A 72,089-nucleotide genomic window follows, 5' to 3' on the forward strand; every position below is an offset into this window, starting at 1 on the left:
CTTTTAAAATAGCTTTATACTTTCCTCTTCTTTGGGCACCTTAGAGACTATTATCTGTGGGGTGTTTTTTTAAAAACAACAACCACATTGCATTCTGCCTTCAGATAAGACAGACAGAATGAAGAGAGTGACTAGAATAAAAGCCTTGGAAAATGAGGTCTATGAGGTGAAACCTAAAAGAACTGTGTGTGTGTGCATCTGGAGAAAAACTGAGATGGCAATTATCTGGGAATGGTTAAAGATGTTATAAAGGAGACAGGAATCAATTATTCCCTCTCGTTGTTAGGGACAGAATAAGAAGTGGGTTTCCAAGACAGCAGGGAGAAATTACGTTAAATGTTAAGGAAAAACTTCATAAGAAAAATTAGGCAATGGAGCTAGCCGCCAAGGGAGGATGTGAATCAGCATCAGAGCAGATATTCAAGGCTAGACAGCCATCTGTTAAAGAATAATGAGATCAGGCCTGCCACAATGCCAAGAAACAGGTTAAATGACCTAGTTTATGTATCTTAGTATTTTGGCTAGAGTGAGGCCTGAGGAAATAGTAGCCAGAATGATTGGTAACTTAACTTGATAATTATTGGGTTATGCCCTGTGTCTCTGGGGGACCATCTAATAAACCAGTAGTTGCTGATGAGCTACCCAGATTCAGCAGTTATCAACCTGCTTCTTCACCACTGGAAGGATGTGGTAGGGATCTGAAGTGCTGGCTAACGTTAGGTTGTGGATGGCAAATGTAGCTCATTATGGGTTCATTACCTCTTCTAGATCATAGATTGGTGATGCTGCTAGTAACACTGAGTAACAAGGTTAAATGGTAGGCAGCGGTCACCATTATAGCATTTGCCAGCAGTTACCTCTCAGTTGGTGTTTGAATCATGCCATGTGGCCATATACTTAGAATAGGAAAGACCTGTGAAATGGGAAAGCCCCCGGGCCCAAAAGCTGATGTGTGAATTGTATGACTCCTTCAACGAAAAGCTTTCACACATACTACTTTAGATGTGCCACCATTTCTTGCCAAGGAGATTCTCCTACCTGCCATTTTTTGTCCGCATTACACTATGGTGGCATGTATGGGTTGCAAACAGCCAGCAGGCACTGAGAGATAATACCTTCTTACCCAGCGCTGGCACTGGCTATAATGGCCCTGGCATAGGGGTGTGCTCGGACAAGAGTGGCCCAGTCCTGTACTGGTTTAGGATCACTCTTCCCACTGCTTTCCCAGGGATTCCATTTGTGAGTCACAGTAAGTAGTTGTAAGTCTGCAGGACGGGCCTTTGAGGCCCAGGCTATGTCTACACTTAAACCGTTACAATGACACAGTTACCACTGCACTGCTTACTGCTTCAGTGTAGACACTACCTATGCCAATGGGAAGGGTTCGCCCATCACTGTAGTTAATCCACCTCCCCGAGAGGTGGTAGCTAGGTCAATGAGAGAATTCTTCTGTCGACCTAGCACTGTCTACGCCAGGGGTTAGGTCGGCTTAACTATGTCAGTCATGGGTGTGGATTACTCACACCCCTGAGCAACTTAGTCAGGTTGACCTAACTTGTTAGTGTAGACCTGGCCTTTGTCTCTACTTAAATCTCTATACCAGCTCAGCTGTACAGCTTCTGTGTAGACATGGACTACAGTGATGGGAGGGGTTAATCCATTGCTTAGAGTTAATCCACCTCTTTGCAGACCCTGTATCATGGCTTCCCCCCAACAGAACCTACTCTGCTCCCTGTGATGTTTTCAGCCTGAGTTCTCCACTTTTGCACCTCTATTCTGGGTCTCTTCCCTACTCTGTGTTCAGCGCTGTTTAAATAATCATCTCTCTGATTCCCCACAGCTGGGGTCAGTCTCCATCATAGTCAGTTCAGGGGTAGCTGTCTGGTCACAGGTAAGGCTGAGCCCAGCTTACCTTAAAGGGCCAGCCAGCCTGTGACATATGTCTAACAGACTTTTCATCTCCAAAATGATAGGAAAACCTTTATTATTCCCATTGTGTATGAGGAGGTTAAGGCCAGAGACGGTATATAATTTTGCTCAATGCCAAATCTTAGACTCAATGTTAGAGTCAATGTCAGAGTTGTGTTAAGAAATTGGGAGCTCCTGGTTTCCAATCATGTGCCCGGACCACACCTTTTATAATAAGCAAACACAGGAACATGAAAGGTGGCATTATCATGGCCAAAAACCAGGGCTCTCCTCCTTTCTTAAAATATTACCAGGCAGAGTCCCCAGGAGTAGAATTTTCCCTTGAGTAACATTCATTACAAGATCCTTGAGGAATGAAAGCAGAACAAGAGAGAAGGAACAAATAAGAACATGAAACTGGTGTGTAAAGACTATTCTGCGATGAGCACACAAAGATCTGATTCTTATTCATTCTGCCACCATTATTCATGCTGATTAGTAGCTTACTCTGTAAATAGCCCCATTAATTTCATAGGGTGGTGCAATGTTACACTCGTATCTCCCTTCATTGTTTATTATTATTTACTATTTGTATTACCATAACATCTAGGAGCTCTAGTTAAGGCCGGGACCTCATGGCACTAGGTGCTGTACAAACACAGAACGGAATGACAGTCTTTACCCTAAAGAGGTTACAATCTAAGTATAAGACAAGATGGGTACATACAGTCAGATGGGAGAGTACAAGGAATCAATGAGACAGTATTGGTCAGCATGGTAGGCAATGGTCTTGGTACACCAGAGGTCTAACCAGTGTCAATTTTTCACCAAATGAGTCACAATCTCTACGTCTTCCACAAAGTTTGGACACTAGGCCCCAGATTCTCTCAAATGGCTTCTAGGCTCATCATTCTCTTTCCTTGCTAGTTTTGCAGAGCACATCCTAATATCAGCCCCCAAAGCTGGGTAACCCCTGGCAGTCTGGGGCTGCAGAGACACAGCTCTGACAGGGAGCAGGGTAGCAGAGGGATTGACACTGCCTGCTTGTTGGCTTACACTGGAGGGCACACCCAGAAGCTTGATTGACCCTCCAGAGTGGCCCCAGGTGAGGCTCAGGAAACGCACTGTGGGATCAGAGAGAGATGTAGGGGAAGGAGTGCTTGTTCTTCTCAGCCACATGGAGAGGAAACCATTTTCTGACTCTCCCGGTTAGAGAGCCTGAAGCTGACCTGGAGCCCCCACTCTGCTTCAGAAAGCCTGAGAGTTCCTTGAGAGGCTCCTGCTGTACTGAAAGCCTGAGATCAGCCATGGCTTGATTTGCCTGGGATGCCAACCCATTGACTAGCCCACAGAACAGACAGCAACACCAGCCTATCCATCAAACCCCAACCATGCTGCCCAACTGTGGGGACTTTGGGAAGGGCTGGGGGACTGAGTGTTTCCTTGTTATATTGCTGTTGTGGGGTTTTAGTGTGGTGTTGTGGTGCAGGATGGGGATCCCTTTAGTCACCATCCCTAAGTCTGTTTCATAGAATCATAGAATCATAGAATATCAGGGTTGGAAGGGACCCCAGAAGGTCATCTAGTCCAACCCCCTGCTCGAAGCAGGACCAATTCCCAGTTAAATCATCCCAGTCAGGGCTTTGTCAAGCCTGACCTTAAAAACCTCTAAGGAAGCAGATTCTACCACCTCCCTAGGTAACGCATTCCAGTGTTTCACCACCCTCATAGTGAAAAAGTTTTTCCTAATATCCAATCTAAACCTCCCCCACTGCAACTTGAGACCATTACTCCTCGTTCTGTCATCTGCTACCATTGAGAACAGTCTAGAGCCATCCTCTTTGGAACCCCCTTTCAGGTAGTTGAAAGCAGCTATCAAATCCCCCCTCATTCTTCTCTTCTGCAGACTAAACAATCCCAGCTCCCTCAGCCTCTCCTCATAAGTCATGTGTTCTAGACCCCTAATCATTTTTGTTGCCCTTCGCTGGACTCTCTCCAATTTATCCACATCCTTCTTGAAGTGTGGGGCCCAAAACTGGACACAGTACTCCAGATGAGGCCTCACCAATGTCGAATAGAGGGGAACGATCACGTCCCTCGATCTGCTCGCTATGCCCCTACTTATACATCCCAAAATGCCATTGGCCTTCTTGGCAACAAGGGCACACTGCTGACTCATATCCAGCTTCTCATCCACTGTCACCCCTAGGTCCTTTTCCGCAGAACTGCTGCCTAGCCATTCGGCCCCTAGTCTGTAGCGGTGCATTGGATTCTTCCGTCCTAAGTGCAGGACCCTGCACTTATCCTTATTGAACCTCATCAGATTTCTTTTGGCCCAATCCTCCAATTTGTCTAGGTCCTTCTGTATCCTATCCCTGCCCTCCAGCGTATCTACCACTCCTCCCAGTTTAGTATCATCCGCAAATTTGCTGAGAGTGCAATCTACACCATTTATGAAGATATTGAACAAAACCGGCCCCAGGACCGATCCCTGGGGCACTCCACTTGACACCGGCTGCCAACTAGACATGGAGCCATTGATCACTACCCGTTGAGCCCGACAATCTAGCCAGCTTTCTACCCACCTTATAGTGCATTCATCCAGCCCATACTTCCTTAACTTGCTGACAAGAATACTGTGGGAGACCGTGTCAAAAGCTTTGCTAAAGTCAAGAAACAATACATCCACTGCTTTCCCTTCATCCACAGAACCAGTAATCTCATCATAAAAGGCGATTAGATTAGTCAGGCATGACCTTCCCTTGGTGAATCCATGCTGGCTGTTCCTGATCACTTTCCTCTCATGCAAGTGCTTCAGGATTGATTCTTTGAGGACCTGCTCCATGTTTCCTGTTCCCCTCCCCTTTCATTGTTATACATGTGTCCTGTTCCAGGAAGTAAATGGTTGCTATCTTATGTGGTTTTGGTTTAGTATATTAGTTAATTTATCCTAGAGGTCACTTCACCTGGCCAATGGATGGAGGCACCAGTCATTGTGAACCCAAGGCCCATTGGTCCCAAGGGTGGGAGGGAGTCAAAGACTTCTGAGGAAGGAAGAAACAGGGACTCCACCATCTTTAGGGTACTGCGGCACCCCACAGGCCTGGAGTTTTTCTTTCTCCCTCTCTGCCACAGGACCCAGACAGAGTACAGCCAGCAGTATGTGGCCTGATCACATACTTAGTTCTATCAAAGGGATGTATCTGGCAATTGCAAGGTGATTACAAGCAGTTGATTAAATCAGGATTGAAAGAAGTAGACTTTCTGGGCCCTGCAATATTAAAGCCCCTGTGATTTTCTGGTATGTTGTGCAGCAGGGAACTGTAATCTCAATTCTTTTATCAGAAACTATTTTTCTCGTTGTTTGGCCAATTAAAAAAAAAAAAAGGGACAGAAGATTTCCCCGGTTAAAAACTCTCTCCGTTGTTTTTTTTACTGGTTCCAGGCCATGTGGTATATGGAAAACTGTGTTAAAATTGTAAGCTATCACTTTCAATTGTCAGGGGGGTCTCCTGGTCCTACCTGCAGGCCGAGGGGCTCCGTAGGGCAACATGCCATGGCTGTGCCTAGCAGCAGTCAGTCTGCAGAAAGCCAGCCCAGAGTGTGGTGGGTTGAGTTGTGGCTCTGTGCTTTAGGGGGCAGCCTGCTTTGTCACTCTGGTTTGGGGTCCTTGTATGTTATCATTCTGAGTTCTAAGAAACAAAGGAGGGTTATACTGCAACCTTCCAGCAAGAGTATTTTACGTTTTTATCTAACTCAGGGGAAGAGTATTTTACGTTTTTATCTAACTCAGGGGTGGCCAATCTGAGCCTGAGGAGGAGTCAGAATTGACCAATGGACATTGCCACAGAGCCCCAGTAACACGTCAGCTCCCCTGCCCCCGCTCCCAGCGCCTCCCACCCACCGGCAGCCTGGCCAATCAGCGCTTCCCTCCCCACACCTGCCGATCAGCAGTTTCGTGGCATGCAGGAGGCTCAGAGAGGGAGGGGGAGGAGCAAGGGCAAGGCAGGCTCAGGGGAGAGGGTGGGAAGGGGTGGAGTGGGGGGCAGGGCCTGTGGCAGAGCCAGGGGTTGAGCAGTGAGCCCCCCCGGCACATTGGAAAGTTGGCGCCTGTAGCTCCAGCCCTGGAGTCGGTGCCTAGGCAAGGAGCCGCGTGTTAGCTTCTGAAGAGCCGCGTGTGGCTCCGGAGCCCGAGGTTGGCCACCCCGGACCTAACTTTTCAGTGTGTGTGCCACGAATATCATCTATGACAACTAGCTTCTGGAACTGAGCAGTCATCCTATTGGCCTACTGGGTCCTCCATGAATAATCAAGAGAGGCCAACTGACGATTGAAAAGACTAGTTGAAGGATTCCAATAGAACACAATAGAATTTCCAATAGGATCCATATGAGAACTGGTGTTTTTGAGAGCATTTTTAGAGATTTTATTTTCTAGTTCACTTGAAAATTGTTGAGATGAAAATCTTTCTGGCTGATGCTAGTTCTCATAGCAAATTGGACCATTGTTCAAACCAGTGATCATAACAGATGCTTCAGAGGATGACAGTTGCTTTCTCCTTTCTCCGCCACTATAATGAACCTATTAGAGCTGATCAAGGAATTATTTTTTTCTGCATGACAAGGCTAATTCCCCACTCTAGCACTTCGAGTGCAGAAGGTGGGGGCCCACAAGGATTCTAAATATTAATACTGGCCACTCCAGGCTTGTATTAAACTCCCAAGGTTACAGCTCTTCTCTGACCTTGGATGGGTAGATGCTGCCACCACCCAAGTGCAAAACCCCTTTGAGAGCCCAGGAAGGCGCACTTGGGAATTCCTTCCTGTGGGGTACCCTCAAGCCCTTTCACCCCCACTCAGGGGAAGAGCTGAGAAAGAAAAACAAAGGAAATCAGTGTTGCCACCAGCTAATTAAACAACATGTGCACAAACTTCTTAGGACACAAAAATCCAATTCTGTTATTAAAAAAGGTAAATTTTATTAATAAAAAAAGAAAAAGAAAATACATCTGGGAACTCGGGCTATTGCTAGTTTTTAAAAGAGCAACTACAAGGATTGAGCACCAAGAATAACTTTCTTGAGGTCCATCTTAAAGGTTACAAGCAAAACAAAAGCACCTGGGGGTTAGCACAGAAGAATCCACAAGCCATAAAGAAATAAAAGGGATAAACCTAATCACATCTTCCTAGACATTTCCTGATCTACTTACATATCTGGGGTTTCCAATGAATAGTTTCTAGGTATGCTACTGATGGTTTTTCATACCTGGCCCAAGTTTTTTACAGCATAGCTGTTGCCCTGTCCGCCTCTTCCTGGGAGAACAACAATAGACAGACAAAAGGAGAGTTTTTTCTCCATTTTAAAAAGTTCTAGCCTTCCCATTGGCTCTTTTGGCCAGGTGTCCACTCACTTCCTTTTACCTATGCATAGCTGTGAGGCTTTTTAACCCTTTACAGGTAGAGCAATTAGAGAACAGCTACTAAGAGGGATTTTTTAGCTGCTGGCTGGCTGGGTGTCCATAAAAGGGAGCTCCCCTTCCCCCTTCATTTATCACACTGCACCATTTAATACTTCAACAGAAAGGGGAAAAAAACAGTTTCATCAATTTTTTTCTTCAGTGTTTTTTTAGCAGTTGTAAAAAAAAACCCTGAGAACTGATTTTTTGTTTTCTATTGTTTTCAGCATCTGGAAACCAAACCTGTTTTCAGGAGCTGAAACCCAAAATATTCAATTTAAAACAAAAAAAGTTTGGTTTTCTGTTCGGGAATCAGTTTTTTGCTTTTGACGAGAACCTGACATTTTTCAATGAAAAGAGTTTTTGGCCCCACAAAAATTGCCAATAGCTCGAAACGCCATTTTCCATTAAAAAAAGATATTTGATGGAAAATGTTTGACCTATACTTATGTAAATGTGTGATGTTCGACTTTGCGTGGGGAGTGTGCCTATGCTGATATGCTCACGAGAGACTCTGTTAGATACCCTTTACTAGGAAAAGCTTCTCATTACCCCATTAATATGAAAATTAACAACCCTGTCATTGAATTCCAGCTTGGGCTATTTATAATATGTACTAAAGGGGAACATTTTTACATATATATAAGCAAATCAAGTAAAATGAATATTGATTTAGCCTTTGGCCATGTTTAAACATAAATGAAATAAAAGCACACGATACACCCAGTTAAACGTACACAAGCTATCATTTAGAAAGCTAACCAGGCTATTAGAATTATTCATATATACAACACACACCAGTCCATGCAGTCCTGTTTCTGCATGCACATTGTTCCTTTAAGATTTCTTTTAAGGAAAGTACTGAGACACCAGTGTGCTTTCTGAGATCTTCACCTGGAAATCCCATCTGCCTTTGCAACATCAGGCCTTCTCTATCTTAGAAAACCTGCCCCAAAGAGGATTGTTCTTGGTACACTGCTACAAAGTCCCAATATAAATGCACTTAAACCGATTTAGCTTAATACATTTAAACATGACTGAATGCTTTTCACTCAATGTTTCCTTGAAGCAGTTCTCATGGCTGCTCATTTAAATCCATCTGCCCATTTCATATACAATGTAATTAAAATAAATTTCCAACAATTACACTGTCTGTATGTTGCTAGGCAAAAATATCTACCCAAATACAATTTGACTGTGCTGTGCTTTTGAGTCAGCAAGTGTTGGCCAAAATGTCAGTACAATTCTATAATTGCCATTTTGTGAACATAGCACCATAAATATCACCATGTCTAACTTTTCTGTACTGATGTAAATTCGTATTTCAAACACTCCCTCTTTTCTTATAAACTGGACATTTGACTAGCACTTGTAGCCCAACTCAATGGCATATCATTAACACTAAGGTTAAATAAGTTAGGCACGACCCTCAAACTTCCCCCCAGGCCGTCACTCCAAAATTAAATAGGCTTTGTGTATGTTTTAAATCAGTGGCTCTCAACCTTTCCAGACGACTGTATCCCTTTCAGGAGTCTGATTTGTCTTGAGTGCCCCAAGTTTCATCTCACTTAAAAACGCCTTGCTTAATAAAAAAGCAGAAGTGTCACAGCACGCTATTGTTGAAAAAATTGCTTACTGTCACTTTTACCATATAATTGCAAAATAAATCAATGGAATGTAAATACTGTTCTTACATTTCTGTGTATTGTATATAGAACAATACAAACGTGTCATGGTCTGTATGAAATTTTAGTTTATACTGAGTTTGCCAGTGCTTTTTATGTAGCCTGTTGTAAAACTAGGTGAATATCTAGATGAGTTGATGTACCCCCTGAAAGACCTCTGCATAACCCCAGGAGTATGTGTACCCCTGGTTGAGAACCACTGTTTCAAATAACAGTTGTGCTGGTGGAAGGTTCCAGATTAGCAGCCCTGAGGCTGAAATCTTCAACTGATCCCCCAATATGAATATCCTTGGTAATACAAGCTTGCCTGTGCTGTCCTACTCATGGTTCGCAACCCTGATCTAGATGGATCATTGAAGAAGTTGCTCCAGATTCCATTCCCACTCAACTCTTGGTCTCTCTGATCAGACTATCAAGTACCAAGAGATAGTGCTAGGGTAACCCTCTGGTCAGGGTGTGGTACAGGTCCCCTTCTGAACCAATCCACAGAGGATATGAGTCTGTTATAGCCTCAGGCAGACAGCTTTAGCTCACACTGTAGCCATTCATGCTTTTAGTTATGGAGGTCCCCAGTTCAATCCTGGGGCATCAGCCAAGATGGGGGCTGGGGATCACAGTTTTTCTGATGATGAAACGTCAAGGGTAGAAACGCCTGTTTTAGGCCATAGGAAAATTGAGATTCTCCCAGCTTTCCAGAGTTATGAGACAATTAAATATTATTATTATTTCTATAGAGATAGTACCCAGAGACTCCAAACAGGATGCTCAGTTTCATCAATGTTAAGGCTAGAAGGGACCATTAGATTACCTAGCCTGACCTCCTTTCTAACACAGGTAGAGAACTCTAGAAGTGCCACCAATGCCTGACACCCCTGCAAAGACAGGGAATTGATTAGCTGAGATATGCCCGAATGATGCTCCATAGCCCATGCTGCAGAGGAAGGCAAAACACAAAACAAAGCAAAAATGCAATCCCAAGGTCCCTGTTGATCTAATTTTGGGGGAAATCCCTTCCCATCCCCAAATCTGCTCATCAGTTTCACCCTGACCATGTGAGCAAAACACACCAGACAAACCTCTAAGAAAGAGGGTTCTCCTCACCAACTCAGAAGACCATGCCACCCCGATCAGTGTCTCACGTCCAGCTGTGACCAAACTCTGATGCTCAGAGCAAAGGGGGGAAAAAAAAAACACCCTAAAATGCAACCAATTGTGCATTGTGGGAAAAGTTCCTTCCTGACCCCTACAAATGATGGCTGAAGCCCTGAAGCATAAGATTCCATTCCAGTCATTGTTTTAATGCAGATTGGGGCACCATTGTGCTAGTCCATGCACAGCCTCATAGAACAACACAACTTCTGCCCCAAACAGCTTATACCCTAAGTGCCAGATGGTCTCCTGCCTTGCACATGGCTGCCCGACGCCCCCTTGTGCCAGTACACTGTACCACTGCGTCAGCACACGGGCAGTAGCAGGCTCCACAGAGCCGTTGTGTCCCCCCTCGGGCACGTGGGCAGGAAGGGATGGAAGGGTGCGGAGAGAACGTTGCGCAACGGTCTCCTCCATGCCCAGAGGCATGGCTGTTCAACCTACTGAGGAGTGCACGCTGCACAGGGATGGGCCCAGCACTGTTTACTCCCTTCCCTGGAGCAGCAGAGAAACCAGGAGACAGCCTGTGACTCACCAGGTCAGCGTCAGCTTCCTAGGCTTGCTCCCGGCGAGGGGCAGCTATGCACCAGTCCTCAGGGCGGATCACCGTCTGGCTAGCCATAAGGTGCAAGGGTGGTACAGTGAGGAATAGCACAGGCGTGGTGAGAGGAGAGGGAGCCGCGGTAGCACAGGGAGAGATGGTGGAGAGGTGATGATACAGCGGAAGGTGGTACCAGGGGAGGACCTGGCAGCACGTCCCCAAGTGGCTGACCACAGTCCTGCCTGAGTGCGCTCCTGGATGATGGAACTTTGCTAAGTAATGGCAATGGAGGGGGACATTTGCCCACTGGACGGTCACGCTAGTTGGTGGGGAGACTGAGGCAAAGGACTACAGCCAGATTTACTGTGGTATTCGTACTGTTGATTTCTTGTGGACATATTTTCCAAAATGAATGCCTTGTTTTCTTCCCTTCCCCATCCCCAGTAAAGTTTCCAGTTTTATCCAGACTCAGGGCTTGCGAGCAGGGAAGTATTTCTCTTAGGGCAGGGAGGGCATTTAGGTTTTTCTCAGGTTTCTGGGGGGTGAGGTCTTGAGCCAGTGCATTTTGTAAACTTAGAAAGGAACCCCTCAATATTAGAACCCGTCCCTTTTTGTTGGCAGAAGGGACCGCACAGATATGGCTCTAGGAGAAGCAGGAGATGCTGGTGGAGTGGAGGAGGCTGGGATTGGTGGTAACAGACAAGAGCAGACAGGTGGGAGAGGCAGAACTGTGAAGGGCACTGAGAGATGTTCATTTTCACCTCTGGCACATAATGAGATCTTTACCATCACAATCTTTACAGTCAACTTGCTTTGTCTGATGTCAGGCCTAACCTCACTTTAGCAGCCAATATCTCACAAACTGATAGCGTGAGTGGCTAGGGCTTGCTGAAGCAGCTCTCACAAAAAGTCGCAACTGAAATCTTTACAGAACTGAAGGGGCTGACTTCCACCTTCGGAGAAAGTCTGAGGAATATGCAGTTTTCTTCCGCTAGAAATATGATCTTTCCTTCATCTCTGCCATCTTCTACACAATCTGCCAGGTCTAGACACAACTTGGCAGACCGAATGCATGTGCAAAAGCAACAGTAAGCTGCTGATCACTGGTTCTGTAACAATGATTGGAAAGAAAATGTACTAGTTACTGATTTGGCACAGTGGGCAGCCTACTCAGGGGAGGGTCAGGAAAGGGAGAGCCGGGGTGGTGCATTCAAAACCAAGGTGCAGTGGTTGAGCTAGGAGGTGAAGTGGTAAGCTGTTCATGCCTGGGGTATTCTGATTCTTCTACTGTTCCTCTCAGGTAAAACCAATAAGCTCCAAGGCATGCACAGTGGGAGGAACAGTGTTGGGGGAGGGTTCTTTGAGAACTGCAAAATAATGTTTTGGACAAAAACTTATCAGGCTGGCTCTGATTTTATTTGAACCAGTCCACCTCTCCTTAATTACAAACAGCTGAAACGTCACATAAAACGTTGACAGTAGACTAGAATTCATATGAATAAAATGTCCATGCTGCAGAGAATCACAAAAAAGGCCAGTTAAGCTAAAGAGGGGAAGATGGACCAGGACTTTCAAAAGTGACTAATGACCACGGATGCTTCAATTTTGGGGTTTCCAACCTGAGACACCTTAAAGGGGGCTGATCTTCAGCAAGTGCTCAGCTCCCATCCTCTGGAAATTGGGGCCCTTTAAGGTATGTCAAGGCAGGCACTCAAATATTGGGGCAACCAAAATCAATAGCCACTTTTGAAAACCTTGACCAATGTTTTTTGTAAGGTATGCATTAAATACACAGACAGATGAATACTCACACCACATAGATGCATACATACTCACAGTGGGTATATGAATATATGATTACCTGCTTCCAGGGTGATCAATGAAATGGTGCAGCGGGCCTTGGATCGAATCGACGGGGCTATGACACCTGGACCAAATGAAGTACATTCTAAGGTACTATGTGAATTAACCCTGTAAGTACTGGCATATTGCAGACTTCCCAAATGGATACTTGGCAAAATGCACTCTGATGAAGTAGGTATTCACCCACGAAAGCTTATGGTCCAATACGTCTGTTAGTCTATAAGGTGCCACAAGACTCTTTGCCTTAATTAATATTGTATCTCTCTGTAGAGAGAGGGTGAAAGAGCATGTAAGATGGTGCACTGTGACATCAAGGATTTATTTGGCATGGGATTGGGGTGACTGCACTGCTCATGAGTGGTATTTACAGGAGTTTCAAGGACTATAAGGAAGCAACGTAAAATATCAGAAAGCTGGTAAATCTCCCTGTTCTAATTTACTATTGGAAATGCTCTAATTAGTGAAAATACTGCATTTATTTAGTTCCACATATTTATTTAGTTATTTGAGGTAATCAGCAAATGTTAATGGCTGCTTATAGGTAAGGTGTGTATCTTATAGCAGCAGTGTGGCCTAGTGGCTCGAAAGCTGGACTGGGCCTCAGAAGACCCGATTTCTCTTCCTGGTTCTGCCATTGGCCTGCTGGGTGACTTTGGCAAACCACATCACTGCCCTGTGCCTCAGGTTCCCCATCTGTAAAATGAAGATAATATTTACTGCCTTTGTAAAGTCCTGTGAGGTCTATGCCTGAAAAGCTCTCTCTCTATATAACAATGCCTGTGCTTTTCCTTCCCTGACACTTTCCATTATGAGACCTTGTTTTTAGTTTCTTGCAACTTTGCCAGACTGTAACCATTTGGGCTGAAATTTTCCATGCTCTGCATCTGCCTCAGGCTGAGTAGTTCTGGAAAATGCCAGTTCAGTAATGTTTGATAATAAGATTAGAAAAAAATATGTTGTTTTGCCGATGTTAAAAAATGTACAAATATTTGGTTGAGAAGCTCTGGGGCCTGCATGGTTTGGCACAGGAACTTAAAATTTGGCCAGAAGGTTGCTTTGCTTTCAGGGTTGTGCCTTTGTTGTCTCCACGAAAATTTGCACAAATTACACCAAGATATAAGCCTCCGAGAAAAAATTCTCAGTTCACACATGCTAGCCAAGGGAGTTGGAGTTTGGCAGCTAAATTCTCCAAAGATTCCATCTGGACTGAGCATGCTCCATCCCCTCACAGCTCCTACATACCAATTGGGATGTATATGTGCCACCCACACAGAGCAACTAAGCATGCTCCAGCCCAGGGCTGCATGGACTGAACCGGGCTTTCCCTGCTTCTGGGCTGCCGGTGGCTGTTGTAGCATCAGGCACCAGATCCGAGAACAGGGAGACTAGCTGTCCTGTGCTCTCAGTGCTCCTCATCTGGGAAGCTGGAGGGGAAGGAGGAGTGACAGATGGGAGCAGGGAAGGGGGAAGATATTTGGGGCAGGGGGAGAGGGACTGGGGAATGGGAAGGACAGTGGCAGGAGCTGGGGGAGCAGGAAAAGCACAGGATGAGTAGGGGAAGGGGCAGGAGTTGGATGAGGAGAAGGGGACAGGCAGAAGCTGTGGGGACAGTAACAGAGGCCAACTTGATTCATGCATTTCCTATCTTGTGAGTGCTTGATTTTGGAACCTTAATGTTCTTTTCATACAGATTTTGGGGATGTAATATATAGATACACTCACATGCAAGATTTCATGTATATACACACCGCGGGGTCAGAAGTTTGCCTTCAGATGCATGCACAATGTGCATTCAAACAGCAGGAGTTGTGCATATGTGCAGAATTTGGCCACACATTTAAAAAATGTAATATTATGTGTTTATGTACCCACCTACCCAGGCACACTGTTTGAAACAGGAATAAGATGCACATTTGTTAGAATGAATGAATATTAACCATCGCCATGTTTAGAGGGTTTGTCTCATACATATTTGGTTGCGTTAAATGCAGCATGGTCAATGGTAATAGATCTCTTAATACCTAGTAAAATCCTATTGTACTACAGAGGCAGAAAGAGGGGTCTCTCTCCAGAAGGGAGTGAAAGTTACCATAATCTCAGGGATGCTCACAGAGTCTATCCTTTGCTATCTCAGAACATACTGCAAGGTCAGAAAAGTGGAAAGCATGTCATTCACAGCCTCGTCAATCACAGCCGAGAGAGTTGTTAATATTTAGTTTCCTCCTCATTTTACTGTTACGTCACTCCTGGGCAAAAAGATAAATGCTTCAGATCAGCAACTGATAGGAGAGGGGGAAGAGGAAAGGAAGGTAAAAGGTGCTCATGGAGGCTGAGGAAGTGGAGTATGACACCACTTGCTTCGGAACATGAATCCCTGTGCTTTGTACCATTGTGCCTTTTACTCCCTGAGTCTTGCAGCTTTTGTAAGTAACTGTGTTAAACAGGTTTTCCATCATTGTTTTCCCTAAGCGGTCAGTTTAACATTGGAGCAGATGGTCAGATATGGGTCGTTTCATTGCATGAGCATCTTTTTCTTTATTTGACTTTGCTTCATATTAAACTGTGGAAGATGCTATGAAAGATGCAAACTGCAGCAGAAGGAACACATGCATAAGCTGTAGGAGCTGTGTGCCCTTGCATTTCACTGCTTTGTTACTGCGCTTTCATTATTACGGCACTTCCATGGAAGAGAAACAGCATCGTTAACAGCAGGTTACTTTATACGTAAGTGCTAAAAGAGAGGATGACAAATGCAAAGGGGAAGGGAATCAAGAAGATACTATAAAGGCTATGGATTTAGATATTGTTGGTTAGCCTTTGACATACACAGCATTAGTAGAAGTTGTCATTTCACCTGCTTCTTTGATAACATTTAAGATAAATTAGAATGTGAACTGTGTAGACAATAACGGGAACAAGAACAAAGTCATGGAATCAACGGTGCTGGAGCTGCATGTGCCAGGGTTCGATTTGGCTCCATAAGTTCATCGATGTAAAAAGAAACTACCTATCATGCTGACCTTTTGCTTCAGCCAGTTGCTCATGAGCCAGGTTACATGGTTGTACATGAGAAGAGTGGCGCTTTGTGCGATTGTTTACTTAAATTATGGTGTAGTTTAATTCATGTTACGGTTGAATCCTTTCATTTCTTTTGAGCAGCGTTTCTCAGTCTTTTAAGGTTGGTGACCCCTTATGTCAAGTCCAAAAAATGTGCGACTTCCTCACAAGTAAGAATGAAAAATGTATCAATTATAACAATAAACCTATATAATGTGTGTGTGTGTTATGAGAGGGTGAAAGAGAAAACTTGATCTTGAAGGGCAAATGCGTGCAGGGAATGAGGAGTGAGATTTTCTTTGCTTTAGATGGTAATAAAACTTTCAATGCCTTTCATGACCCTGGGGTGGGGGTTGTAACCCACGCTTTGAGAAACACAGTATTGTTTTGTGTGGGCGGCACGGGATCTTCTTTTTGCGTGTGGAAAGAGAAACAACACTATGACGTGGAATGATTGGGAACATAAACTTTATCTGTCTACACTTGTAGTTCTCTCTGCCTGCACCATATAACAAACTCTGCTTTGCAGCAGCACTCTATGTGGAGTGCAGAACCGTTCCTCATGAACAGGGAATCTGAATCTAGTCCTTAGTGGTTAACCATACTCAGCGTTGAAGGACATCAGAAAGTTCTGGGTGTTACAGTGCTTTCTTCTGAGCTAGATTCTGCCACTGTTACTCAAGTTGAGTAGCACCATACTTCACAAAGAGTCACAAAGGGCCAACTCACAGAATAAGATGCTACTCAGGGTGTGTAAGGGTGGCAGAGTCAGGCTCTTACTGAACGTTAGGATATCCTTATTATTATAACTGACACTAGCTAAGAAAAGGCTGTTTTAACTTAGCTGGAAAAACAACCACCCATTCTCAGCCATCAGAATATCTGAATGGTTTGGGGTAACTTTTCAGCGTGGTTTTAAATACAGTACTTACAATATTGAAAACGCCTCTAAATTTTGTAAACTTAAGTTTTTTTACATTTTGTATTAGTTGTTTGTATGCTATTTATTGTAGTACAGTGTAAAAAAGAATGCAGAGACTGTGCAATGCTGAAATCCATGAGAGAAAACAACGGCAGATCACAAGAAAAACAAAATTCAAATAAATGGAGCACAAGGTACAATAAAACCACACAAAATAATTGGAATAACACACATTCTAATCCCAGAGTGTCAAGTATTTGGTTGCTCTCCTGGGCCAGATCCTGCATTCATTACTCACCTGAGTATTGATTTCACATGACTAGAGGTTGCAAGAGTAGCTTGATTTTCAGAGGGGCTGTGGAACCCACACTTCCAGTTGACTTGGTTACTCAATAGCTCAGGAAACAAGCTCTAAATTTAGAATATAGCCTAATTTACTTTTTTATTTCAGACAGCTTAATTTTACAACATCAGCAAGATTAATGGTTTATTTACTTCTTCTTGCAGGAAAATAATCAGAAATATTAATCACGATCTCTATACAACATATCAAAACATGTCTGATTGTTTTGTTTTGTTCCCACTGTACTGTGCCCTAGGGGGGAAATATGATTGATCTCATAGAAAAGAATATTGGAAAATCTTTTCTCCTCTCCATTGTAAGTGGGGCTTCCAGCTTCCTTAAATATACCAATATCAAAAGAGAAACAATCTTAGACCTGATCACTACATACCTGCCACGGCTGTGTTTATTTTCTATCCCCACTCCTGCCATATTTGCTCTTTCTCTTTCTGACTAATCAAAAAATCCTGCTTTTTCTTCTCGGATAGATTCTGCTACCCTTCTTCAGGTTCAGTAGTGCTATTCCTCATGAGTAGACCTATTGATTTCAGTGGAACCAACCATGGAGTAATGTCCTGCCCACTGTGTGAAAATGGCATCAGAATTTGGTCCTTTGATGCTAAAAGCTCCCTGCTCCTGCGTGGATTCCTGAAATGTACCAGCAATATTGGCTCTCATCCCCTAACACCCCAAATCAGCTCTGCATAAACATCATGCTCAGAAGCTGAAGTCTTGACTTTGTATGAATGAACTTGTCCTTTCCAACATGGGAGGGAAGACTCAGTCTGGGACAGGTTCTGCTTAAATCAATATTCATTTGTAACAAGGAGAAATAGTTCTTATACTTTTTAATTGGAAAATGATTTGACATTACCAGGATATTTTTATTCTCTATGTATTCCAAACTGTCTTTATTCTTTGACGGTGATTAACCAGTGGCCTTTGTTGTATCTGATGTGAGTGAAAGACCATTAGAGTTCCAATGTCACAGTGAAGGCATTGTGTAGATATATTTAATAACCATTTTAATATGCTAAAGTCCTTGGCCAAAATTTTCATAAGTACCTAGTGATTTTGGATGGCCAATTTGAAATACTTTCATGGGTCATTTTACAGATAACAGCTGTGTAGCAGTTTCTGAAAATCAGGCCCCAGTATGATGCTCAAGTTGGGCCCACAAAAACGGAGTCCCCAGAATCACTAAAAGTCACTTTAAAAACACTAGGCCAGGAGGCTGTAATCAGACCTGGTTTGGATGCCGTATTTTCTGACACAACTCTAAAACCTCAGCAGCTGGGGCAACTTCAAGATTTCTAGCCCTGAGTGGGCACAAATTGTGTGCAAGATATAATGGGGACTAAGGATCTGCTGCATTGTGCTAATGCACCTTCTTAGCTCATATTATATACACTGTGCTAATGCAGCTGTGTGGGAAAAGACTGTGTGTGTTGACTCTGAGAGGTGCTGAGAGCCTCCTGTGAGACGTCAAGCGCTCCCCGCTTCCCGAAATAGTAAGTTCATGAAATGGTACCTACAAAGCTTCTGATCCTGAGTCCCTTAGTCATGCAGGCAATCTCAGCCCATGAGTTATTCCACAGAGTTTAGTGGGACTATTTGTTCTGTGCCACATGAGCAATCATTCCAGGATCAGACTCCATGATCACAAAATAGGATGCAAGGTGAGATGAGAGATCCTTGCTAGATATGGGCCCAAGACTTAAAGTTCAGATCAGGGTCCAAATGCTCTCAACATTTAGGAGTGTTCTGATTGTGGATTTTGATTGGAGCATTATAGTAATAGAAGGTGGCTATGAGTATGGCTCTATCTCCCAGTCCTGTGCCAAGTTGGTATAAATTCTCACCTATTCGTCCAACCATCCACTGCCTTGGCAGAAGACAACAAAAATTGAATATTCAGTCGCTTCCATAACCCGCATTCAGCTTGTGTTAGTGTAATGCCAACAGACCCCGATCGTCAGGATCAAACTGGGGACCTCTGGAGCTAAGTGCAGGAGCCTCTACCGCATAAGCTAAAATCCAACTGGCTGTTAGCGAAGGCTGTAGAGCAAACTCAATCTCTCTCTCGAAGTGGTCTTGGTGTCACTAGATGGGACAGAACACCACCCCCAGAAGGTGCGTGGGTTACATACTTCCCCAAGCTGAGGAATAATGTCCCGAGTTTCAGAGACTTCCCAGGTGAAATCCTGGATGAGCCCCCACTTGTAACAGAACAAGGAGTAATGGTCTCAATGGTGGCCTGAGATGGGACAGAACACCACACCTACAAGGTATGTGGGTTACATTAGCACAGCCAGCGGTGTAAAAACACCAGCAAATGAATCTACCATAATCACACGCGCTTACCGCCAGAGGAAGGAAGTGCTATGACATGCCATGAATACGGATAAGGGAAGGGCTAACAGTTCAGAGAGGGAACAGGTAGCTTTTCAGCTCAGGAGCGTGCATGTATAGAAATCAGGAATCTGGAAAATTAGCTTGGAAGGGGCAGCAGTGTTGAATGCCAACATTACTTTCTGGCTGGCTACATGGTATTGTATGTGTCTTTCAGTCAGGGTTCTCAGTCTTGGCTCGTCCAGACTGAGGGAACAGCCGAATCTTACACCCACACTTTGGACTGGTGCAAATGACTGCACAAGGCAGTGGAGAATCCGGTTCTCTAATCACTAGATTCTAGTAATTCACAGTAAATGGAAGTAAAGACGTACCTTGCACTCCTCTCCCACCATATACGTATCCAGGGTTGCTCAGATACTATGGGTGAAGTCTAAGAAAATAGCTACATAGGATGCAGTAGACCGATGGATACATGGACACATACTAAAACACAGAGTGAAATTGCTCCATTTGCTTGAGTTTTCTATCCATTGTAACAAATGTTAAGGCTGAGAACCTACAATTCTGATTAAAGTCAGAGGAAGTTGCAAGTGCTCATGAACAAGGCCATGATCAAGGAGAAGCCAGAACTTTTAAATCATCCCCAGTAAATGAAGCATACATGTTTAACTCAGGGGCATGTGGTAAAAGTTCTCACGACTTTGGAGACTAAACAAAAAAAAAAACCTAACGTTTTCTTGAGTCTGTGAAAAAGTCAAACATTTGTTTGTTCTCACCTTCAATATTTCAGTGGACTTCCAAGGCCATTTTCACATGCAGACACCAGTTACCTTTTTCCAGGAGAAGTTCTATTCACTGTGCAAGTGGGTAAATCTGAACCGTGCTGAGATCTTTCTGGACACAGTTCACTAAACCAATAGCGTTCTATAAACTATCCATTCATTAAAAGATATGCCTGGTTCTCATGCTGGGAACCTATTTCCTTCTAGGTTTCAATACACAAGGACCAAATCATGGCCCTTCAGCACAGATGACTTTCATTACTGATTAAGGAACACAGCAAAGGAAGGACACAATATAAGCCTGCATGAGAAATTAAAAAGAGACTGTGTGTAGTGTGGGACCGACTCTTTCCCAGACACCTTGAATTGACCCAAGGGAGCTTCTCTCTAGCAGACAACAAGGAAAACTCCATACATTTAAAGGTGCAGGACACAGAAAACAGTATCCGAATATCTCCACTACATTTGTATATTCACATACACCTCAGTTTCACTGGTCAGTTTCCAAGTCCTGAAGTCAAAACAGCCATGGCTGTGTATGGAATTCCATGGCATGGAATCCTGGATCTAATCTCTTTTTTCCCCTTACACATGGGACCTAATCCTGCTCCCATTAAAAGCAATGGCAACATATTCAGTGTCTTCATTAGGAACAGGAACAGAGCCTCAGATGGTAAACTAATAAGCAATCGGTTCAAAAGGTCGGTATATCAGCTCAATATAAGGATGTTAATATGAATGGAGAACACTGGCTTATTAAAACCACTACGTTCTGCCCTCTGAATGACCTGAAAGCAAGATATTTATTTCCAAAACTCGCTGAATATTTATCCTTCCTGTGTGAAAATGAGCTGAGTCGAATTTAATCAGCCACCTGCTCAGTGGGTAGATTTCATCCTGTTTTGATCCTTTTTTTTTTTTTTTTAAAAGAATGCATTGATAGGTAACACTTCTTCCCTGACTGGTAAGGACAGGGTGGAGGCAGCGTGGAGGAGTCAGCAACATGCGTTGAAATGCAAGAGTTGTCCGGCTGGTGCAGAGAAAGATGGTGCTAGGTGATCAAGGGGTACGCTGCTGCTCCTTCAAAGAGGAGTCATGTGCACTGCTGGCTATCATCCGCAGCACGCAGTAAAGCTGGGTGGGAAACGGTTTTCCCTTCCTGTGAACAAGACTGAGATTTCAGAATAGTTTCTGTTCAGCAGTGGGATGAAACCGAGACCTTTTGACATTTATTGTTTTGAGAAAAAACAGAGAGGAAAAAAAGGGGTGTTATATCCTAGAATATCCAGTAGCTCAGTGGTTATGGCGCTTGCCTGGTATATAAGAGGTAGGTTCACATCTGTGCTGTACTTTATTCGGAACAGGAACTTTACTTCTCATCACCCAGGTCAGTGTCCTAGGCTAATGGGTATTCTACAGAGGAGTTCTCTCTGACTACAGATTCTGTCCAGGACATCAGAAACCTCTCCTGGCCACAGGGATGCTGAAACAATTTCTATAGTGGGAGTGCTGAGAGCCACTGAACCTAATGGTAAATCCTCTATATAATGGAAACCACTTCAAGCCAGGGGGTGCTGCAGCACTCCCTGCCCCTCACACCCTTAGTTCCTGCACCTATGCCTGGCCAAAAGTTAGTTGAAACTGACTCTTTCCTACAAAAAGTTTTGGTTTTGACAATTTGGCATTTTCTCACCCCCCCCCAGATAAATAAATAAAATGGTTGAATAATCCCACTTGGCTCTCGCACAATGTACTTGCCAACTGGCTGGGTGCCTTGGAAAATCCAGTAGATTATGCCCGCTTGTAGCCATTGTGCTCTGGTCGTACCCAACTTACCGGACCTCTTCGCAGGTTGAGGTCAGAATCCTGATTTGGTGTAGCAAGGGGGAGAAGTGGGGAAGCCTCTGTGCACATTTCTCCCCCGCACCAGAGCACACAAGCAGCAAAGGGTAGGATCTGTCCATCCAAACGTATGTTTGTGAGAGCTTCAAAGCACAGAGGATTATATCCTGCCCATAACATCATTCGAGCAGGAGAAGGGCAAACAGAATGAGAAGGCAACAGAGCAGCTCCCTTTGGAGTCAGTGGCAGGAGATGCTTGTTAGACACAAATCTTGTAGAGGGCAAATCGTATGGTTGATGCTTCAGTGATGAAAAACCTTCCGAGTCAATCTTTATCTGGGCACAGAGTCTCAGCTATGAAGTTTCTGGAGCTATGCCAGTTGACACCAGCAAAGGATTTCTCCTTTGGTGTAATCAGCATAGCGCCACTGGCTTCAACAGAGCTCTACTTATTTACGCCAGCTGAGGATCTGGGCCTATATAGTTGGGGTTACATGATGGAGTGGTGCTGCCACGGGGCAGAACCCTGTGAAATTTTCATTCCTAAACCGCAAGTCAGGGCTAAGCACCCTCACGGCAGCTTTCTCGTTGCAGGTGGTTGGGCACATCCATCCAGAATGTGACTTTTTAGCTGAGCTGAAGAAAAATGAGAATGAATGTCTGAGGGGCGCTGAAAATCATGGAAATGAAACTGCAGGTACTGCGTGTGGAGCTCAAAAGGGCTGCGGGTTGGACAGTGAAGTTCAAAATTGCCAGGGCTGTTGAGAAGCGGTTCAGAGAAATGAGTGAGTGAATCCTCACCACTCGGTTCTAGACCTGAACTCAGATCCTTGGATTCCTTCCACGGGCTCCCCATCACCCAGTGCATCAAGTGCAAATGATTTGGTCTTTCATTCAGTGGCCCACCTCACTTTCCCCTGGTCTACCCTCACTGTTCAGTTCTTGCATCACATTCTGCCACCCACTGGTCCTTTCATTTCCTTCTCCCGCTCCTGATTCTGTGCCTTTGCCACACTGCCCTGTAGGCATGGAAGTGTTTCCCAGCCTGAGTGAACTGCGCCACCTCCCTCTCCTCGTTCCGTTCCCTCCCCAAAGCCTACGCTTTCTGTGCTGCCTGCAAGAAGTGAGCTAGAAAAAAATAAATGAATGGGACCAGCAAGTTGGACACATACCATAATGTGAGCTTGCTGCAGTAATGTGCCTCCTTCTTTACCCCCTCCTCATGCCGACACACTCTCGCGTATTGCATCATGTCTAAAATTTGACTTTTCATGTGGAAATATAAATATGCTTTAAAATGTGTTTTCCCTTCCCTGGCAGGTTGCAGGAAAACGTGGGACAGGCTACTGTGTTGGTCAAATGCAGAAGCTGGTGAGACTCTCACACTGCCCTGCCCGAAAGTCCTCTTTCACTTCCTCAAGGAGCCAGGTGAGGGACCCGCTTTATCTATTTATTTTAACTGTGCATGTGACCATTGTGCTCATGAAAGTGAGGGACCGAGAAAGTGGCTTACATGCGAGTGAGCCATGCTGCGCTAAGCAGAGTTGCCACTAGGTTGATTTCAACAGGAGCTGAAGGTGATCTGCAGCTGATATGAGGTCTTGCACATCTCCCATGATGGGGCCTGGTCCTGTAGTCCATACTTAGGGCCTGAGCTGAAGAACACTGACGTCAGTGGAAAGATCCCCATTGGCTTTAACAGGCTTTGGGATCAGCCCATTGTGTAAACACTCCTGTTGAGTTCATCCACAGTGCTGGCTGAGTCAGGATTTCAGCACAGGATCATGAGAGCGTCAAGCTATGATAAAGCGTGAGATGAGATGAAAGGATGAGGCACAAGTGATGTGGTTGTTCCTCAGGGCCAAGGGTTGAGATGAGAAGCAGAACTGTGTCATTAAAATGGCATATGCACTGGGCCAAACACAACACTGATGACAACAGGCACAACCCAGGGGAAGTCAAAGGCACTTACTCCAGAGATGACTTTGTCCCTGTAACTCACTACAAACAAACATGTGGGAGAGGAGGGGGAAAATGATCTTTCAGGAAAGATCTAGATTTGGCATTTTCAAAAAGGAAAAAGTAATCTGCAAAGCTCAAACTCCTGCCTCCCTGGCAGCGCCTGACACGTTAGTTATAAACGAAGGATAAGGCAAATCCCTTTCATCTGCAGTTTCATTTCCTGCTCTGGGAGTCTTAGGTTTATCCTTGATCCATCTCATAAAGCTTTCTGCTGAAAGCCCCTTAATAACCAGCAGGACAAGCCCGTTGCACCAGAGAAATCAGCTACTAATATCCAAAAGATGTTAACACCAAGGAGGGAATGGGTGCAAAGTGGTACAAGGGGGGGGGGTGTGGTGTTGGGGGGGAGATTGAATATAATTAGGAGGTCAGAAAGAGCAAATATATAACACAAAGGCTTCAGGAAGAAGGAGTATTCATGCTTGGACACAACTACAAGATTGGTCATTTCTGACTGAGAGGAAAAACCCAAATACAACTAGAAAAGGAGTACTTGTGGCACCTTAGAGACTAACCAATTTATTTGAGCATAAGCTTTCGTGAGCTACAGCTCACTTCATCGGATGCATACCGTGGGAATACAGACTAAGAAAGCTTATGCTCAAATAAATTGGTTAGTCTCTAAGGTGCCACAAGTCCTCCTTTTCTTTTTGCGAATACAGACTAACACGGCTGTTACTCTGAAACCAAATACAACTAAAATCCTTGTCTGTACAGCCTGAGTGATATTTTATAGAATTACCTCAAAAGCAACAAGAACTTTTGTTTGCTAGTACCTGAAGATGCACCTCGAACCCTAAAAGAAAAGCAGTGACTCAACATGAACCCCAAGAGAATAACGGGGCAAAGCCATTGACTAGACTGTGCAGCTACACTGGTGCAAAACGTCAAGCCCAAATGAAGTGATTTTGGTTGCCCTGATAAAAGAGCCCTGAAGTATAATCGAAATGCATCAATCTCATCACTTGTGTAGCAATATTTTATAGAGCCACCTGCAAAACAATTACTTTTTTTCCATTTGATTTATTATCACATTGAAATGGCCCCAAAGAATTAATTTTTCTAATTGTATTCAGTCCCCTCTCCCTCAAACACCTTGCACCAAAGAATTAATTTTTTTAATGATATTCAATCCCTTCCCTCCTCCTCCACTCTCTCTCTCTCTCTCTCTCTCTCTCTCTCTCTCTCTCACACACACACACACACACCATGCACCTCTTGCACCCACTCCCTCCTTGGTGTTAACATTTTTTTGGATATTAGTAGCTGGGTTTTTTGGTGTGACTGGTTTTTAAGGGGTTTTCAGCCAAAGGCTTTATGAGATGGATAAAAGTTAAAAATCTTATATACAAATCTACAGTGGATAGTGCCCTGAAAACCGTAACTTCTCGCACATGTTCCTGCCCCCACCGCACCACTCAAACATTTTGCTTTTGTCTAAACCAGAGGAAGCGGTTGCGTGGAATACAGATCATAGCACAATGTTTAAAAGATACACTAGCCCAACCTTTAAACAATAGTGATAGCTCCTTTTGAAAGCATTGCCTAAAGGGGTTGCCTCGCATACAAAAAAGCTCAACCAAACAAAAACTCTAAAGTCTTCTCATCAGTTTACAAAGATGGGCCATAGGCCTCTTCATAGGCTCAACACCTGTAAATTGCAAAGAAAGTTTTTGATCCCAGTGTACAGTGAAAAAAATAAAAATTTAAAAGACAAAAGCCATAGCTTTGTGACTGCATGAAAGACAGAGGTACAGACTGTAGCCTCTGACATCCTTATCTGAAGAAACAGCCCCATCCCACACCTCCTCCTCCTTCTTTCCTGACATTTTTTTTTTATCTACAGCTGCCATGTGCATCTACTAAACAGGCTGTTTTTAATCACATCAACTAAAGCTTTAAAAATAAACATCCATAAACTTTTAAAAGTTTAACATGAAGAACAGGGCATGGGGAGAAGAGAGCTGGCCTGCCTTTTAGGGGAGCATTGATACAGGACTGAAATATTGTTTTAGTAAAACAATTTTGTAGCCACACTTTGCTAGTTGGTTAGTCTCTAAGGTGCCACAAGTACTCCTTTTCTTTTTGCGAATACAGACTAACACGGCTGTTACTCTGAAACCTAGTTGTCATGCTTTACCATGAACAAGCATTTGTAATACAAAAGATTTCCCCAACTTCTTGAGGCATTATTTCTCCCATAATTGTGACAATTTTTCCAATCCCTTTTCACCGGGCTATCAGAAATAGCAAATAAATCAGATTCTCAAAATTGTTGGTGGATGACATACTTGGACATTGACAGGGTCCTAGAGAATTATTTTTTTCTGTTCTTAGTTAACACTTTACATTTTACTTTTACACAAGCTGTAACCCTGGATACTTTACAGCATTGAATAGTAGAATACAGATGAACAACCTGAGAAAGTGCTGAAAACAGAGGCCTTGTGGTGGACTCAAGCCCTAATGTAATGGGACTAGGGAAGAAGTTAAAAGGCATAGCTGAACAGGAAGAGGGTATTATTTAAAGAGTAGATTTGAGGAAGCGGGGGGAAGGGGGGGACTTTTAAAAGTTTCTGATAGTTTATTTTTAAAGCATTATTTAATGTGATTAAAACACTATGTTTAGCAGAAGCATACAGAGACGATGGCAGTTTTAGATTAAAAAGAAGCCAGGAAAGGAGGAGGAAGGAGTTTGGGGTGGGGGATGTTTCTTCAGATACCAGTGCCATAGGCTACAGCCTTTATCTCTGTCCTTCATACAGTCACGAAGCTATAGCTTTTGTCTTTTATTTATTTATTTTTTTACTGTACACTGGAATCAAAAACTTCCTTTGCAGTTTACAAGTGTTAAGCCTATTAAGAGGCCTATGTCCCATCTTTGTAAACTGGCTTTAGAGAAGTTTCAGAGTAGCAGCCATGTTAGTCTGTATCCGTAAAAAGAAAAGGAGTACTTGTGGCACCTTATAACAAATTTATTAGAGCATAATAAAATTTGCTTTGAGCAGGGGGTTGGACTAGATGACCTTCTGGGGTCCCTTCCAACCCTGATATTCTATGATTCTATAAGCTTTCGTGAGCTACAGCTCACTTCATCGGATGCATGCAGTGGAAAATACAGTGGGGAGATTTTATATACACAGAGAACATGAACCAATGGGTGTCACCATACAGACTGTAACAAGAGTGATCAGGAAAGGTGAGCTATTACCAGCAGGAGAGCGGGGGGACAGGGGACGGGACTTTCATAGTGATAATCAAGGTGGGCCATTTCCAGCACTTTACAAGAACAGTGGAAGGGAAATAAACAAGGGGAAATAGTTTTACTTTGTGTAATGTCACATCCACTCCCAGTCTTTATTCAAGCCTAAGTTAATTGTATCCAGTTTGCAAATTAATTCCAATTTAGCAGTCTCTCCTTGGAGTCTGTTTTTAAAGTTTTTTTATTTGTTAGTCTCTAAGGTGCCACAAGAACTCCTTTTCTTCTTGTGAATACAGACTAACATGGCTGCTACTCTGAAACCACTTTTAGGTAGGTAATCAAGTGACCAAAGAGATTGAGTGTTCGCCGACTGGTTTTTGAATGTTATAATTCTTGACGTCTGATTTGTGTCCATTTATTTTTTTATGTAGAGACTGTCCTGTTTGGCCAATGTACGTGGCAGAGGGGCATTGCTGGCACATGATGGCATATATCATATTGGTAGATGCGCAGGTGAACGAGCCTCTGATAGTGTGGCTGATGTGTCCCCTGAATCGATATGTGGACACAGTTGGCAACAGGCTTTGTTGCAAGGATAGGTTCCTGGGTTAGTGTTTTTGTTGTGTGGTGTGTGGTTGCTGGTGAGTATTTGCTTCAGGTTGGGTTCATGTCTGTAAGCGAGGACTGGCCTGTCTCCCAAGATCTGTGAGAGTGTTGGGTCATTCTTCAGGATAGATTGTAGATCCTTGATGATGCGCTGGAGAGGTTTTAGTTGGGGGGCTGAAGGTGATGGCTAGTGGTGTTCTGTTATTTTCTTTGTTTGGCCTGTCCTGTAGTAGGTAACTTCTGGGTACTCTTCTGGCTTTGTCAATCTGTTTCTTCCCTTCAGCAGGTGGGTATTGTAGTTGTAAGAACGCTTAATAGAGATCTTGTAGGTGTTTGTCTCTGTCTGAGGGGTTGGAGCAAATGCGGTTGTATCATAGAGCTTGGCTGTAGACGATGGATCGTGTGGTGTGGTCTGGATGAAAGCTGGAGGCATGTAGGTAAGTATAGCGGTCAGTAGGTTTCCGGTATAATGTGCTGTTTATGTGACCATTGTTTATTAGCACTGTAGTGTCCAGGAAGTGGATCTCTTGTGTGGACAGGTCCAGGCTGAGGTTGATGTTGGGATGGAAATTGTTGAAATCATGGTGGAATTCCTCAAGGGCTTCTTTTCCATGGGTCCAGATGATGAAGATGTCATCAGTGTAGCGCAAGTAGAGTAGGGGCATTAGGGGATGAGAGCTGAGGAAGCGTTGTTCTAAGTCAGCCATAAAAATGTTGGCATACTGTGGGGCCATGTGGGTACCCATAGCAGTGCCGCTGATTTGAAGGTATACATTGCCCCCAAATGTGAAATAGTTATGGGTGAGGACAAAGTCACAAAGTTTAGCCACCAGGTTTGCCGTAACATTATCGGGGATACTGTTCCTGACGGCTTGTAGTCCATTTTTGTGTGGAATCTTGGTGTAGAGGGCTTCTACATCCATAGTGGCCAGGATGGTGTTTTCAGGAAGATCACCGATGGATTGTAGTTTCCTCAGGAAGTCAGTGGTGTCTCGAAGATAGCTGGGAGTGCTGGTAGCGTAGGGCCTGAAGAGGGAGTCTACATAGCCAGACAATCCTGCTGTCAGGGTGCCAATGCCTGAGATGATGGGGCATCCAGGGTTTCCAGGTTTATGGATCTTGGGTAGCAGATAGAATACCCCTAGTCGGGGTTCTAGGGGTGTGTCTGTGCGGATTTGTTCTTGTGCTTTTTCAGGGAGTTTCTTGAGCAGATGGTGTAGTTTTTTTTGGTAACCCTCAGTGGGATCAGAGGGTAATGGCTTGTAAAAAGTGGTGTTGGAGAGCTGTCTAGCAGCCTCTTGTTCATATTCCGACCTATTCATGATGACGACAGCACCTCCTTTGTCAGCCTTTAGAGAAACTTTAGAGAAGTTTTTGTTTGGTTGGGCTTTTTTGTATGCGAAGCAATGCATGTAGGCAAATCTTTCAAAACAAACTGTTGTGTACTTTTGGCTACAGAGCTCACTTATATACGCCAGCTGTGTTCATCATAAAATACTTTAATGCTCTGCCAGGCATGGTTAAGGTTAGTTTAAATAAGATATTTTACACCACATAGTGGTTGAACAGATAATAGAGTTAACATTCCATTACATCTCCCCCTTTAAGTTCTACATTCCTACCATTTACAATATTTATACCCTCACACTGTCTTTAAAGTTCATTACTTATCAGCCTGTGGCACGTCTCTGAAAAATACTTTTTTTCTAATTATGTGACCCAAATGTGTGTCAACTTGGTATTCTGGCTGTCCATTAGTTGTAATGACTGGCAGTGGTTGGTTTGGAATCTCTAAGTTGTCTTCTTTGTGAGCCACTTTGGCCATCTGTAGAGTTTACTCTGTTGATTGTTCTTTCTGAGGAACAAACTGTAGCTGGCAACAGTTTCTGTTGAACTCTCCACTGTTAGTATCGATTGTTAGGGGGCTTATTCCTTCACCCACTTACTTTCCTGGTCCTTCTCGCATGAACAGAGAGCAACAATACCCGAAGTCCAAAGGTGCAAACAATTCAATGTTTATTGGGGTGAACTTCCAGCAAGCATGATTCCAGTTTCCTTCCTTAGTATCCTCCTTCCCAGCTCTGACACCACAGAGCCTTACACCTGTGTCCCTGTTCCTATACCTGCCCTTAGCCAAACATTATTCCAATTTCCTTACCCCCATTCCCTGTTCCCATTTCCCCTCTTTAGCAAAACATGATTCCAATTTCCTTACCCCCATTCCCTGGTCCCATTTCCCCCTTTAGCAAAACATGATTTCAATTTCTGCAACCCCATTCCCTGTTCCCATCTCCCCCACCCACACACCCATCTCCTCCCACCCACGCCCACTCACTTCCTCATTGACTACAGATTATATAGTAAAACTTGAGTTCTGCTTAGTTATACCTTAAGCAATCATTTTCCTGAAATTTAACTAACCAATCCTAACATATTGTAACATGATTATGTAACCAATTATATCCCACCACCTTAATTAGTTTACACCCAGCAAAATTAATTATACAGCAGACAGGAACAATCACAGAACCAGACAGAGATTATATAGACAAACAATAGCAAAGTGGGAACTATAATGACAAAACAATACAGAAGTGAGGATTTCACATCCCAGCTATTGATAAGTGAGTTCTTGCCAGACAGGATGCTATCAAACTAAGTTTCCTTTTACATTTTCTAGGCACTTCCCTTTCTCTGGAGGTGATAGGCACTATCAGGACAGGATTCTATTCCTAACAGCCCAATAGCATCTTATTTCAATGTGACTAGTTTGGAATGTGAGGATGTGACCGGTCGCTTCCCAGTTTATAGCTGCCTCTGTTGCTTAGCTAAAGGCCTTAGCCTAAGAACAGGGCCCCAGACTGTCACAGTAATAGAAGGCCCTTACACCGGCAGACAGTGATTTTGATTCTCTTTTGTACCTCTATAACTAGCCAAGTGATAAGAATACACCTAAATTCTTAAAGTACAGGCCTTTGCAGACAGGCCTGAATATCTATATCCTAACATGGATCACATATGATCTGGGTGCTAAATTCTTTTTCTTTATGACAGCTGGAGTTGTCTGTTCTTTTCCTCCATCCAGTCTGACACGAAAGTGGTCACCAGGTTCTAGACATGGCAGTTGTCCAATTGAGTGATAGTATTTTTAAAAGTGTTCATAAGCTCTTTTTAACCTTTTTATCCAATTTGGCTACTCTCTTCATGTCTGGCCACTTTGGAGACAGATTCCTCTCACAAGTTAGAACAGTAGTTCCGAGTTGTCGTCCCATCAGGTGTTGTGCTAGACTATATCCAGTTGCTGCTACTGGTGTTGATCTGTAACTCAGAAGAGTGAGGAATGGATCTTCCTGCTTTGGGATTTTCTTGGCTGTCTGTACAGCTCTCTCACCCTCTCCATTCATTTGTGGGTAATGTGGGCTGCTACTAATATGGTTAAAATCGTATTTAGTTCAAAATGACTTAAATTCTGCTGCAGCAAGTTATGGTCCATTGCCCGTTCCTAGTTGTTCTGGAATACTGAAGTGAGCAAAAGTGCACTTCATTTTTCTTGATAACATTGCAACATGTTATGTCTTTCAAGTACATTATTTCTAATAACTGGAAAAATAGTTCACAATGACCAGGCAATGCTGTCCTCTGAATGTACGTAAATCTACAGCTAGTCTCTTCCCAAGTCTCTCTGTTGGAGATGTTGTTAAAGATTCTTTATGTTGTGTTGGGCTGCTAGTTCTGCAACATTCACATGCAGCAACTTTATCGTTTATGTCCTTTCTGATGCCCTGCCACCACATTGACTGGTTGTCCATTCACAGAGTTTAGTTAATCCTTGATGTCCTTCATGGATGAGGTTTAGAAATTCTCCTCTCATTTAATCTGGAATTATGATGTAATTGCCTTTAATCACGAGTCCATTTGACTTGCTTAACACACCACAAAGCTGTCTCATGTTACCTCCTTAGTGTCCTTTAAATACTTGGGCCAGCTGCCTCAATGTAACTTAGACCTTCCTGAAGTTGCTTGTCTGTCAAGGTTGCTTTTTGTAGCTGGAGTAGCCTCTTTTATGACACTGGTCCACAGCATTCACATCAGCTGTTATATCATCCTTGAGCTCACGGGTAGCCGAGTGCAATGCTGAGCTCTATGACAGAGTGCCTGCTACTACTAGATTTTCCCAGGAACATACCTAGCAATTGAGTTAAATCACATAACCCTTAGCAATAGATGTTGGCATTTCAGTGGTGCTTGATCCAGGACTTTTCAGTTGATCAGGGTTATAAGTAGTTTAAGGTCTGTTATCCATGTAAACGAATCCAGTCCACACAGATATCTGTAAAAGTTCTCACATGCCCATAGGCTTGTCAGGCACTCCTTTTCAATCTATGCATATCGATTTTCTGCTTCTGTAAGCATGTGAGAACAAAATGCAACTGGCTTCCACTCTCAGCCAGGTTGTAGCAACAATGCACCACCTAGGCCATAGCTGCTTGTATCTGCACTGACCATTGTGGGTTGGTTCACATGCTCGTACTTGAGAACTGGAGTCGTTGAGATAATTTCTTTTACCTTATCAAAGGCAATTTCTGGGTTTGGCCCCCATAGGCAAGATGTGTTGGACATTAACAGTTCAGACAGTGGTTTGTTGCTGTTGAAAGGTCTTGTAGATATTGACCAAGGTAATTTACCATTCCCAGTATACGTCTCGGTTCTTGTACATTTGTTGGTGCATGCCATTCTCGAATTGCTTTTACTTTCTCAGGGCTAGGACTGATTCCATCTTCGTTTATTGTCCATCCCCAAAACTGGATTTGGGGTACACAGAAAATGCACTTTTCCTTGTTTAGTTGTGGTTCAGAATGACTGGTTAAGCTTAGGACTTTGTTGAGGGTTTTGTACTGTTCTTCCACCAAAGATCCATCTATCAGAATATTGGCCATGAAGACTACAGCTCCATTTGTGTTCATTCACAGTTCTGCCATCTTTCTTTGGAAAATTTCAGGTGCACTATTAATCCAAAAAGGTGATCTTCATAAGCAAAATCTCCCAAAAGATGTGATAAATGTAGTTAGTTTAGCACTTTCTTTGGCTAAAGGAATTTGGCAGAATCCACTCAAGGCATCCGACTTAGAGAATACTGTATATCCTTTCACTTTGGGGAGAAAGTCATCCAGTGTTGGAAGGATATATTTTTCTCTCACAACTGCTTCATTAAATCTTTTAAGATCCACACAGATTCGTATTTTTACATTTTTCTTTATAAATGGTACCATTTGGGCACACCATACTGCTGGCTCAGAGATTTTCTTGATTATGCCAATACACTCCATTCTCTTTAACTCAGTTTCCACTTTATGAAATAATGGGTTAAGGGTCCTGGGAGGTGTATGTACACTATATGGCTTAGCATTGTCTGTTAATGTTATTTGTACTGGATCTCCTTTCTAAAGTCCAGTATCAACAAATATTACATTGAGTTCTTCCACCTTTCTCACTAGGCCCATCATGGCTGCCATGCTGCAGCTGAGAAGGCTTTTGTTCTGTGGTCCTTTGATCACATACACTCTGCATGCATAGCTTTTGTCGTTGAAAATTGTTTCTGTGGTGAACTAGCTCATGCAGTTCAAAATCCCTCCAGGTGCTCTGTCAGGTGACATCAGCTTTGGGCAATGTTGAAGGTGATTGTAAGTTCCTTCTGAGATAACTGTGATGCTAACTCCTAAGTCAATTTTAAAGCTAATAGTCTTGCCATGGATATACAATTTCATTCTCCAGGCAGGCGTTTTGTCATCAAAAGTGATAGATTCCAGAACCAATGGCTCTTGATTATCTGTAATATGAGTGAACTCCCTGACTGATTTGGTTCAGCAAACAGCTGCAAAATGTCCATATTTAATGCCTTTAGTACCTGTGCACCTCTGGCTACACATACATCATCTCTCAGGATATGACTTTTTCACATCTTGTATATGTAGGATGGAATTTGTCCCTCTTAGCCTAGGAGTTCTCTCTCCTTGCCTCCGGGGTTTTATGATATTGCCTTTTAACATTCAAGTGTCTGTGTATAGTTTCTAACCTAGTTTCAGATTTTTCATGTTCATCAGGAAAGCCTATACTTTTAAAATTTTATTTTTTATTGTAAAGCCTCTCTGTAAATGATGGAAATTTTATACTGTCCCCTGGAATCTAAAACTTTGTTCACCCTTTTCAAATGATATACACGAGAAATGTATTTACATATTTTTGTTTGGTTGGGGATGTTTTTCCAGACTGGACAATTCAATGACGCAAAACTTTGCCAGACTTGAGATGTAACAAAGGCCTGACTCTTGGTTGCAGAATGATCGGTATTTAATTATGGAAATAATTTAGCCATTTCCTATTCTTGGCCTCTCTAGAGTGTAATGTAGAGATTCAATGTAAAAACATGCTTACGTTATTGTTAAAAGGCTGGGATAATATTGCTTTAAAACACTTTTTTTCAAATATCATATGATTTAATTTTAATCCTACAATTAAAAAATTCTTTCGCTGAAGATACTGCAAAAGATGGCTGTCTTAGAATAAAAGGAGGAGAGGGCATGGAGGCATGGTTCTTCACATAACAGTGACAGAGGGTACAATCTTTATTTCTCTCTTTCACACAGTTACAAAGCTATAACTTGTCTTTTTAAACTTTTTTCTTTACTGTAAATCTCCTCTATAAAGTAGGAGAATATTATCCTAGCCCTCCAAATCTTCACACTTTAGAAATGATATCCCCTAAACTGATGCTAAAATGAGTTAAATTAAGTAGTGTTGTATTAATTTAGATGGAATCCGGTGTTAACATAACCCTGTCACTGTCCAACATTAAACAGTTTTAAACAAAATTTGGGGTTTGGTATACAGAGGCCCCAGCATGCTTTGTACCATGGCAAACACACCATTAAAAATCCTTAACACTTTGTATTAAAGATACAGAAAATAAGGGAAAACAGTTAAAGCATTTGAAATATAAAATAGTGAATAATATTTTCATTTTAACAACATCCCCTGTTCTCTTTCCCTTTAGCTGGAGAGAGCTTTTAGAAGGAAAAGGCTGTTGTCTGACAGACTTTTACATGGCATTAAAGATGATAATAACTGTAATTTTTTGGGAAAAGAGAAAAAGTTAGTTGAGATCAGAGGCAACGTGTGCGGGGGAGGGGGGCACAATTTGCTGCTTGGCGTCTACTGAGCATGCTCCCATGGACTAAGCATGCTTAGTAACATCTGCTGAAGCCGCTGTCCTCACTCTGCCCCTCCCCTATGGGCAGGTGTGGGTCGTCTCTGGTTGAGATGGGCTGAAGCTGGCATTGCTGTTGTTGTTAAAGTCCGATCACGTTTTCTAGAAGACAAAACAAGACAAACACACATAAGAGGGGGAGAGGAAAGAACAGCAAAATAGAAAATGCTGCTTCTGTGTCTGGCTTTGCTTTTCCCTTGCAACCTCACTGTTGGAGAAACATGGGCAGAGCACCTGGTCTGATCAGCCACTCCAAGATCTGGCAAAATTGTACCAGCATGGACTGGTTAGGACATTGCTTTTATTCACCTCTTTCTGGTCACAGACTTGCAGCGGTGTTGCAAAAGATACAGTCTTGAGTTGGCCGGTTAAGCCAGACTCTGATTAGACAGAAGGAAAATGGAGAGGGTTAGGAGAGATGGGGAAGGAAAAACATACATGAGGGAGAGGGATGGGAGGAGAAAGACGAAGTCTCTCATCACAGGTGCTGTTTGGGATTCAGCCTGAGCTGATGGAAGTGGTGGCGTCTTCAGGGTCCCTCTCTCTGGACCAATCAGGTCAGGACATATTTTAGGAAGAAGGTCCAGGGAACCTCACAAGCTGTACCTCTTCCTAGAACTGCTCCCATGTGTTTTTCTGTAGCAGGAATGTAAGTCCTTCCTACCCACTGAGGATTGTTGCCCCTGCCCATTCTGAAGCTCCTTATTTAGCAAACTACCTGCTACTGACCCTTTCTGTTTTGCCATGGAACGAATGTATTAATATTATTTACCTGTATTACTGTAGTGCCCAGGAGCCCTAGTCATGGACCAGGACTCCTTTGCGCTCGGCGCTGTACAAATACAGAACAAAAGGGTAATCCCTGCCCCTGTGGGATTTCTTGCAGGCTTGGTAAGAAGAAACTGTACAGTGAATGGCTGGTCTGATCCATTTCCCTCCTATCACATTGCCTGCCCAGTGAACGATGAGATTCCAGTTCAGGAAGTAAGTCTATCTGAACCAATACCATTCAGAAATGTGCTGATGCTAGTCATATACCTTTCTATTTCAGAAGTTGGGGATGAAAACTTGGTTGAAGCAGCACCATTCTCACTAAGTATAAAATGCCATTGTATTTTTACTCTGCCCACTTGCTCGGTGAAATTATTAATGACATTTATTATACAGGTGAAGAGAGCACTCATTTAAACACCTAATAGATCTAGAGAGCTGTGTCCGAAAAAATATAGGTCCAGATCTTCTGGTGTGGTAAATTCGTGTAACTCCGTTGAATGACACGGAAATACACCAGGTGAAGATCTGGTCCAAAATGTTTGCAAAACTGGGATTAATACTTCAGTTATATTCAATGATCAGTCTGAGCTGTCGGCAGCATTGCTGCCCTGCTGCCGGTAGCAAACATGCCCTTTTTTCACCAGAATTTCAGACTCAAGGCAAATTGAATCAGTTAACCAGAAGATGCTGCATTTCTGCTCCTCATCTAGTTTGAAGAAAGCAAATCATGTAAAGAAAAAAATAAGCACCCATAACAAAGCAAAAGGAATTCTGGGCTTAAGAAAAATACCATGCTCAGATTCTGGTCTCTATTACATAGGTGTAAATCCATTGACTTCAACAGAGTTACTCTGGATTTACACCTGTGTAATTTAGATTAGTATTTGGCACGTTTTGTCAGTTTGATTCCCAAAACCATTGTCACTTCAATCTTGTGTGCACAGAAAATGTTTCCCATTTTAACTACACCTTGTGCTTACCTATAAATGTGCTTCTGCTTGTGTAGCTATTTTTGCACAGGAAGGGGAATAAGTGCTACTGGTATAAGGCACCTTAATAACAGTATCATTGCATCCACCCTAGGCCAGGTCTGGCAGAAGGCCCCTCGTGTAGATAGTTACACCAGGAAAGCTGCACTCTGACTGGTATAGCTTGTTTTGCTCAGGGGAGGTGGTTTTTCAACTCCAGCGCAAACCACATTTTTGCTGGTATAAGCTGCATCCACACTAGGAGTGCTTTGCTGACATAGCCTAGCCATAGCCTTTCCTTCCCATACTGGTGAAGCTCTCCTGGAATAGACATACGTTAGGGTTGTATTGGTGTCTCCATATCAGTAAAAAAATCAGAACCCTATCTGATATAAGTGGACATAGGAACAAAACTCGTTCAAAACCTGTGTGTCAACCTGGCTTTGTTGCTGATTCTTCTCTCACTTATTCAGGTGTAAATCAGGAGTAACTCCACTGAAGTCAATCAGAAGTCTCTCCATTAGGGTAAAACTGGTAGAAAACAGCAGGGAATCGGACCCTTGCTGTTTGTGCCCAGCAAATGGTGCTAACTGAGCGAATGAAAGCAAGATTCTGTTTTACTTATTGAAGTTAATTTCACCTGTCAGCAAGAGCTTAGTGAATAATCCATTCCATATGGGTTGGATGGACTTTTGTTGTCATCTTCACTTTATTTCTTCACTGTTTGTCAGCAGGCTGTTTAACTTGGACCTTGCTTTCCAGCTGGCTGATCTATCATGCAGAAATGCAACTCTTGAAATGTTCTTTTCCCTTCTTTTTATTTATTCCTTGCACTTCTAGTGCAAAAACAAACATAGCATGAGCCTGCTGTTTTCTTTGGCAGGTGCCCTGTTCTTTCACCTAGGTTGACTCTTTGGCCTGCTTGTTTATCCACTTGGGAATTGGATTATTGCTTTATATGGACTTTCTTTCCTATCTGATTTGCAAGGAATGGCTGCCAGCTAGGATGACCTAACCTCAGCTTTGACACACTTGCTCATGAGATAGTTCCTCATTGATTCACCTGGTGGATTTGTTGCTGAGGATCCCGTGTTTGAGTTTTAGCTGGATAAACACACACACTGAGTAAGAACTGCTCCACAGGGCTTTGCTAACTGGCTAAATGCAATCTAGTGTTTCGCCACTCAGTGGTAGACACAATATGAACCCTATTAGGAGCAAAGGATCTGCTGCCCCCTCTTATTTCAGTGCTGCTTAGCTCTTCTGAAAGTCAGACAATAATTATTGCCTAAATTTTATTGAGAGATAGCACTAGAGATTCTAACCAGCTTTCCTTTCCAACATGGAGGTGTGCTCCTGCAAAGGCTGCCCAGGGTGACAATATCTATACAATAAAATCAAAATGGGACCTAAGAGACAGATACTTCCAGACTTAGGGAAAGTTTGGATTCGGATCCAAACTCTGCATCTTGGGTCCACGTCTACTTTTATTTGCTGCTTCCTCTTGAGAGGGATGAAGTTAGTTTGGCCAGCTACCTACCCACTCAAACACGATGCCTGAAAAAAGCTGGATTTTAATTCAAGCACTATTAGGTTGTTCTTGTACATGGGAAAAGTTGAGTTTGGGGATATAGGGAGAAAATCTCCAGTAGACAAATAGGGTGGAAATAGGAACAAAACACAAACAGTGAAATACAGATAGGGCAAGGTTGAAAAAAAGTAAAGAGAGAGAGAGAGGAAAAAAATGATGAAAAAATTAATGTTTGCAGTGTTGTTGTAGCTGTGTCAGTCTCAGGATATTAGGGAGACAAGGTGGGTGAGGTGATATCTTGTATTGGACCACCTTCTGTTGGTCAGAGAGACAAGCTTTTGAGCTACACAGAGCTCTTCTTCAGGCGTGGAAAAGGTACTCAGAGTGTCACAGCTAAATACAATGAGGAACAGCATAAGTAGTTAAGTTTCAGAGTAGCAGCCGTGTTAGTCTGTATCCGTAAAAAGAAAGGGAGTACTTGTGGCACCTTAGTAGTTAAATTCTAAGGGATCAGTCCAGGTGAACTGGCCCATTTACAGCTCTCCAGTCATAGGACAAAGTGATACATTGTGCGGTGTATATCATACATAAGGCAGCCATTAGTGCCAGCCAAGCTTTTGAGGAATTACCTCTATCTCTAATACAAGGCTCTAGTCTGCCTGCAATTTAGGAAAATCTGATGTTAAATCCACACCCCCTTGAAGTGAATGGGACTTCTTCCAATTAGTTCAGTGGGGTCAGGATGTCACCCAGGGGGTTTTAAAAATTGAATTGTTCTCACAAAACAAATGTGGCTTTAAACTGTAGCAGACAAAGCTTTGTGAACTCAAATTACTGCCATTCGGAATCCCCTAAAAATATAGTTTGAGAGGATCACAAAACCTTGCACATCATGAGATTCAGCCTTCCCTCCTTGTTACCCATCTCCCTGGACCTTCTACCATTGTTTACCTTGAACTTCTGCCGTAATTATCTGAACATTTTATCAAAACAAGAATATTTTGGGTTAGTAAATGAGTGAGTGGTGACTTATAGGAAGGATTAATGTAGACCAGTCGTGGTATAACAATATAGTCACAAAGAGAGTCAGGTTGAAATTTTGTCAAGAAACCCAAACTGGGCCAAACTTGCCTGATTTCAGAGATCATTATAAGCCTGAAAGCCAGCACAGTTTTGTGAAAAGACTTGAAAAATTTCTAAAATCTTTTGAGTTAACTTGGACCCAATTTCAAGCCATCCTAGGCCCTCTTGTGGTTTTTCAGCAAAACCATGCAGAGTTTACTGTTCTTCAAGGTTTAGATCTTGATTATCACTACAAAAGTTTTTTTCTCCTGCTGATAATAGCGCATCTTAACTAATTATCCTCTTACAGTTTGTATGGCAACTTCCAACTTATCTGTATGTATATATATATCTTCTTACTATATATTCCATTCTATCCATCCAATGAAGTGGGCTGTAGCCCACGAAAGCTTATGCTCTAATAAATTTGTTAGTCTCTAAGGTGCCACAAGTCCTCCTGTTCTATTTGCAGATACAGACTAACACGGCTGCTACTCTGAAACCTGTAAAAGGTTTAGATATGAAGCCCAGTTAAAGGATTCCAGCTGAGTTTTGTTTTGAGATCACATGAACCCTCAAAAAGTGAAGGTCAGGGGTGTGAACTGAGGCCACAGAAAAGGTTCTGGTGAACAACAAAGCAAACCCACCAGATTCTGTGTCGCTTCTTTTCCTTCTATTTGCATTAAAACCTATATGACTTGTTCATTCTCTCCTTTATAGCACTCCTATTTTTCTACTGTAAAGATCATCTACACTGTGGGGTACAGCATATCTATCTCCTCCCTCACCCTGGCTGTGACTGTTCTTATTGCATTCAGGTATGTTTATGAACATTTACCCTGGGCCCGTGAAAGTAAACAGAAATCAAGTTAATGCAAGATGCTGGAAGCTCTGGGCTGTGAGATTTACAGATTAATAACTGGCAGAAATAGCTGCTGTTTCACAACTCATTTTGCATTTCAGTTCGACTGCAACACTCATCACACTAGAAACGAAATGAGCTTTATGATTAGGCATGAGTGACCTGATTCGGATTAGACTTTGATGCAGCCTGATTTTCACAGTTGCTGAGCATCCCCAGCTCTTGCTGAAGATGCTGAGCTGCAGCTGCATATCACCTCTGCCAATCAGCCTCTAGATAATTAATCACTGCCCAATTTGCTAAGAAAGCTGTCTAGATACTCCCGGGTCTCTCTGCACCACTCCCCATTTCTTGGGGGCTGTGTTAGCACCGTCAGTGTTACATCAGGGAAGGTTATTTCTCAGATGCAGAGTCCATTCAGCCATTGAGTTCAGTGTGAGCAGAGCTCGGTCACAGCAGAGGGCTTTTGACAACCCCGCCCTAAGGAAACCCAGACCCGTGAAAGATGAGTTACCCATCTCCCACCACTTCATTTTGCTGGCCTTCCTTCTTTTCCTCCAGGAGACTCCACTGCCCCAGAAATTACATCCACATCCAGCTCTTTCTCACCTTCATCTTGAAAACTATTGCCATTTTCATTAAGGATGCGGTCCTCTTCCAGGAGGAAGATATTGACCATTGCAGCTTTTCTACAGTAAGCGTTTGAAAAGGAGATTACGGTGGCATTGGATATCTTTGTATGTTGTTAATGTGCTGGTTAATATCTTGCCACTGCTCGTGTTTGTATGTGGTATTGTGATACCCACAATATATGTGTAACACGCAATAATGAAATTTTGCCTTCCCTGCTCCTTAGACCGAATGCAAGATATCAGTGGCTTTCTGTCACTATTTTATGATGGCTAATTTCATGTGGCTGCTGGTAGAGGCGCTATACCTGAACTGTCTGCTCTTATCATCCTTTCCTCATGGAAGACGCTATTTTTGGTGGCTTGTTCTGTTTGGATGGGGTAAGTGAGGCCTGAAATTAGACTAGAAAAGATCAGATTATGTTTCAGGGCTTGATCCATCGCCCATTGGGGTCAATGGAAACATCCTGACAGCAAAGTAAATGCCCGTATACTATCAAATGGATGAACCTCAAAGGGGTCTATGGTTTGGATGATTGTATGAACCCTGTAGAATTTGGAGACTGTATGAGGACACTGGGGATGCAGCATCTCTTGGGCTGGATACATCACGGGGAGCCAGGAACCCCTGATATTTAATCTTGGCTCTGCCAGTAGCTACCTGTGTGGCCTTGAGCAAGTCACATTAATCTGCATGCCTTGATTTCTCCATCAGTGAAATGAGGATAATAAAACTTATCTCTGTCTAATCTGTACCATGCCCATCGGTATTACCTTACAAGAGTACTATGATAATTTACTAATTGATGTTTGGAAAGTGCTTAGAGGGATTATTGAAATGGATAAATGCCACTCCCCAGCACTCCCCCATGCCAAAACCACCACTCCTTACCTAAAACTGGGAGGGGGAGGGACTTGCAAACTGACTTTAGGGACATTAGTTGAGATAACTAGTCACATGATTAAGGATTTTTCATATGAGCAATAGTTTGCAGGGACAGATCCATCCTGGCTTCACTGTATTGCTTTCATATTCACTCATCCATCCCACACAAACGTTAACTGGTTAACGCCATAGGCTACTTCATTTCATGGTGTGCATCGGGAGATTTCCCATTGTATTTATGCAGCTCACCATGACCTCGTTAGGTTAAAATGTGGTTCCTGTTAGACATAATGGTCATTGCACAGGGCATTTTCTATGGTCAGTTAATCTGTCTCATACTATCCTGGTAGGGTTGCAATAGACAGGATGGAAATTGAATCTGGAATAATTAATGAAATCAGAAAAACAACAACTAGTGTGTATTAAATTGTTTCGCCAGGTTTCCCAACGGTTTTTACCCTAGTGTGGATATTAGCAAAGCTGTATTTTGAAGACACCGCGTAAGTTGAAGTTTCATACTAGATTCCATATTGCAGTGTTGCACTTTTAATGTTATGATTGATCCCAGTCCTGCAATTTTCTCTGTGCCAGTGTGAAGCCCTGTTGAAGTCAATGTCTTGCATCTTTACATCCATTTTGCATAAGTGTGAATGGTTTCATAAGTTTCAGGGCCGTGGAGGATCAGGCCCTTAACCCTTCCTTTTTAAAAAAATTAATGATGAGCACACACAAAAAAATAATGGAAAATATAGATGGGTGAAATCCTGGCCCCATTGAAGGCCATGGGAGTTTTGCTGCTGAGTTCAGTAGAACCAGAAGTTTACTTTGTATTTTTTTCCCCAGTCTGGTAGAAGGATTAAGGGATTTATTTCAAACTGTCCAAAACAAATTTATTGCTTGCACAGAGACTATGAAAACATTGAGGCTAATGGAAGAATTTTTAAAGACGTGACTGAAAATATGTTTCTAACGGGAGCGGAGTTACCGCCTTTTCTATAGCACTTGCTTTTGCAAACGTTATAATCAAAACCTTGAAGTATTGTGCTTCCGGGAAATCAAGGGATTCAGATGAAGTAATGATAATTGAGGAGCAAAGCTGATATCATCAGAAGCCTGAGATACTTATATAGCCTTATAAAGTGGAGCTATTACTGATAGCGGTCAGGGTCACCAATGTGGTCGGAGGTTGGCTGCATGTGTGTGTTCATTTAGCATGTTGTCCCAGCTCTGCACAGATAGCGGACCTTAATTAAACTACCCCATAAATCCACAGACTCAGTTTTTAGCGAAGGCGCCTGGCCAGGTTTATTGTTGACGAAGCACAGTACTAACACCTCGCAGACTTTACGAGGATACGAAGACATGTATGCCCGTGACAGTGGACACAGCTTAGTGAGCGGCGGGCCTTTCCGTTGCTCCATAGGCGGGCCCAAAATATTCCCTTTAAAATACATCTTTATACCCCAGTACAAACAAGTTAGCAACTGCTCCCTAAAGTTGCTCACTATTACTTATCGTTTTGCACATGTTGGTTTAGTTAAAACATTTTTATTATGTACTGTCATTTTGACCTTATTCCTGTTATTTTTGGGGAATGTTCTTGTACCATCTTTAATATTGGAATGTTGGGGTGGCGCTTAATATTGAAATGTGTTTGCATAAGCACACTGTAACTAGTACTTCTTTAAAATGTGCATTTCTGCAATATCCACCCTGTTTTTGACAAATTCGGTGAGCAGGGCCTGCCTCTTGCTCACAGCCCGACTTTGCTTCATATCAGCAAAGTTTTAACCACTACTTTAGTTCAGGCCTCATACCAGACCTCTAATACAAGGGCTTATGTCTCAGGCTCTCTTCCTGCTACAAAGACAATGTCCCATAGGTCAAAAAGAGATCTTCAAATAACAGTGGTGTTTTTGATTTGGCTTTCAGCAACAGCCCTTATAACCTGCTGTCAGGCATATTTTCAACCAGGAAGCAATAGATTTCTGGCCATCACTTGGTGCATAAGAGTCAGTGATAATTTTGTCATTTTGCTACTTGTAGGATAATATTTATGGAACCTAGACTCTACAAAGCCAAGTTGCAGGGGTTTGGATAGCTCTATTCTTCTATTCTATCTTAAAATGAGGCTGTAATAGGTCTGCTCATAATTCCATTGACCCTAATGTGTGCTTTCTCCATGTAACCGTATTCCAGTGACCATGTATATCTATGTTAATTTAAGTGCTACTTTTCCAGATGCTGGGATATTAACCAAGGCTCGCCTTACTGGTGGCTAATCAAAGGACCTATTATCATTTCTGTTGGGGTATGTGTGATATTTCTCAGTTTGGAAACGTGAATTGACAACAAAGAGATTATGGGGGTGGGCAATGGCTTAAAGTTTGAATACTAATACCTGACCTTCCGAAACTGTAGCATTGATCCTCTAAAGGGATTATCCCTTTGTGCTAAAGATGAGTGCTGCTGAATCTCAGAGAAAATGCTTCTCCCTAAGTTTTCAAAGATTTGTCATTCCCATTGAAGTGAATGGGAGTAGTTTCGTGGCTGACGCTCCCAGAAGCACTTTGACAATGCAAGGTTTGAACTAGGAGTCCAGATCCAGGAAAGCATTTAAGCACACACTTAAGGAGAAGCACAGGGATAGTCCTACTGAATTTTGTTTCCACTCTAAGCTGATCATGGCAATTACAGCCCTGGAGCTGTGCATTTACTGGGGATTCATAATTGGTTAGGGTTAATGGGACATGATGCACAATTACTTGCAATTGGTCATTAATCCCTAGGAAATATATAAAATAAACAGGTAATATGTGCAGTGCACCAGGCTGGAATTAAAGCCACTGCATTTGTGTGGCTTAATTGGATGGCAGCACCAGCTGTGCATAAATAAGGGTTGTTGAAGGGGGCTCGTCTGCAGGATAGAGCAGTATGAATGCAGAATCCAAAAATGACAGATCGTTATCAGCTTTATTCTGCTGTGAGGCAGTTTTAAAATGCTCTACACCTCCACATTTTGGCTCATTGCGTTTGACTGACATTCCTGACTAGGTGTGAATGCCATACAGGCAAGCAAGGAATGTATTTTTCTGCAATCATCTAATTAACTCATTATAGGTGGATAAAATGGAATTGCAATGTCTGGGGAGAGATGGGCATCATTAGAGCAAAGCAGCCATTCGCCATCACCTGAAAGATTGATGGATGCACATAGTACATGGGATGCAAGGACAAATTCACTGCTGGTATAAAATGGGCCAGCAATGTTGGTTTGAATGGAGCTGTGACAAATTACACCAGCAGAAAATTTGACCAGTCAGCTCTAAAGGTATCAGCCATAGTTTAGTACAACAACGATCATTGTCTCAAACCAGAAAAATTAAAGAGTGCTGCAAACAATAAAGAAATGATCGATTACTCCAGGGACTAACAAATATGGTTGCTTAATAGAGATGGTCTTCCAAAGAAGACACAGCAGAATTATATACAATATCCTTAGGGATACTTTGTTGCTGTCTCTTTAAGATGGGAAGTTTCCTAGTAAGGCTGGTTTCTTGTACAGCTCCCACTGTATCTGCAGTAATGGCTAGCAATTATTTAAGTCACAATATACTTTTCACAGGAATGTTTGGTAGTAAAAGGTAACAATCTTCTTTCTTCCAAAAAAATGGAAACAGGTCAACTTTATCCTTTTCATCAACATCATCAGAATCTTGCTGAAAAAGCTGGACCCAAGACAAATCAACTTCAATAATTCATGTCAGTACAGGTAATCCAGTGTCACACACATTGTGAGCAATGCTTCCGGCCGTGATATTTTCCAAATGGTGCAGCTGAGTCAGAAATTAAAGGACATGCCCACGACCACAGATAGAGTCACTTTCAGGGTTGGAACTCGGGGTGCCTGGCCCCAGTTCTGTTGTCAAGGTCACTAGACCAGGCATCTCTCTGAACAGCACTTTTATTCATTCTTGTTCAAGCATTAAGAATACCAAAAATCACAGCAAAAAAAGATTGGTTATGTGGTACCTCCACTCCAGCCAGAAGCATTAGAAATCTGTGCCCACCTTTGTCCCAGCAGATTTGAAATATATATCTGGGTCCCTTTTTAACCTGTTGAGCATCACTCATTACTAGAGAATTTCTAGTTCAGCTGTCCTCATGCTCTTCAGAAGAATGATATTTATTTTTTTGGCCTCTTCTTATTTCCTGCCCTAGACGTCTCTCAAAATCGACACTGCTTCTCATTCCGCTATTTGGGACACATTACATTGTCTTCAACTTCCTCCCTGAATACACCAACCTGGGAGTCCGGCTATATTTAGAGCTCTGCATTGGATCTTTCCAGGTAAACCTGTTGAAGTATTGCAGCAGTGCACGTGTTCCATAGCTTGTCTAGCCTGAATAGATATCATCCTTTCTGTGCACATTCAAGTGGGACTGTGATCCAAACTCAGTCACGGATGCCACTTCATTGAAGATGGTGGAGTTGCACAGAACTTTACCCTCTTTGTTGCAGTGGCCAACCTGTGGTGGGGTGACTTAAACCTCCCCGGTTAAATCCTACAGAAGATCACCCAGTGGCTATACACTGCTCTGACAGTGTATAAGCCTTTAGACAACCACACCAGGCCAGGGCAGAATTCCCCAATGCAGGAATCAACCCTATACTGCACCCATGGCAGACCCCAGAATAGGAAGTGTGCTGGTGGCATTGAGTGCTAGGACATTCTGGGCAGGTGGGAGGCTGCCATAACTTAGAGCAACCCCCAGGGCTGCTCTGATTTACACTGAGGGCTGTTTTGATTCCCTGCATTAGTTCAGGATCTGGGCAGCACAAAGGTGCTGAAAGCCCCTCTCTTTGCCCCACCCTTCCCCTGACATATGTTGCAAACCCTGCCCCAGGATGTCAAGTGGCTATAGTCACTGAGCTCTTCCCTCGTTGCCTTTTGACTTGAAATGCGGCTTTCCACGGGTCAATAACGATTCCACGGCCTCTTCAGCTGCTGTAAATCAACAGAGACCCATGAGCTATGCGGATTTACACCAGCTGAGTATTGGACCCGTAGTGTTCACAAATTCCAGCCCAAATACTTACATTCTTCCTGTCTAAACTCACCCTGAGGTTTCAGTCCCTACTCTGAATTTCAGTCTTTGGGGCTGTCAGTCATCATTAAATTATCTTGCAATGTAAGAAAAGATACTAAAAGGGTCAGACTTTCAGCTGGTGTAAATTGGCATAGAACAACTGACTTCAATGGCACAATGCAGATTTACACCAACAGAGGATCTAGCCCAAATGTTTCCTAAAACTCTCTAGGGCTTGATTCTGCTCTAAGCTGTTGGACACCAGGTATCACTCTAGTGTTTTCACTGGAGTTTTTGTTTGGCGTAAAACTACTGTATGTGAGATCAGAATCATGCCCGCTCTGTATAATATTAATGCCATGCAGTGTGCTATAGAGATAAAGCTAGTGATTTGGTATTTAGAGAAATTATAAAAATAAAGCTAAGCAGTGACTGGAAAGCAATATGATCCAGAACAAACACAGTCTCCCAGTGGAGTCCAGGGTGCTTTTTGCTGATTTACACCTGCTGAGGATCTGGCCCACAACAGATTTGGAAGAGCTGTAATTTTGACTACCATGTTGCAGCTATATGGCCAAATTCATTCTTGGTGGAGCTTCACTGGACCAGATCATCAGCTGGTGTAAACTGGTGTAGCATCACTGATTTCGATGGCGGGATACTAGTTTACACCAGCCGAAGATCTGGCTGATTAGCTGTGAAACTAATTGAGCTTAGAATATTTTACGCTCATGCCAATGCATAGGATATAGGAGTATCATCACAGACTGATTTAGCGGAAACAGCTTTTCAAACCTGTGCTATCACTTAACTGTTTTGCTTCTTCAGGGATTTATTGTAGCCGTTCTGTACTGTTTCCTTAATCAAGAGGTAAGAGAACTACATTCTCTTCTTCATTATTGATTTAAATGAAAGCCATATAGAGTTAATACCTAATTTAACAGTGGCAGGTGATCAAATGTGTTAGTTTAGCCCGGTTGCCTAGTGACATGGGAGTTAATGCTGCTGAATATCTCCTTGAAGTATCTTCGTGAGAATGAAGCCACCTAGTGGGCAGAAACATTGTTGCTATTTTGTCCTGAATATAATGGAAAATTATTACCATCTCTGTTTATTATTATTTATACTGTGACAGGCTCAGCAATGAACCAACACACGTATGTGCTGGTGATCTACAAACACAGAATAAAAAGAAGGTCCATACCCCAAGGAGCCAACAGATTTGTATTAAGCTGGAAATAATGTCAACTTTAGAGAGATTGTTTTACAAAAGGTAGATCATGCCAGACCAACTTGATCTCTTTCTTTGAGAAGACAACCAATTTTCTAGACAAAGAAATGCAGTAGATCTAATCTACCTGATTTTCAGTAAAGCATTTGATACAGTTCCACATGGGAAATCATTCATTAAATTGGAGAAGATGGGAATTAATACAAAAATCAAAATGTGGGTAAGGAACTGGTTAAAGGGGAGACTACAGTAGGTCATGCAGAAAGGTGAACTGTCAGGCTGGAGTGGAGAAGCAGTCTTGGGACCAATCTTATTTAACATTTTCATTAATGATCTTGGCACAAAAAAGTGGGAGAGTGCTAATAAAATTTGCGGAGGACACGAAGTTGGGAGTTATTGCCAGTATGGAGGAGGACCAGACTATCATATGAGAAGATTTGGATAACCTTGAAAACTGGAGTAATAGAAATGGGATGAAATTTAATAGTGAAAAGTGCAGGATCATGCATTTAGGGATGAACAAGAATTTTTGCTGTAAGCTGGGGATGTATCAGTTGGAAACGACAGAGGAGAAAGACCTGGGTGTATTGGTTGATCACAGGGTGACTATGAGCCATCAATGTGGTGCAACCGTGGAAAAGGCTAATGCAATCCTAAGATGCAACAGGTGAAGTATTTCCAGTAGAGCTAAAAAAGTATCATTACCATTGCACAAGGCACTGATGAGATCCCATCTGGAATACTGTGTGCAATTCTGGTCTCCCATGTTTAAGAAAGATGAATTCAAACTGGAACATGTGCAGAGATGGGCTACTAGGATGATCAGAGGAATGGAGAATTTACCTTATGAAAGGACGCTTAAGGAGCTTGGCTTGTTTAGCTTAGCCAGACAAAGACTGAGGAGTGATATGATTGCTTTCTATAAATACTACAGAAGGAAAGGAGTTATTAAAGTTAAGGGCTAATGTTGGCACAGGAACAAATGGGATATAAACTGGCCATCAACACGTTTAGGTTTGAAATTAGATGAAGGTTTCTAACCATCAGAGGAGTGAAGTTCTGGAACAGCCTTCTGAGGGGAACAGTGGGGGTAAAACACCTCATTGGCTTCAAGACTGAACTTGATATGTTTATGGAGGGGGTGGTCAGATGAGGTTGCCCACAATGACATACAGCCATCAACAACTGCTACTAGCTAATATTTCCAACGGCCGGAGACAGGACATAAGAGGGGAGGGCTCTGAGTTATTACAGAGACTTCTTTCCCAGGTGTCTGGCTGGCAGGTCTCGCCCACATGCCCAGGGTCTAAATGATTTCTATATTTGGGGTCAGGAAGGAATTTTCCCCCAGGTCAGATTGACAGAGACCCTGGGGGTAGGGTTGTATTCCTCTGCAGCGTGGAAAATGGGTCACTTGCAGGTTTAAACTAGTGTATATGGTGGATTCTCTGTAACTTGAAATCTTTGAGGACTGCAGTAACTCAGCCAGAGGTTCTGGGTCCGTTGCAGGAGTGGGTGGGTGAGGTTCTGTGGCCTGCCATGTGCAGGAGGTCAGATGATCATGATGGTCCCTTCTGACCATAAAGTCTATGATTGTCAAATACACATAATGTTCAGTACAGGTAGTTTTCACTATGCTCTCTAGCTTTGACAACATTTCTTTAGTGTGATATATCTATTTCCAGTCTTCATACTAAGCACCACATTTTGCTGTCACTCAGACATGCATTGTAATACAGGTGTGTAATACAGATGCTGAAAGAATCTGATATTTATGTCCTGGCTTCAGTCACATGACATGAGTTAATGTTACAAAGATTATACCCTGTCACATAACAAGGGTCAAAATAAACTGAATCTACTAAGAATGGCCACACTGAATTAGACCAATGGTCCATCTAGCCTAGTATCCTGTCTTCTGACAGTGACCAATCCCAGATGCTTCGGAGGAAATGAACAGAACAGTACAATTATCGAGTGATACAGCCTCTGTTGTCCAGTCCCAGCTTCTGGCACTTAGATGCTTAGGACATCCAGAGCATGGGGTTGCATCCCTGATCACCTTGTGTAATAGCCATTGATGGAGCTATCCTCCATGAATTTATCTAATTCTTTTTCGAACCCAGCTATTGTTTTGGCCTTCACACCATCCCATGGTAACGAGTTCCACAGGGTGACTGTGCGGTGTGTGCAGTAATACTTCCTTTTGTTTGTTTAAACCTGCTGCATAATAAGTTCATTGGGTGACCCCCAGTTCGTGTGTTATCTGAAGAGATAAATAACACTTCCTTATTCACTGTCTCCACACCATTCATGATCTTATAGATCTCTATCATACTAGTTTTTCCAGATCATCACTGGTTACTGCTATTAATCATATAGTGATTTAGTGCCAACAAGGATTAGAGCCCAATTGTGCTAGGCATTATATAAATATAGAGTAAAAGACAGTCACTCTCCAAAGAGCTCATAATTGAAATAGACATGACAGACATAGGGCAGGAGACTGGAGTATAATGTACAAAGAGAAACAGCAGAGTGGGTGGTATGCAAATGACACATTAATGCCAAAATTGTTTTCCAAAAATTCTTTGTGTGGGACTTTAGCTATTGTGGGATAAGCTAAATATGGAAACATAAAGGAAAGGAGGGGGGAATAGATGGGAGCGGAGAGGTGGGGGGAAGGAAGAAGGAGAGCATGGTGGATGGGAGGAGTGAAGCTGAGGTGAAGAGATTGTTAGGGAATGGGTGGGCGAGTGGGGTTTGGAGCAAACAGACAACCAATAGAGGGAAGAAAACATCTTGAGTGAAAATGACAGATAGCAGCCAGATGACATCATCCAGGTCTGCCAGTCCCTGCTGCAGCACCTGCCAAAGCTGCTTCCATGTCTGCTCCTGGCTGGCTGACAAGAAGCCCAGAAAGCAGTAATGGATCCAGTCCAGAACTCTGGCTCTGAATCCCTTACAACACTGGGAAAGTTTGGATCAGAGTCTAAACTTAGTGGCTTGGATACCTCTACGAGCTGGAGAATCCACCACATCTCGAGTTGTTCCAATGGTTAATTACCCTCATTGTTACAAAGAAGTTGTGCCTTCATTCTAGTCTTAATTTGTCTAGCTTCAGTTTCCAGCTATTTCGTCTAATTGTTTTTTCTGCTAGATTAAGGTCTACTATTAACGATCTCTTTCCCCATGTAGGTACATGTAGACTGTAATCAAGCCACTTCTTAACTGTATCTTGAGTAAATGGAGTAGATTGAGCTCCTTAATTCTCTCACTCTAAGCCAGTGGTGGGCAACCTGCGGCCCATCAGGGTAATCTGATTGTGGGCCACGAGACATTTTGCTGACGTTGACCATCTGCAGGCATGGCCCCCCGGTAATTCCCAGTGGCCACGGTTCGCCATTCCTGGCCAATGGGAGCTGCGGGAAACAGTGTGGGCCATAGGGACATGCAGGCCGCCACTTCCTGCAGCTCCCATTGGCCGGGAATGGTGAACTGTGGCCACTGGGAGCTGCAGTGCGGTGGGAGGGGGGAGGGAAGGGGGGCGTGCCTGTGAATGGTCAACATCAGCAAAATGTCTCACAGCCCGCAATCAGGTTACCCTGATGAGCCCCATGAGGCCCACGGGCCGCGGGTTGCCCACCACTGCTCTAAGCCATGTTTTCCAGATCTCAGATAATTCTCGTAGCTCTTTTCTGAACTTGTTCCAATATTTCCACATCCTTTTTGAAATGTGGGCACCAGAACAGGACACGGTATTCCAGGGATGGAATCTTCCTAGCTCCTATGAGGCAGAGAAGGGTGCCCGCTCTGTGGGAGCTGAAGATGAGAAAGAGAAAACAAGCAAGAGCAATTTACACATGCACACAGAGATGTGCTCCTCATCCCCAGCACAAGCTTTGAAAATTGCACAGTAGGAGCTTCTTAAATGGCACACTCCGGTGGAAAGAGTTGTGTGTTAAACCTCTATCCTGGTCATCGGAAGCTCAGAGGAACACACTGTGTTGGGAAACATGCATGGTTATTTCATGAATAGCTTTAAAAATGTTTTAATTAAAACTGTATGGCAGTAAAAGCAACTAGAATAGCATGCCAGTAAATATGTACCCACTAATATCAGTTCTCACATAAGCCTTGTCGATACTAGATGTTCAATACTAGATTTCTACCACTGACTGAGCTCCAAAAGAGGTAGTAATGGTGGGAGCATTTGTGTTAAGCTCCCTTAGACTGCTGGCATTTTTAACCAGGGTTTCATCTAGCACTGTTCTTAGCATTGTGAGAGAGGCAATGCGAGCCAATAGATAGCACCCTAGGCTGGGATAGTGGAGAGCTGGGTTCTGTTCCCAGCTTGGCCTGCTAGGTGATCTTGGGCAAGTCACATCACTGCTCAGTGCCTCAGTTTTCCTATTTGTATAAAGGTTAACGATACTGACATCCCTTATAAAGTTTCTTGAGATCTACTCATCAAAAGTACTATGTAAGTACTAGAGATTATTTTTGTTGCATGACTCACTGGTTGAAATGCCAGCAATCCATCTATATTAGCACCCTACTATTCTTAGCACCACTGGTGGATCTAGGCGGGGAAAGTTTAAGGAAAATGTTAGTGTAGACACAGCAATATGTGTTGTGTGCAATTCACCATTAAGGTGTGGTTCTCTGTCGCCCTCTAATGGGTGAACTACATAGTGGTTTATAAGTCTGATACTGGCTTTGAGTTAACAGACCTGAGTCTTTTAGCTGAGACAGTAGATGCTCACACTCTGAGGTCCAATTGTATTATTTATTATTTATAGGTAGTGCCCTGGAGCCCCTGTTGTGGACTCAGGCATTACATATGCAGTAGGCTTGAACTTGGGAGGGGGGGGAGATGAGATTGATCTAAGCTACGCAACTTCAGCAATGTGAACAATGTAGCTGAAGTCAACGTACGTAGATGGACTTACCATGGTGTTTTCACTACGGTGAGTCGACTGCTGCCGCACCCCAGTCGACTCTGCCTGCGCCTCTTGCCGCTGTGGAGTACCGGAGTCGATGGGAGAGCGCTCGGGGATCGATTTATTGCTGCCGGCCGATCCAGCGGGTAGTGAAGACGTACCCTAAGTGTTCATTTTAAATGGAAGAAGTGTGCCTTTTATTCATTGGTTAGATACCGTGCACAGAATCAAAAGCAATTGTCACAGTCAAATGGGTATGCTATCAAATTATTAAAGGCAACATGAGCTAGTGGTCTGAGCATGGAACTGGGAGACATGATGCCTGAGTTTTAATCCCATCTCTGTCCATCTAGGTGTTTATTATTATGTATTATTTTATAGCCGTTCCTGCAAGCCCTAAAGCTGATCTGCTAGGTGCAGTGCAAACATCGTAGATGTGGTCCCTGTCACAAAGGCTTTGAAATGTGTCTGACATTTTTCACTCTGATCTACTGTGTGACCTTGGGCAAGTCACTTTGGCCATCTCCTCAGAGGTATTTACGCACCTAACTGCCATTAAAATCAATCGGAGTTAGTCATCTAAATATCTTTAAGGATCTGGGCGTTCACCTCTTTGAAACAAAGGGATAATAATATTTAACTTATCTAACTCCCTCCCTCCTAGGAATGCTTTTTATTTTGTATGATGCTTAGATGGTATTATGCATGCTGCAAAAGGTCTGATGCTGCAAAAGGTATTATCACAAATTAAGTTGTCACTTATTGTATAACTACTGGTTGTGTTGGTCTGTTTTTATAGTTCGAACTGCAAGACCAAAGTTTTGGTAGTACTTTATTTGCATTATGAGAAGAAATTTATTTTAGAAATTCAGTTACAAAAATGCAGAACAGCTTCAAACTCATTTTAAAATTACACTTTGTTTTAAATCAGAAAGAGATGTAAAAAACTCACACACTTAAAAAAAATTCTTCATTTTTTTAAATTAGAAATGTCGACATTTCAACATTTTAAAAAATGTTTCTAGCTCTGTAGTTGGCTGGAAAATATGCAGTAAAAATCACACTGAGATTTTTTTCCATTTTTTATTGTGAAATGTCATTAAAATTGTCACATTTGAAAAATGTTGACTAGTTCTCATGACAAACGTTCCCTAGGGGGTCCATAACATATGTACTCAAGTTGGGTACCATGAACGTACCTGTCCAAGCCTCCTCTCACTGGGCTCATTTGGCATAGAGATGAAATCAACCTAACGGACCACTAACATCTTCTTTCCCTTTTCAGGTGCAAGCGGAAATTGGCCGGAGATGGCATGGGAAGAGCTATGGACTTATGCCAATGTGGAGGAAGAGGACGAGGTGGACCATGCCATCTAGTTCTGCGATAAAAATGACTACCTCTGTGTGTTAGGGACAGGTGCTGGACTGGGAGCAATGGTGTTTAAGAGCCCGAATGTGATTTAGGGACCTGAATTTAAATCATCTGACTGTAACTTAAAATGCCTGAGTGAATTAGAGAAGACTAATCCAGTTCTGTCTAGTTCCATAGAAATTCCCCACACCAGACCTCTACAGAAGTTTATGAAGTTACAAGCATCACAGCATCAGATCAAACACCAATTGGCTGCTAATATAATTCTTTTCATGCGTATCATTCGAGGCACAGCAACAGAATCATAACAGCAACACCCTCCTCTTCTTGTGTCCATATCTGAACTATTTTCATGGACTACACATTAAAGCACATCAACTGAGAGCTCACCCAAAGTATCCTAGAGTGACACCATGAAAGTGTCAGATCTGGAATGCACTACCAGCCTCTTCAAATTTTGGGAACTGGATTCAGACTGCTGGCTGTGAATCAGTAGACTAGCAAACAAGAAACAGAATGCCTTTTGAACCTACAGCACAATGTTATCAGTCCCCTCATAAGTAAGGAGATTCAGAGTTAAGGCGAAACCCAACTATAGCCTGAACTCTTGATACTGTGCAAAAGCTGTTTCCCAAATTATGGTCCGTGCACCACAAATAATGTGTCTTGGTAGCCGACAAGTGAAACTTTCTGAGAATTAAGTAGTAGGAAACTGAGCTGTTGGAGGAAGATGATTCCATGAGGGTGGTGTTTTATGAGAAATTGGGCTAAGTAACTAAAACAAGCAGGGAAACCAATGAAGCTGCCCTTTGGAGAAAGAGAATAGGATAGGCAACGTATTGATAAATTTTAACTTGAGAAGGAAAAGCAATGAGAATAATAGAAAGAACAGTGAGTAAGAAAGTGGGAGATGTTTGAGAGAGACAAAAGAAGAAAATGAATGAGTATGGGAAGAGACTAGAGGTGGTCAGGAAAGTATTGTTTTTCCCTGTGAAAATTTTTGACAAAAATAAAAGAAATGTTCACTTGCCAAAAATTTTCTTCTTGATTTTTCAGGCTTTCGTCAAAAAAAAAACACAAACGCTATTTTTTTTTCAGTTTTAAACTGGAAAAACAAAACCTTTTTTTTTGACAAAAATTTGAATTTATTTTGCAAAGATTTCTGTTTTTTTTGGAAAAGCCATTCTCCATCAAAAAACAAAAAAAGATTTCAATAGAAAATTTTCACCCACTTCTAGAAGAGAGTATAATAATGCATGATACAAGAGCTGGCTCTTACCAATTAGTACATGCAAATAGTAGCATGAATGCAGATTTTTCCACAATAGCATCTGCTCTCAGAGGAACATATTGCCTTAAAGACTGTGGGCCAGATCCTCAAAGGTACTTAGGCTCCCAGTGAAAGTTAGGAGCTTAAATATCTTTCAGGGTCTGGGCTACATGTCTGTTCTAATGTCCTTGAGCACTTGAAATAGCAGGGACATAGGAATTGTGGGGCTCAACTACAGAAGGGCCAGGTGACTTAAGTTCTTTCTTAAACAGCTTTGGCTGGTTTTGCTCTCCATTGTCGTCACACTCATTTGGGAGCTTGGGAATCAAAGTGCATTCCCTATCTTTGTCCTTTTCATTGAGCTTTCCCAAATGGGTGCTGGAGTCTGGGGAGAGAGCGATTATTATCAGTGAACTTTTCGAATAGGAACAGCACGTTTCAGAAAGTGGGAAGGATAAACTTTAGTGAAAGATGACGGGCGAGAGGTCAATCAGCATCCATCCAGTACCTTTGGGCATTCCGCTGGGCTTTAATCTCAGCAGTTTAAACAACAAAAATTATCATATGGCAGAGAGAGGAGTGGCCTTCCCCTTTCTTGTGTGGTAGCCTGATACAGGTAATTCAATGGGATGGGTTGATCTTCCATGGACAGATCCTTCCCCTCCCTTGTGGAAGTAGGGGTCAGTCTCTTTGCCACTGGACCCCACTCTCCTTCCTCTAACCCACAGGCCTGCCTTCTGCACTAGGGATGGGGATGGAGACTGGGGGGGTGCACAATTCCCAGCTGTGCAGTGACTCCCAGGAAAATATAACACATGTTGGCTCTCCTCAATATCTCTTACACAGAGCTGGGAGACCCCCTTCCCCTACCCACATAGATCCTGTGGGCACTTTGGTGGGTAGCACCTATAATTCATGTTGATCACATGAATGTATGTGACCCAAGGTGAAATGAGGGTTTTCCAGCAGTCAGGGCCTTATATAAATACCTATAAGAGTTGAGTGATGTAGTCAATGTGTATTAGATTGGAGGCATTGTAAGATTAAACCCTCAAGGTAATTAATTGAGTTTTCACTCCATACACCAGGAATTATCCAGCCTCAATAAGATTATTCATTTTCACATGATTGAGTAGAAAGAGTTTTTGAGCTACTGAGGTTTTAAAATTAATCTTCAAGTTGGAAATGTATCCCCATAGAGCACATAGTGTCACCACATTGAGAAAAAAGAGAATGAGACTGAGGGCAAATAGAAATCTTTCTCGTACTTATGAGATCATTCTATGTTTGGTGTTGTACGTTTCTAAATGTGCGATGTCATTTTCCATGTTCCCATGTCGTGACCAGTGATATTACATATGGTGTATCAGGACACAGATAACTGTTGAATTTTTTGTCCTCAATTTTTTCCATTGTTTGTAATCCTGTCTTGGAAACCTGAAAATATTTACTTCACACGAACGTTCTCTTCTCTCAATTGGTTAATGATTTTTGTCCCTCCCGAGTGCTATTGGATCTTATCTGAAAAGGACATGGTAGTTTTATAACACTACACATTAATACATGGACTTAATCAGTCTAAGTATTTGTGTTTCTGTACGAGCCTGCATTATGGGTTGAATCCAAAGGCCAGTGATGACAATGGCTCTCTTTCCAACTGACTTCAGTGGCCTTTGGCTCAAGCTTTATGCCACTAAGGTTTGACTGTGCTAAAGCAACCTGATAAGAATCAACATAATGAAGGCTAAAACAAGCAGGTGGTGAAGGAAGCATTATTTTCAGAAATGTAGTGTATCATTCTCCTCACCTCCACCCAAATAAGGGTTCTTTGGTTTGTGCAAGGCTCTGCCATCTCCTAGAATGCCCTCACGTTTCACTCCACTTTATTCTTTCTGTGATGCAGCCCATGACTGTGGTACCGGGATAAACATCCAAATTTACTTTTTTTGAGTTAAAGTGGAAAAGCTTCAGACCATAAGCCAACCTCTGTGGGTTTGTAGGAAGAAACTTTCCCTCAGGACAGTTTATCTTATCACTGCCTTCAGGGCTTCTTGTATTTTCCTCTGAAGCATCTAGCGCTGACCATTGTTGGAGCTACAGTACTGGACTGGATTGACCACTAGGATGATCTGGTATGGCAGTTCCTGTGTTTGCATTTTCACTCCAAATGGGTTACTTTTCAGGCAAAAACATTCAAATGTAAATTTTGAAATTCAGACTGTTGCTCACAGACAAAAGCGAGAAATCGAATGCTCACCTATTTGCATGCAACACCAGCCATTTCATGAGAACATAATGAAACGCACTATATCTGTGGCACAAAAAACACCCGCAAATGAAAGTACCATTTTTCCTCTCATTTCAAGAATTTCTCCGTGAGTCTCATTTCTGTACATAACTGTTAGCAGGCACAAAAGAGAATGAACTTGCTCAAGAGAAGCAGATATTCTCTTGCTGTTGTTTCCTCTTTTAAATGTCAGTAACCGAACTCAGGTTTCAGAGGAGCAGCTGTGTTAGTCTCTATCCGCAAAAAGAAAAGGAGTACTTGTGGCACCTAAGAGACTAACAAATTCATTTGAGCATAAGCTTTCATGAGCTACAGCTCACTTCCTCGGATGCATGCAGTGGAAAATACAGTGGGGAGATTTTATGTACACAGAGAACATGAAACAATGGGTGTTACCATTCACATTGTAACCAGAGTTATCAGGTAAGGTGAGCTATTACCAGCAGGAGAGAAAAAAAACCTTTTGTAGTGATAATCAAGGTGGGCCATTTCCAGCAGTTGACAAGAATGTGTGAGGAACAGTGGGGGCGGGGGAGGAATAAACATGGGGAAATAGTTTTACTTTGTGTAATGACACATCCACTCCCAGTCTTTATTCAAGCCTAATTTAATGGTGTCCAGTTTGCAAATTAATTTCAATTCAGCAGTTTCTTGTTGGAGTCTGTTTTTGAAGTTTTTTTTGTTGAAGAATTGCCACTTTTAGGTCTGTAATCAAGTGACCAGAAAGATTGAACTGTTCCTCACACATTCTTGTCAACTGCTGGAAACCCTCACCTTGATTATCACTACAAAAGGTTTTTTTTCTCTCCTGCTGCTAATAGCTCTCCTTACCTGATCACTCTTGTTACAGTGTGTATGGTAATAACCATTGTTTCATGTTCTCTGTGTACATAAAATCTCCCCACTGTATTTTCCACTGACTGCATCCGATGAAGTGAGCTGTAGCTCACGAAAGCTTATGCTCAAATAAATTGGGTTAGTCTCTAAGGTGCCACAAGTCCTCCTTTTCTTAGTAACTGAACTGTTTCTTTGGATTTAGTGGTGTGAATTTTCTCCATCTCTTTGAGGTAATTTGTCAGTAGACTAGCAGAGAATTTCCTGAATCTGTACTTGTTTAACAAAGGAGTTGTGCTACTAATTCAATATGCTTTAATTGTAATCTTAATGTCTGTTATAATACAGACAAACATGACATATCACAAGGTTCGCCAATGTAACCTTGATTAAAAGGTGTTACCTAGAATAAGAAATTAAACTATTTTTTACATTTGCATTTTTACATTTTACAATTTTTACCTTTTTTGTTTTTTGGAAAGGGAGTGAGATTTACTGTAAATTCAGATAGTCCTGAGCTGGCCTAACATTAAGAATTTTCCAACATGTGTGTGCTTACTATACCACCCAGTTATGTTCCTCCAGGTTCTTGGCTTTCATATGCAGTCAAAAATTGTATGACAAGTGAATGGAACTGGAACTCCTTCAGGCGATTATACTAACCACAACTGTTGTCTCATTGTAGCTCAAAATGAAGCTAGAATATAAAATTGGACTATGACTGTGGCAAATCAGGCCCAGTGAGTCTAAACTTTTACACGCTTATTTGTGTTTCTAGTGGGAAGAAGAAAAAAACTCTTAAAAGACATATTCTGACTTTCTACAGCCAGAACACCTGGAGCTGTGATCCAATCATCTCACAAGCTTTTTTCTGCTTTCATGAAAAATCCCAAGCTTTTCAAGGCTGCTGTAAGAAGTGGCATATCTCTCTGTCAGTACAGAATCAGTGATCTAGCGACTTTTTGTGACACCCATGGGCTGTGGGAGATCTACTGAAATTGTAAGCTCTTGGGTCAAGGACTTTATCTTCTTATCTTTATGTCATGTTCCTAACTATATAGATAAATAACAATACTAATAATTATCAACAAATAGCAGCTTTGGGAGCACTGTGTAGCTGAAGACCCCATCTTCAATTAATAGCTGAGAATAAATGTCCTGTTGTAGCATGTTGAATCTGTGTTCAGTGCATTAAATTATTCATCCAGGTAGCATTTTCTCTTGTTCTCTTGTCTATTATTCTGCCCTCAGACTTTTGGGTCCTCTTTGTTCATTTAGGCAGCTCCATTAGTTCTGCTATATATCCATATTCGAGATTCTGTTGCTGCCCTTCATTACAGTAAGTGAGCATCTTGCTTGTCAAAGCACTAGCCATGGCAAAGTGCCTAGCACTATGCTTATTTTTATTTTATTATGGCAGAACCAGCACAGAGAGGGAAAGGTAACAAATTCAAACCAACAAAAAAGTGAGGTTACAGTGTAACGCCAACAGACCCCGCTCGTCGGTGGGTGGGATTGAACCGGAGCCTCTGGAGCTTAGTGCATGAACTTCTACCGCATGAGCTAAAAGCCAACTCGCTCTTAGCTAAGCTGTAGAGCAAACTCATTAATCTCTCTCTCTAAGTGATCTCAGTGCCGCTAGATGGGACAGAACACCACACCCAGGAGGTGTGTGGGTTGCATACTTCGCTAGCTAAGGAAGCGCGTCCTGAGCTTCAGAGACTTCCCAATTGAAATCCTGGATGAGCCCCCACTTGTAATGCTGACAGACCCCGGTCGTCAGCAGGCAGGATTGAACCGGGCACCTCTGGAGTTTAGTGCATGAGCCTCTACCACAGGGACTGGCAACCTTTGGCATGCGGCTCGTCAGGAAAATCTGCTGGCGGGCGAGGATGGTTTGTTTACCTGCAGCGTCCGCAGGTTCAGCTGATTGCAGCTCTCACTGGCCGCGGTTTGCTATTTCAGGACAATGGGGGCTGCGGGAAACGGTGCGGGCCGAGGGATGTGTTGCCCACCACTTTAGCAAAGCTTTTGATACGGTCTCCCACAGTATTCTTGCCAGCAAGCTAAAGAGGTATGGGCTGGATGAATGGATTATAAGGTGGATAGAAAGCTGGCTAGATCATCAGGCTCAACGTGTCGTGATCAATGGCTCCATGTCTAGTTGGCAGCCGGTATCAAGTGGAGCGCCCCAAGGGTTGGTCCTGGGGCTGGTTTTGTTCAATATCTTCATTAATGATTTGGAGGATGGTGTGGATTGCACCCTCAGCAAATTTGCAGATGACACTAAACTGGGAGGCGTGGTAGATATGCTGGAGGGTAGGGATAGGATAGAGAGAGACCCAGACAAATCAGAGGATTGGGACAAAAGAAATCTGATGAGGTTCAACAAGGAAAAGTGCAGAGTCCTGCACTTAGGACAGAAGAATCCCATGCACCGCTACAGACTAAGGACCGAGCAGCTAGGCAGCAGTTCTGCAGAAAAGGATCTAGCGGTTACAGTGGACGAGAAGCTGGATATGAGTCAACAGTGTGCCCTTGTTGCCAAGAAGGCTAACAGCATCTTGGGCTTTATAAATAGGAGTATTGACAGCAGATCGAGGGACATGATCATTCCCCTCTATTCGGCATTGGTCATCTGGAGTACTGTGTCCAGTTTTGGGCCCCACACTACAAGGAGAATGTGGAAAAATTGGAAAGAGTCCAGCGGAGGGCAACAAAAATGATTAGGGGGCTGGAGCACATGACTTATGAGGAGAGGCTGAGGGAACTGGGATAATTTAGTCTGCAGAAGAGAAGAATGCAGGGGGATTTGATAGCTGCTTTCAACTACCTGGTAGGGGGTTCCAAAGAGGATGGATCTAGATTGTTCTCAGTGGTACCAGATGACAGAACAAGGAGTAATGGTTTCAAGTTGCAATGGGGGAGGTTTAGGTTGGATATTAGGAAAAACATTTTCACTAGGAGGGTGGTGAAGCACTGGAATGGGTTACCTAGGCAGGTGGTGGAATCTCCTTCCTTAGAGGTTTATAAGGTCAGGCTTGACAAAGCCCTAGCTGGGATGATTTAGTTGGGGATTGGTCCTGCTTTGAGTAGGGGGTTGAACTAGATGACCTCCCTTCCAACCCTGATATTCTGTGATTCTATGATTCTAAGGTGCCACCAATGGACAAAGGCCCCTGCAATGGCAGGGAACTGATTAGTGAAATATGCCCAGATGATCCTAGCAGGTGAACTGTACTCCCTGATGCAGAGGAATGTGAACCTCCCCATGCCCGATCCCCGCCGATCTCAGCTGTGGGAAAATCCCTTCCCAACCCCAAATCTGGCAGTCAGTTTGACCCTGAGCATGTGAGCAAGAGATACCTGCCAGGCATCTAAGAAAGGGGATTCTTTATACCACCTCACCGCATTGGTCCACTCCATCCAGTGTCCCATCTCCAGCTGTGGCTAACCTCTGATGCTTCAGAGGAAGGTGAAAAATAACCTCAAAGTACGTCTGACCAATTGAGCATCAGGGAGAAAAAATCTTTCCTGACTCCTGCAGGTGACTGGTTAAAGCTCTGAAGCATGTGATTTAATTATAATCATGGGAGTAAAGGTGCAGCTTCCTATGGTTTTATCCAACATATAGAGAGGGTCAGCACTATCTTACCCAGTGAAATCCCCATAAGTTTGTAGGGGATTGGTGCCAAAAAGTGTAGCTTTTCAGTGGTTCTGTCTCTACTCTTAACAGCCACCTCTCTTCCATGACAACATTGCAGCAAATACATGGAGTTTCCTCTGACATAGTTCTGTGGGGTCAGAAGTATATTGGTTTGACCACTCTCCCTACAACAGGCAAAAGAACGGGCATTCCACTCTTTACATCCCCTTCAAATAAAAAAGTAGAAATGGGCCCAAACCACAAGTGCTTAAGGAATTTTTGGTTTATTCTCTTATGAGTCCGTTAGTAAAATGTGGATGAGACACTGGGTTTAGACTTTAGACTCCCTCAATGTTTAAGAGTCTCTGGGTCATTTGGTGTTGTTTGTAGCTATCTCTGTATTTTTAAAAACAGAAACTCCTGTGTTTGTAAATTAGGTAGATTACAACAAAGGACCACCCCAGCCAAACACAGTAGCCAGTGCTATCCTTAACTCTGAAGACCCTAGTTCTCAGAGAGTTTTCTGAAAATTGAAATTGAATGAGATCAGGCAAGCAGAATCTACATCTGCTTTGACTGTCAATTATATCTTCATATGGAGTACCCATCCCAAGCTGCACTCATAGTGTGTCAAACTAAGAGGCTAATATGATATCCTCAAGATCAATGACTGCATAATTACTACAAAGAGCATAATGCTTTTAATCAAAACTATAAACCAATCTAAATGATCTGTCCCCAAAGTCTCAGTACTGTTTGTTGATGAACATGATCTCATAAAAGCTTTCGAAAAATTATAGTTATTGTATAATGTTAAAAAAAGAAAGTAGAAAGAGAGATTTTTATTTTATGTAGCAATAGGATTTGGCAAGCATTTTACAGTATATTAATAGTAAATGCTATATATCTTAATGGTAAGAACCATACGTATGTATATTAATGTCTCCTAAATTTTCAACAATTTCAAGAATATATGTATAGTAAATGTATGTATATGTATATGTATAATATAATATAGAATGGATCTCTGTTCCTTTACTTATCACATTGACTTTATAAGTGACACTGATTTACCTACTCTTCCTCTATGTTTGAAATGTTATTTGTTTGACAGAAATATTGGGCCTTGTTCTCATTTTCATGTAAAGTATATGTAAATACACTTTATGTATAAACATAACTTGCACCTGTTTGATGGCCCTTTTGTACTGTAAAGGGGCCTTTGCATAATTATACATGCATATTTAATATACTTTGCATTGCAGTACAATATCTGGGCGCCAGCTATATACAAGCCTCCTCAAGACAGGAGCCATATGATGATGAATATGTTGGTTGTTGCAAGTTCTTTCTGTACTTTTGTTCTATTTCTTCTTCTGCCAACTTCCACCCATTTTGGCTGCCAAACCCGAGATCCCCTGGGCCTGATTTTCAGAATGGCAACTGAAATCAAGGCACCCTCTATCAGTGGCCACTTCTGAAAACTCAGCTCTAAATGCCTCTTGGTTCTCCTCTGTTGTACTGTGACCTGTGTTACACAGAAGGCTACATAATCATAAGAGTTCTGGCCTTAAAATCTATGACACTAGAGAGAAAGCAATGTTCTTTTTCCAATTTCCATTGTAGCTAGGCTGAATGGGCACATGTTTACAGTGTTTTAGGAAAATTACTCTTTTGTTCTAGCAACTCACCTATTATACCATACACAACAAGTGCTCACTTAGTTTAATCAAGTAGTTCACAGTCACTGCGAGCCAAAGCTATATTTCTGGCTGCATCTCTCCCTAACTGAACTTTTATAACATACATTATTCTCAATAACCACTGCACTGCCCGATGACTGCTATAATGTAAACAGAACAATTTAGCTGCACACTTACTGCATTGGCAGGCTGGAGTCATTTCTCAGGTTAGCTCTTGTGCTGCCTTCTCAAGGCCAGTGAGAATGACCACCCTTCAGTGCGGGGAAAGTAATAATGGACTGAACAAACAAAAGAGAACACAGAACCCCATCTGTTTTGATGATGGAAGGTCACTTGATCTTCTGCCTGCATGAAGACAGAAACAAGTGATCTCTAAAGAGAAAAGCAAAATTACAGGAAAATAAGTGGGTTTGACACAATCTTACAAAAGCAAGAGAATTCCTATTTTAAAGATTTCCCCAATGCTACTGAGAGGTCCTGTTGTGTGTGCAGATGGGGGAATGATTTTGTCCAAACCTTTTTATGGCTGAAAAATGCAAACGCGGCAACATCTGAACATTTTATTCATTCTTATCAGTTTTGCCAAGTTGTTTCAGTTGAAAACAGCCTAAAAAAAACCCATCCCAAAATCATGGTGTTTTGTTTCAACCTTTGTGAAACGAAAAGTTTTGATGTTTTGATTCCAAATGACTTTTCATTTAAAAACTTCTGTTAATTGTTTTTTTTTTAAATCCCAATAAAATATTTTAAAATGATTGAAAGCAGAATGGAACATTTCAATTTTATTCAACTGAGGCTTGTCAATTGACCTGCGATACCATTTTTTTTGACATTCGAATTATTCAAAAATTTTAAAAAATATATTTTTGGTTCGACACAAAATGAACCCTCACCCTTTTTTTTTTTTTGAATGACCAGCAAACCAAAATATATTTTTTTCTTCCAGCTCTACCTGTCTGTAGATTTGGGGGATGGAGTTAAGGCTGGTGATCTGTAGACGGGCCGATGACACTGGGTAACAAAAGCAACGTTGAATGTCATTATGCATGGAGCCGAGGTGCTTTTTGGAAATAGATGCTTTATTCAATTAATAGACTGGATCCAAGAACTTTCCGAGCTTCTAGCTCCCTATGTAGCATCTCACCCCGCAACACCTGGGGCTGGTGGTGCCTGGAGGACACAGAATGGTATCTTTGCCACTGTGGACGTTGGACGATGGAAGGTCCCCCTTTTGGGTCTGAGAATGACTACAGAACCACTTTCTTTTTTCAGATGGATGGTGCTTTAATTGGTAGTTCTGTGCTCAGTTTAATTGTTGTTTCGATACTTTTTTTAGTTCTTTAATCTTTATATTTTATACGACAAAGATCCTGGATACGTTGTGTATAGATAGGCACGGAGTATATTCAATGCATTCTTTTGACTGTTACTATTGTTTTATTTATGTAGATCTGAAGAAAAAAAAACCCACTCAAAACCAATAAGCGCCTCTCCCACTAGATGGCAGCAGGAGACCTTAACAGATAGTCATTCAATCTACAACTTGCTCCTATTTTTGACTCTTTCTCTTGACACATAACTATTAAGATGTTCCTTTCGAAGGATGAATTGCTTGACTTGCTTTCCAGAGAGTGGTTCAAAATACAAAGGAATTCCAGCACCAGTGAAATCCGCTGTCCATCCTCCAGCTGGGATGCTAATCCCTTTCCTTTCTGCCTCCCTTAGGTCTCTGCAATGATTGTGATGGCACCGAGAGATCTCCTCAGTGGGTTATAGCTTCACAGCACAACGATTGCTATTTCCACTGGGCGCCATTGTGTCCCTGGGCCCGTGTGCCAGCTCAGGGCACTTTGGGGGAAGGAATATGGCACCCCTTCACTAAACTGCAAGCACTAGCTGCAGGTTTGGATAATTTTTCGTGGTGCCCAGAACAGGTCCAAGTCCCGCCCCCTTCCCACACCCCACCGAAGCCTCTGGGAGGGAGTTTGGGTGCGGAGGGGGTTCGGGCTCCAGGAGGGAGTTTGGGTGTGGGCGCGGTTCAGGCTCTGAGAGGGAGTTTGGGTTGGGAGGGGTGAGGAGTTGGGCTCTGGGAGGGAGATTGGGTGCGGGCTCTGGGATGGGCCAGGGGCTTGGGATGCAGGAGCGGGTCATGGGGTTGGTGCTTACCTTGGGGAGCGTCATCTCCAAAAGTGACCCTTAAACCCCTCTGGCAGCAGCTCGGTGCTCAGGCAGCGGGGGGGACACCCCCCACCCAGGGGCCGCTTCCCGGAGCAGCATGGAGCAGGGAGGCAGGAAGCCACCTTAGTCCTGCTGCGCTGCTGGTGGCGGTGGCCAGGGGCCCCCGGGACCTTTTAAATTGCCTGGGGGCTGCAGGCAGGGCGGGGAGACACACTGGGGGAGGTGCGTGGGGGTGGCGGGCAGGGTCGGGGGAGAGACTCAGCCCCGAACATTGGTGGAGCAGGGCCCCCAGGCCCTGAATATTCCTGGAGCCCAGGCACCACAGGCCCATACATCTTGCTGCCCCTGACGGCAAGAGCTTTCTGTAGTGCTGGTAGTAGCATGTGTTTTGGTGGGGAGGAAACAGCCTTCCTAGAGCTACTCTCCCTTCGGTGCAGGTGAACAGGACGGGGGTGGGTGGGGCAAATGGCAGAGCCTTGGTTCCACCCTCCAATTGCACCAGTCAGCACAGCTGCACTGGAGTAAATGGGGAAATAATTTTTGTCAGGGATAGAGATAGTGAATTATATAACCCTTGGAGGAAATGGGGAACCCAGGACCAGAGAGAGTCACAGTCTGGTTCCGTGTCTATACTTTGGCAGTGGAACTGGGAGCTACCTCTTAGTCAGCACTGGGTGTCAAAGCCACTCTTGGTCCCTTTGTGTGTTTTGTTTTCCACCTCTGCTTTCAGAGATGGGCAACAGGACACACAATTTAGATAGAGATTCAGCTTTTTGAAACCCCTGATGTCATGCAGTGTTCATCATTTGGGCCATTTGTCATAGCCATGACATTCTGATGTGGATCCAGACCTGGATTCTGAATCCGCTAAAGAGGGTTTTATTGAAATCTGGTCTTTAGTTTGTTCACATCGCTAATTACATCTATTGTTTTTTGTTAAATGTAGATTTTGCATGTGTGACTGAATATGAATTTTATAGCATGATGAGTGTCAATAATATTTTCTACTGTACTCCACCATTACATATTCTACAACTGTTGCATATTTTACAGGAAAAAGACCCCCTTTCCAAACATGGAACATAATGGCTTGCACACCTTGCTGCCTACATGAGAAATGCTGAGACAATGAAGGAATCAGAACAAATACCATGAGGCTCAGAGGCTGACTAGAACTAGTTGTAAAATTTAGAAACAATCAAAATTGCAATGAAAACCAGACATTTTTGAGGTAAATTTCCCACTGATGTTGCATTTTCTTTAATTAATGTTTCTGAACACATCCTTGCATGGAAGACAGTATGGCCCTGATCCAACAAGCTAAGAAAACCAATAGGTCTTGACCTACATGCTTAATGGTGTTTAAGTACCTTGTTGATTTAAGATCTATGTTACTACCAAGCATTATTGTGATGATGTCTCTTTGTTGACATAGAATTGGATCACGTATCTTTCAGCTATAAATTTGAGGCTCTCCGGTAACTAATTGAAATCAATGGGTGTTCGGCACCTAAGTGTGCCGGAGAGGACTAGCACTGGAGATCGAATCTTTTACCTGCAGATGGTAAATTCAAATCCTAGACACGTGTAGCTGAACAGCTATTGCTACCCAGTAGTCTGGCTGAAATTAATTTTTGGTTTAGTTCACACTGTACAGGTGTCCATGTTACAGAAACCAGCCATTTACACTAGGACTCTACTTTGCATCTTAGTTGCCAGTCTCTACAGAGTGAAGTATTGAATAGACATAGCGTGAAATTCTGTCCCCACGGAAGCCTATGGCAAAACTCCTATTGATTTCATTGGAGCCGGGGAGTATTTTACCTGTGGAGAATGCTACTTTCTTGGGCCAAATTCCCTGCTGGTATAAAATGCAGCTCCATTTACTTCAGTGAAGTGATGCCACTTGACATGTTCAGGGAAATGAGCCCCTTATATCTAACATGGTCCCTTGACGTAATGGCTTGAAATGAAAGGGTAGGGTGAGTTTGGGAAGCTTGTACGACCACTGTGACTACACATCATACTTCAGCCTTCAGGGCTGCCAGTTCAGACTGGTTGAAAATTTTCCATCAAAACAATTTGGAATCAATGTAATTTTTTTCGGAAAGTGTTTTGCTTCCTTTGGGAAAATTTTGATTCAATCAAAAATGTCCAGTTGTTTGACAAAAAAACAAAACAAAACAAAACAAAAACCCAACATTTCCCACAGGGGAAAAAAAACCACACCCATTTTCTTCCATTATATTTCACCAGAACTAACAGTCTTTGGAAATTAACACCAGTGAAAAAATATGGGGATCCTTTTCAACTCAACAGCCCACATACAATAGTGGGGAATAACTTACATACTGGTACAGATCCAGTTGATTACCACTTGGGTTGGGAGGATGTGAGCCTCAGCCACTATGTGATTCCCTCAGGCTCTATTTCCTCAGCCCAACAAAGTGCTAAATTCAAATAGTCCGCTCACTTGCCTAAAGTTAAGCATGTGCTTAAGTGCTTTACTGGCTTGGGGCCCTCCAGAGGAATGTTGTCAGTACATGTTCTGGCATGGGTGGTTGTGCTTTAAAGTAGCTAGCTGCATGTGCCACTATCTAAGGCTCTCTCCCTGTCTCTCCACTTTCAATAGTTCCTGAGTGCTCATTCAGTATCTCAGTAACAAAGGGAAAGTAGCATATAAGTGCTGGCTGGATTTTCATTTAGCTCTCTACGCTTTAAAAGCTTTGGGGAAAAAATAGAGAGAGAGCAGCTTTTAATAAAGTAGAGATGATTGGAACACCAGTAATTTTCTTTCCTCTCTGCCTCTTCAAAGAGACTGTAGAGAATATAATTTAATTTGATTAATTCACAGCTCATATTTAAAATCCCCCCTTTTCCTTTTGGAAGTTGCACATATAAACCATCTGAAAAGTATTCAGATACCTTTAGCAGGAAGTGGCTATGTTATGTGCTCTACTTGTGAGCCACAAGAACACCGGTGCCCTGTCTTATAATATGTGACAAACACATTTGTTTGATGAGTTATATAATGGATGAGACAAAAGGAAGGCAACCACATCTCTTTCTTCTGCTCCATTTCTTCACAGGTGATCATTCATAAGGCTATGTTTTAGTCACAGGTATTTTTTAGTAAAAATCATGGACAGGACAGGGCAGTAAACAAAATTCAGGGCCCATGATGTAGCTGTAGCGAGGTGATGACTCACCAGTGCGGCACCTCCTGCTGGTTGTCTCAGGAATTAGCTCTTCCAGCCTACAGCGCCCTCAGCAGGCCAGTGTCTCACCTGCCACTGGCCCCCATGTCCCCTCCAGACCCTAGTGCCCCTGTACCTTGGGGTGCTGCCCCCTGGCAATACCCCCACACTCTGGGTCTCCCCTCCCAGGGGACCCCCAACCCTCTATTCCCTCGGTGGCTACTGCCAGTCAACATCTAGCCCCCGCTCACTGGGGCAGACTGCAGTCTGTAAACCACTCATCACAGGCAAGGGGGTTTGGACCAGCTGCCTCTGCCTAACCCCAGGCTACACCTCTGCAGCCCCAGTACCTCGGTAAGCCTTGCACAAGGCCTGCAGCCTGGGGAGTTACCAGGCTGGAGCTCCCCAGCTCCTCTTGCCTTTCCCCAGCCCTGGTCTACTCAGGTGCGTGCGTGCGTGCGTGCCGTGCCGTGCCGTGCCGTCCCGTCCCGTCCCGTCCAGTCCAGTCCCGTCCAGTCCAGTCCAGTCCAGTCCAGTCCAGTCTTTCTCTCTACAGCTAGAGAGAGACTCTGCCAGCTCCTGGCTCACTGGCCTTTTATAGGGCCAGCTGTGATCTGATTGGGGCGTGGCCCCAGCTGTGGCTGCCTTCCCCATCAGCATAGCCTTTAGCTCACAGCCCTGGCCCTCTTCCAGGGCTGGCTTTAACCCCTTCTGAGCTGGAGCGGGGTGACCGCCCCACTACAGTATCCATGACTTGTACTATATACCCCCGACTAAAACTTAGGTGCTCTGGCGGGAGGGGAGGGGTGGCACAGGGGCACCATGTGTGCTCTGGGAGGGCAGACAAGGGGTGCTGGGGGTGCTCTGGGGGGGCAGCCTGGGATCCCTGCTGGTGCTGGGAGGGAGGGGGGACTAGTGCGGCTGGCAGGCTCCCTACTCATCTCTGTGCGGCTCCCAGAAGTGGCTGTCATGTCCCTGCAGCCTCTCGGCTGAGATGCAGCCAGCAGGGGTCCGCGTGTTGCCCCCACCCCAAGCGCTCACTCTGCAGCTCCCATTGGCCAGGAACCACGGCCAGTGGTAGCTGGTGGGGTGGTGCCTGCGGGCAGAGGCAACGCACGGAGCTGCCTGGCCACGAATCCACCTAGGAGTTGGACATGCTGGCCACTTCCAGGGAGCCCCTCCAAGGTAAGCACGACCCAGAGCCCTCACCCCTGCCCACACGCGAACCCCCTGCCTCAGCCCTGAGCCTCCTCCTCCTGCTCCTGCTGGAGGGTAGGGGCACAGTGACCCGAGATTGCTCAGGCGGCCCCCAGGACAGCTGCACCTGCCACTGCAGAAGTCCTGGAGGTCCCAGAAAGTCACGGAATCTGTGACTTCTGTGAACTCCATGACAGACTTGCAGCCTGAATAATTCGCAATCAGTTTCAGCTAACATTATTTTTCAAGTTAGGACATTACGATTACTGCTTCCCGCACCCTTTTTTACCCCAGAATATGTCTGAATGATCAAATGCTAAATATACAGAACAGCAACGAAAGGTATGTGCTACCAGAAGAGCCGGTCGAGATATTTAGGACAAAACATGTCTTTAATTGAAAAGTGCTGTTTCATCAAAACCAAAACATTTCACCAAGATATATCAACTCTGAAGAAGTTTTTGACCAGAAAATTTCTGAGGTCCAGGGTAGAATATCCAGTCATTTCAAGAAAGAAAGACCCGAACTGAAAATCTGACCTTTTTGACAAAATTCCATTTTGTGAAATTATTGGAAACGTTTTGGTTTTCTTCCTGTTATGTTCACTGCGCACACACAGAGAAGTTAGATTAAAAAAACCAGCAACATAAAATACTCTTGTTGGAAGATTGCAGCATACCACTAATTTATTTCTTACAATTCAGAACCTTAACCCAAGAACCTGTTGGAGAAAAACACAGTTCTCATTCTCAGGTTGGGTGCAGCAAGTCAGATACACTTTATGTCGGCGGGAGAGCGTCTTCCACTGACATAGCACTGTCCACACCAGCACTCTTTTGGTGAAACTTATGTCGGTCAGAGGTGTGTTTTTTTCACACCCCTGACCAACAAAAGTGCTAGTGTAGACAAAGTCTTATGCAAAATGTCATTGCTAAATACAAGATTTGAACAGATTGTTTAGCATAAGTAGTTAACACATATTTCAAGGGACCATTCAAGGTGAAGTAGCTTGTTAACACCCTTCCAGTCATAGGGAGGAAATGGGGGAGTGGGAAGGAAATAGCTGGGGGGATTGTTAGTGGGTTGCAAGTTTGTTGTAATAAGCCATAAATCCAGCATCTCCGGAAGGGAGGAAGAATCTGCCCCTGCATGAATCACCTCTGCTTTATTCCCCAAACACTACAATTGTGCACCAAGGACATACCGAAAGGCTACTGAAGTTAGACACCAGAGTGGTCATGCCCCTAATGCCTATGGGTAAATACAATGTCTAGTTAAAACATTTCAATGAAAATTATTTTTCAGTGGAAAATTGTTTTTGACCAAATGAACATTTTCACAGGAAGGAGGTGCTCTCCTTGAAAATTTTCCTCTATTTTATTGGAAAACCAAAAAGCAAAACTGTTCATCTGAAAACTGTGTGCAGTGTTGT

The 72,089-nt window shown here is 43.1% G+C and overlaps 1 protein-coding gene across 1 annotated transcript; it reads left to right on the forward strand.

The window, feature by feature from the left end:
* Positions 1-11,737: 11,737 nt before the first annotated feature.
* Positions 11,738-55,367, forward strand: GHRHR (growth hormone releasing hormone receptor). Its single transcript, XM_073329681.2, has 14 exons — positions 11,738-11,826; positions 12,610-12,679; positions 22,497-22,599; positions 23,223-23,330; positions 35,883-35,980; positions 40,052-40,149; positions 40,755-40,887; positions 41,050-41,203; positions 42,148-42,208; positions 43,950-44,019; positions 45,389-45,480; positions 45,930-46,059; positions 47,628-47,669; positions 54,259-55,367. The coding sequence occupies exons 1-14, from the start codon at positions 11,738-11,740 to the stop codon at positions 54,382-54,384; spliced, it is 1,374 nt and encodes a 457-aa protein (XP_073185782.1). The 3' UTR covers positions 54,385-55,367.
* The last annotated feature ends 16,722 nt before the right edge of the window (positions 55,368-72,089 follow it).

Source organism: Lepidochelys kempii, chromosome 2, assembly GCF_965140285.1.
Source record: "Lepidochelys kempii isolate rLepKem1 chromosome 2, rLepKem1.hap1, whole genome shotgun sequence".
NCBI lineage: Eukaryota > Metazoa > Chordata > Testudines > Cheloniidae > Lepidochelys > Lepidochelys kempii.

Excerpts from the sequence above, each read along its gene's own strand:
- GHRHR (XM_073329681.2), top strand. The coding sequence starts at position 11,738 with ATGATCTTTCCTTCATCTCTGCCATCTTCTACACAATCTGCCAGGTCT. Across the intron at positions 42,209-43,949 it reads CTGTATTTTGAAGACACCGC|ATGCTGGGATATTAACCAAG; the intron begins GTAAGTTGAAGT and ends CTACTTTTCCAG. Across the intron at positions 45,481-45,929 it reads AATAATTCATGTCAGTACAG|ACGTCTCTCAAAATCGACAC; the intron begins GTAATCCAGTGT and ends TTCCTGCCCTAG.